Consider the following 72089-nt stretch of genomic DNA (forward strand, 5'->3'; position numbering starts at 1 on the left):
TTTTCAGAGCAATCTTTCTGTAAATGCAAACCTCATCATGTCATTGCTGGGGAAGAAACTCTCCAGTGGTTTCCCATCACAAACCATTAATGTCTAGATGCCTTAGCCTGGCACACAAGACGCCTGTGACGTTACCCAGCACACTCCTCTCCAGGCCCTTTAAATGAAACACCACAAGCCCTCCAAGCCTTTCCTGCACTGTGGCTGCTCCGGATTTGTTCCATGCCATTCTGCCCATCTACTGCCTTCTCTGTTTTGCCAACCATATTCCAGCTCTGCACCCTGGAGCCTCATGTCAGTCCTGCCCTTTGGATCTGCAGCTTGGGCTGGAAATTGCTCTCTGGCTTTCCCTTTGACCAAGGTTCACCCAGCAAATGACTCCTGGCCTCTGTTTTTCTGTGTCAGTACCTGGAACTGTGGGTGAGAGGCGTCCTCCAACAGACCGGTCTCTGCCTTTCTTTTCCGCCCACCTCCTGTTGGCTGCCCCCAAACTGCCTTGTACGTAGAAATATCTTCAGTTTCTTAAGAACAGATGCTTTTCTTTAACCTCTTCTTTAACATCTCCTCATTGCCTCCTCTGCTTGGAATTTCCCCCTCCCCACTACCTGTCACTCTCCTTCCTTCTCACCTCACCCTTCTTGCAGGTGAGTTCTAACTCCATTGGCAATCAGCCCTCAACTAAAGCCTCATCCCCATGGAAAGTCCACCCTGGCCCCTACTTTCTTCCATTTTACTCTCATTCTCAACTGCTCAGGCAGAGATGGCTTTCCCTCTTCTGCCCTCATTTGGACCTTTAAGTATCTTTCTTTTGTTACTAATTACACTGTAAGATATTATGAGTTTATATCTGAGCCTCTCCCTGGAGATTCTAAGACTCTGGTTAAGGACAGGTATTATTTGCCTTTTGTACCTCCAGGACTAAGCCTAGTGCCAGCATATAGAATAAATACAAGAGTTCTAGACTGAGTAAATAGAAAGAAGACTCACAACCGAACAAATGAATGAGTTAAATATGCCACTGGGTTCATTATATATGTCTTCTGTTTACTCAAATACAAATATAAAGGGTACATTGACACAGTCTTTCACAATTTCACTTACTGTTTTGAAAAAATGCATGGTAGCATTAAAGGAAATTGTGTAAGAATTATAGGTGTAAGGCCCTAACACCCTCACACTACTGTTTTCTCTACCCCAGGTTTCCCTTTTTTTTTTTCCCCCTATATACTTCTCTTTAGCAGATATAGAATCAAATGTTGTGTAATTTTATTTGCCTTTTGGTTAAGATTGTCCTTTTAATATTTTACACATTGCTAAATCATTTATAGCTCTTTAGAAGGATTCTACCAATTTGTAATGTAAAGACATGTTTTTTGTCACTAAGATTCAGTCGATCTTTATCTAAGATTTTACTCCAAGTTCAATTTTATTGCAGCAGTAAGTTTTGAACTCCCAGAGTGTTAAAACAGTGTCTCATATCTCTGTATTCCTGGTGCCTAACAAATAATTGATATTTAATAAATATTTATTGAAAATATGAAGATATTTTATTGTATATATAAAAATTATATCAATAAGTATTTATAAATTATATATGTTTGTGTGTGTATATATATATGAATAAAATTTGGCAGAGCAATCTAATCTAAGTTCTGTGCACATACCCCAAGCCTGAGCAGACAGGCAGAACCCCACTGAACCCAATCTTTTCTAAAAGCATGATGCTCTACCCTGTACTCAAAGACTGCTGAAGGCAACCTCACCACCTTTAATAGCTCATTTTAATGCTAATGATTGCCAAATCAGAAGGCTGTTTGCTTCTTCCTCTCTAACCAAAATTACCTACAGTACAAAGTAAATGTATTTTTTTTTCTTTTCTTCCCTTCTCTTCCCTTTTCTCTTTCTTTTTCTGTTCTTGGTGAAAATAAACCAGTTGGCTTCTGGATATAAGCTTGCCAAGGTCCTCTCTGAGCTTCTCATTCTCACAAATAAGGTAAGATCATTCACTCATTTTTTATATGAGATTCTAGGGGTAGTCTTTGGTTTTAAATACACTTGTTTCTTTCCTCTATTTTTATTCCATCTGATTCTAGAATATGTGTGCTCTAGAAATTCAGAATATGGTTCATGTTATTCTGTATTCTAATAATAAATTTCTAAACTTAAAAAAATTACAAAATAGAATATGATGTGATATACAAGTTATATAGATAAACATTTTTTAGAGTCAGCCATTCAAAGTGGCATATATTTACTGGAGTCATTTGAAAGGAGGGCCATGGTAAGGCTGGATATAGAATAAAACGTAACTGGTGACTGATCACTCAGAATCCTGCCTCAATGAGAAGCATCTCTTATTCTGAAAAATTTACCAGGTTGTAACTGAATTCTTTGGAAATCCAGAAATTTAATCATTTATGAAAGTTAAATTCACTAAAGATGGAAAAACAGAAACCAGAGTAACAAAGGAGTCATTTGCAATAAGAAACATCATCACCAGCCAGGGAGTTTGCACAGTCTAGCTGGCCCAACTTCTGCTCAGACCAGACACACGGAAGTGCCAGAGAGCTGCTGGGCAACTAAAATAAGCCTAGGGATCTCCCTGACAGCCAACTTGAAATACCACGTTCCCAAGGCACTGCTCCACAAAGGCACCAACGTATACTTCCTGTAAAGAACACAGGCTTCGATGTCTAACAGAACTGGGTGAAAATCTTGGAGCCACCACCTTAATATCTATGTGAAATTAACGAATCATTTATCCTCCATGAGCCCATTTCTTCACTTGAAAAACAGCGCATCATAAAGTTGTGTGAAAAATGTACATAAGGTACTTGGCTACATGTCTGGCATAGAATGTGAGTTTAATAAAGGTTCTAGTTTCTTAGAGTGATGCTATACACCTTTATTTGATTCATTATATGGGTTGATTTAAAATTTATCCCTCTAAGGACATTCTTGTTTTTCTTCTTTCTATCTTTAATCATTCAATTAATCACTCATTCATACATTTGTCTGTTCAACAACTGTTTATTTTATACTAGGTACTGTTCTCTGTACTAGAGATGCTGCTGTGAACAGAATATATAGAGTTCTTACCTTATGGGACTTACATTCTACTGGTGAGAGACAATAAGCACATAACAACATATAGTATGTCAACACATACATTTAACGGTGTAATGATTTATTTTTCCCCTAACTGTTATTTAATCAGTGGTATTTTCCCTTTCATATTTCTCTGATAGGATCTCTCATTTCATTTTCTTTTAGTCATTGACTTGCTTTGATATGATTTTTTAGACTTCAGTGATTTGGATTTTAATTTAGATACAAGAATGATAGAAAAAAAGCAGACCTTTGCTCCTCTGTGAAGAAAGAAAACTCAGGAAAGGAAAATCATAGTGAGGAACTACCAGACATTTACTTTATTATCCTCTCTCTGGAAAAGTCAAAGATATTGCCTAGGGCTGACTCTGAGGTGAAATTTAGTCACATTAATATATAAACGACTTATAAGAACATAAATTTCTATTCCTCTTTAAAAGTTTTGCACTTGATAATTAAAATGTTGCACTTAGGAATATTGGGATTGATTGCATTTATGTGTTAGAAAAGTGGATACTGGAACCTTCTAGAAGTATCTAGATCACACCCTATAGGCAGTTATTAAACTTCCATGTGCTTCCAAAAATGGAACTTAGATTACTCTATAGAGTCCTAGAGGTGAGAATATTTTCTATTGGCCCCAGAATTTCTTACTATCATTCCTTTCACTCCAATGTTCACTTCCATGTCTGTTTTTGCATTGGGGCCCTCATAATGAATTGGAACAGTGTTTAAAGGAGAAAAAAAGGGAAGAGGATGACCAGTTGAAGGGAATTTTCAAGGATTCTCTTTGTTCTTCAATTTTGGCAGCTGCTGAAGATAGGGCTCTAGAAGACAGGAGACCATATAAACGCAAATTTTGAAAACTTATTGCAATATCCTATTCCTTTCCTGAAACCAAAAAGCGACAATTAGTATATGTTTGTACATTGATTCATTCTTTTTTTAACAAACTTGATTAAGTGACATTTTTTAGAATACAATCTTCAAAGAGCTTACAATTTAGTTAGTTGGATTAATCTAATCTGTGGTTTTCTTTTTTCTTCTTCTGAAACACATGTTTTGTGTATCTCACAGTACATGTCAGAAATTCTGTTTGCATGTGTGTATTAGTCCATTCTCACACTGCTATAAAGAAATACCTGAGACTGGGTAATTTATCAAGGAAAGAGGCTTAGTTGACTCACAGTTCCACATGGCTGGGGAGGTCTCAGGAAGCTTACAATTGTGGCGGAAGGCAAAGGGGAAGTAGGCACCTTCTTGACAAGGCAGCAGGAGACAGAAGAGCAAAGAAGGAACTTTCACCTATAAAACCATCATATGTTGTGAGAACTCACTTATCATGAGAACAGCATGGGGGAACCACCCTCATTATCCAATCACCTCCCTCCTCACATGGGGACTACATTTCGAGATGAGATTTGGTTAGGGACACAGAGCCAAACCATATCAATGTGTGACAAACTCCTGTTGAGTACCTGAGGTTGTACACTAGATACCATACATTGGCTATAACTCCATCACTTTCTCTTCCATGCAAGAAAGTATATCAAAATGCAACAGAGTGAGAAAGACTGTAGGAATTCACTATATTCACTATAGGAATAACTTTGAATCTAGTATAAAATCAAAATTAGGATTTGAATTCACATCTAAGGGATGCCAAGTGGTGCTAGCAGATGTCATGCTATATGTGTTACTCCATAACATTGAAAAGTTTATACATAGTAGTAGTATTGTCAGTCTTTTGTAGATTTTTAAAAAGCTGATATTCGCAGAGATTAAATGACATGCCTAACATCACACAGCTAGGAAATATCTTTTTAAAAATTTAATTTTACTTTGTCTGACTCTAAGTGCTTTTCCCACCATATGACACCATTTCACCATATCATCTCTGGATCAAAATCCATCTTAATCAGACCAGAAAAAAACAATATGACTCCAATTAACCAGAGTGTGCATAGATTGGGGAGTTCTAGTTAATGTTTTGGTTAACTAAGACACAACTCTTGTCTTAATTTATTCAAAGGCTTTCTAACAGTTATCGGTTTGCTTTCCACCCTACATCAGCACAGTATAATGTTATCTTGCCTTGATGATTCAGGATCTTATGTGTCTCAGAGCCATCATTATGAACAGCAGTTGCTACTGAAAAATTTTGAAGTGAATGCAGAAGATAGAGGCGATTGGGTTGAATGCATGGGGAGTTTGGGATTACTTGGAGGACAAATTCAATTATACTGTAATCATCTATCTTTTCTGTAATCAGAATGGAAAAATGCCCCCAAATTAAGACTAATCAAATGTTTCAGCTGAGTTGGGTTCAAATCAATCAAGTTTACTTCAATTTGTGTAACTAGCTGACAAACTTCATTAAAAGTGACTGTTCTTCTTTTGCCACTTGGCAAATAACAACAACAACAAAAAAAATGAAGCTTTCCCTGATTCCTGTGTACAGTTGTGTTACCCCATCATCAGGGAGAGAAATGAGCTGTATAATTACTGTTTGAGACATGAATCATCCTTGCTCAGAGAGTCCAGACCTGTTTGACTCTATAAAAGGAGCTCAAGGTCGAAGTGCAAACGTGCACTGTCTGCCATCCCCCAGACTGATATAATTACCAAGCTACTGTGAGGGGATGAAGGTGCTCCCTGCATCTGGCCTTGCTGTCCTCCTCATCATGGCTTTGAAGTTTTCCACTGCAGCCCCTCCCTAGTTGCAGCCTCCCCAGGACCTGGAGGAACAACTACCGCCTCGCACAGGTTTGTGAATTTTTGCCCAATTCCTTCTCGTTCCTTTGCCCTAGAAAACCTAAAAGGGCATAGTGAGAAAATAAGAAAAAAATTCTATTGTTCTTTTAAAATCATGTTATGTGAGTCCATTGAAGTATGATCGATGCTATCTTCTGTCCATCTAGATTGGTGTCTGGTGCATATTAGGTGTACCATGTTGCATGACTGAATAAATACATGAATATATATCTACCTAGCTATCTTGCCTCATAAAAAATTCCAGGTGGCTTGTGAAAACCATACAATATAAAAGGACCAAACAAGTACTTCCCAGGAATGATGTAGGATGGAAAACAGAAGCAGAAAAATAAAAACCGAGGCATAATCCGCACGCTAGAGGCAGGTTGTGAATTTAGTGCTAAGCTTTAGCAGTCACAGCGAAGAGATTTCCTGTGTTTACACTTTTTAAAAGGCTCTTATATTCAAGGTAACCCTGATCAAAATTTAAAGTGGACTAAGTTCTTCCTGGGTGCCAACCCACTTCTCATTTGAGGGCCTTTTCTCCCTAAAGCATATTCCCCAACGAAGTAAAAGTTTCTATACAAAGTACATAACAAAGTTTATGTAGTAAGTACAAAGTACAAAGTTTATGTACTTAAACTTTGTGTATTTTCCTCTTTTAACATCTCTCCTATATGACTGCTGGAAAGGGTCTGATAGAAATGATTTCATATTAGAAGTTTTGCAAAGGACTACTTGATTCAAATGATTCAATATATATATATATATATATATATATATATATATACTATATATATTATATATTATATATATGCTTCCAAGCGTTTTTTGTTTTTAAAAGAAGGGTGGCATCCTTAACCTAAAGAAATGGATGTCTAAGGATGGAATTTCCAACATTAGTGAAAGATATGTAGAGGAAATGTTTTTGCACACAGGCCTATTCAAGAGTCTGCCAGCATTATAGCACACCTGTGATCACCAGCTCTGCCTCAGGGCTGCTTTCTTGCCTGCCAGGCCACACCTGTGTACCGTTTGGCTGTCTGCATCATAGAGCTGATTTGCACCCATGTGCAATGGCATGTCCCTACCAATTGTTTCTGCCACTCATCCTTATTAACTGGTCAGTTCCCTAGCCGTACCAGTCATTAAACACTTAAATATCAGCTCCACAGATGAACAGCACAGCTGATGCCCAGCACAGCCATGTTGAATTGAACTTCCTTTGACTTTAGTTCACTTTCAGATGAACTAATTTCAAAGTAACTCAGGATACTGGGATCTTTATTCAACTGTATTTTGTCCGTGCCACCTAGTTTTAGGTGCCTTCTTCCCAAATGTAATTTTCCCTACCCTGCCTCATGCCACTGTGATTCTGAAACTAAAGAGGTTTTGTGACCTCCGGAAGGAGAGCCATGCTGAGGCCAGAATGGATCTGAGGTGTTGGGAGACCCTCCTTCTAATCCACAGTTCAGGGAAACTACAGTTGGCCCTGCCCCTTAGTTTACAGATTGTCTACGATTGCTTTTGTGCCACAATGGCAGAGGTTAGCGTAGAAGCAAAGAATATTAATTATTGTCCTTTGCAGAAAAAAATAGCCACCCCTGACTAGTCTATGAAGGCATAAGGCTAGATCAGCCAGGGACCAGTTTCATGGAAGGCAGTTTTACATGGACATGGGAAGCAGGAGGCTGGGGGGTGATGGTTTGGGGATGAAACTGTTCCACCTCAGATCATCAGGCTTAAGATTCTCAAAAGGAGCGTGCAACCTAGATCCCTCACATGCACATTTCACAATAGGGTTCCTGCTCCTATGCGAATCTAATGCCTGTGCTGATCTGATAGGAGGCAGAGCTCAGGCGGTAATGCTGGCCCGCCACTCACCTCCTGCTGTGGGGCCGGGTTCCTAACAGGCCACAGACTGGTTCCTGTGTGCAGCCCTGGAGCTGGGGATCCCTGGGCTAGACACTCTTGGGTGGAGCCATTCTTGCTGTTCTAGCTGGTCAGGAGTCAGCTGGGCATCTTTAGAAACAATGGCATGGCCTGGGAATGTTGGGGACATTTAGTGATTCCTTACTTCTTCCTCTCCAAAATAAATCAGCCCTTCTCTGTCTCCCTTATGACATACTCTCAGAAAGATCTTAGACCAAGGAGCAGGGAAACTTGTCCATATCTCCTCACCTGGCACACAGCACCTTCGGCCTGCAATGGCCCTGACCCTCAGCTCTGGGCAGGGACACTCATCACTCCATAGGAGTCTGGAATGATCTGGCCGAACCTCTAATGAGGATCACAGTGACAAGAAAGAATTATTTAATAACATCCTACCTTATAATTTATAGAAACGTTATATAACAACCTCATCAGCCTCATAAAATCACAAACAAAAGCAGTAAAATAGGCAGCAAAAGTTCATGTATTGAATGCTTCCAGTGCAGTATGTGCTGGAGAAACATGAGGGAATCAAACAAATGAAGCCCCTGTGCTTATGCTGCTTCCAGGAGGACGAGGGAGCTGGTGGGAAGGTGCTCCAAGAAGATAAACAAGTCAGCCAATGAGTGCACGAGATTATTTCACAAAGTGATCGGTTGAGATTGGAAAGCAGTTAATCAGGATGACAGAGAGTTACTGACTGGGGAAGTGGTCTGGGGAGGGAGTATTTTTAAATGAAGTAGTCCAGGAAGGCTGCTCAGAGGAAATGACCTTTCAGATGAACCTGAGCTGCATGAAAGAACCAGCCACATGAAGACCTGGAGATGGGGCAATCCAGGCAGAGGAAACAGCAGCTGCTTGAAATGCGATCATCAGGCCCATGTGACTAGAGCCGAGAGGTCAGGGAAGAGGGTCCCAAGGACAGGCGAGACCAGCGGGTCCTCTGGTGCCTGGTGGCCTGGGTCACGCTAAGCAGAGAGAATGCTTAGAGATGCTCTCTTCTTGCTAAGTGATCTGTTAGGTCACTCGCTAAGAAAGAACAAATGGTTCCCGGAAACACCAAAGAGGCCATGTTGCCAAACACCATACACCTCTCCCTCCCGCCAAAAAATCTACTACACTTGAGAAGACAAACAGCTTCTTGATTTATTTAATGTCACTTGTGTCCTTTAAATTCTGATTTGCTAATTTGCATAAGTCCTTTGCAAATGATGAGATGACAAAATGCTTACCTATTCTCATAATCCAGGATTTTATTCTAGGTTTGTTTGTTTAAAAAAAATAGTATCAATATGACATTTAAAGCATATTTTTTAAATTATGTTTAAAATAACAAAATTTAAATTACCCCATTATTATGAACTCATAACTAAAGAAAATGAAAATACACACTGTTAATTCAGGTGTTTTTACTACTATTTTATTTTCTATGATAAAGACTTTTTAAAATTGTTATTGTCTTCAAAATGTGGTTTTACTTTTCCATTATGTAATAAGAAAATTTTGATTTTATACTGTTTTCATAACATCACTTTAAACACTCAGAAATAGTCCAGAATATAAGTTATAATTTATTTGACCATTTCCTTTATTTGACAAATAGATTACTTCCATATGAATAAAGCTTCTATAAGCATCTTTGTACATCAAGCTAATTTAAACAATTATTTTTTCAGGATAGGTTTCCAGATATGGACTTAATGAGTAAAAGGTCATTTTAAAGTATTCTGACACACTTAAAAGCATTCACATTGAGGACCTCATCGGATCCTCACACCCGTGTAGCCAGTAGGGCAGAAACCACTCTATAGATGAGAAAGCTGAAACCACAAGAAATTAGAATTGCCCAAGCATGTTAGTGACACAGCCTGGACTAGAACCTAGGATTTTTCAGACAGCTTTAAAAGTTCTCACACGTCTATTTGTGTGACTGTAAGGAACATGGCTGTGCTGCAGCCAAGCAGGCATAGGCCGAGGTAAACATCCTGTGTGACTCGATGAGTTTAGGGTGCAGGTGTATATCTCCACTTGTTATCATAGCCGTGTAGCCATAACATGGGAAGGCCATCACTTAGCTCTAAGCCACTGTTGTCTGTAAAAGGTATAATTGCCCTGTTGACACTGAACAGGAGTCCTCTCACCCAGAGAAATAGAGAGCCAGCCAAAGCTATCCATCTTGCAGGTGGGTGGAGGGGAGCCAGGAACCGGCTTGTGCCCAGAGAGAGAGAGAGTTAAGCTGCTGACCCTGAAGGGCGGGCCAGCCGCGCAGCTGTGTGTGGGAGCAGCCAGCTCTAGCAGCTGAAACAGGGTGGACAGTGTGAGAAAGCTGCTGAAGAGAGAGCTGCTGAATAAAACCATATTCATCTGCCTATGCCTGCACCTCCTCCCTGATGATTCTTTCAGCTATCTGCCACCCACCCATTCCCCTCAGACCTCAGCATGGGCTGGAACCTGACACTGAGCATGTCAGTGTGTTCAGTGCATTTGGTGTAGTGGTGGCCCCAGACCTGACCCTGGAACCTGACAGTGACTTCGCCAAAAAAGAAAAATGTTGACGAAATGCACCTTAAGTTTCACCTTGTCCTGGAGCGTACTTAAATTGAGTTTAAACTCAAGTTTCAGGAAAGACACTAAGAAAATGCACTGAATGAGGGCTTGGGAGGGAGTCCTAAGCTGCTAGCCTGCAGGAATGGAACCCCCGGCCTCCTGTACTTTTATCTGTCAGATACTGGAAGAGAAGTGGAGAGAGGATCACCTGATAATTGATCTCAATATTCTATAATTTTAACAATGACACAGTGGGGAAGCTTGGAGGGACAATTCTGGTAAATTCTGGATTCTTTGTCCCAGTGCCAACATTAAGTGCTGAGCCAACAGTATGCAAGTGTTAGGGTATCACAAGAAAGCAATTCTAAGCACACACCTAAGTGCCTGATAGAATATTGTGACTGTGAAAAGTATGCCAAAACCTTGTCAGTAACTTTAGCAAGAAAGTGCCCAGAGTTCTGAACTCTCAGTACTTCAGGATATCTGATAATTCTTCAAGGAAACATACTTTCATATTTTGCCTAAAGAAAAAGAGCTCAAACATTAACTGAGCATCTACTCTGATCCTAGAACTGAGTCAAACACAGGGTTTGTATCTGTGAAGGCAAAACAGTGCCTGATTGGAAGGAGGTTGCAGCCAAGCAGGTGAGAGTGATAAGAAATTGGTAGAAAGTGATGGTTTACAGTGCAATGAGACAGGTGTTTTACCAGTACAAGAATCACATCTTATGGAAGCACCAACTACGGAGAGATTTTGTTTATATCACTGCAGTGATGAATTTTGTTTTAAGAAGGAATAGTTTCTAATTTTATTTTACTTCATTAAAAGGAACTGTTTCAATCCTGCCTGTGTGACCAGCCATAAACCTTTTGTGCTCTCAGAATAACATCTTGTGCATATTTTAAAGAAACAAACTGTTGGTTATAAAATTACGCAGGTTCGTAGTAAAAAAAAAAAGTAAAACCCTGTTTTAAAATATATCATCTTAACTCCATTATTAAGGTTTAACCACTGTTAGTCCCTTAGACTGTATCTTTCGTAACACTTTTCTATGATTCAGGGCCAGGATTAGTGTTAGGCAACCAAGGCAGGAAATGCATCCTGTTTTTAAAATTTTGAAACTTTGTTTATCATGGATTTTTTGGCATTGATTTTATTTTTTTAAATTCTGCATTAAATTATTATCTTGATTACAGAGTTTTTGGTAACCCACCACTGGCTTCATCTCAGCCCTGATGATATGACTGGGATGGTATGACTAGATATCACTTATGTTTATAAACGTGGCTCATATTGTAATAGCAGTGGTAAACACAGCAAACATGTTTTCCACTTAATTTACCATGCGCATCTTCCCTTATATAACCTATTTTGTGAGACAAAAACTAGAACATAGAGTGTAACACATAACCTAGCAGGAGAACAAAATATTTGAAATCAATGATCTCAGAGACACAGAGGACCTGGTCTTATACATGGAGCTTAACCCTGAGGAGTATAATTCAGACATTACCACAAGCATAGCATTATCACAGCATCAACATGCACAGACAGGAACAATTCATCCAATCCACCTCATCATGCCAAAAAAAAAGATGAGAAACATAAATGCTTACATAAGGTGGTCTAACTAGAGGTGGAATGGAACCAAATAGTCACAGCTTTGTTTCAGAACACCAAGGCTAGATTTCAGAGCCTGGGTACCCCATGTTTCCTCTCCCTTTTCCTCCTCTTGGCTTCTCATCTCACCTAAGGTTTTTATAAGGGACAACAACGGGGAAAGTGATCTTCTCTCACAAGCAGGACAGGGAGTGAAGGATCGGCTGATCCTGCAGTGAAAAAATAGAGTACCCTCTCCAAACATATGAGTGAGACTTACTCCTTTTTATTTTTTCCCCAACAGTAACGGTTCATGCTCATTGTAAAAAAATTTGGAATATAGGAAGGAATAAAGAATAAATTAAGTCATCCATAATTTCATTACCCAGACATAATCAACATTAATATTCAGGCAGACTTCCTTTTATTATTGTATGTGTGTGCATGTGTGTATATGTATGGTTTATTCAGAAAATTATTATTATAACCTTATAAAGATTTCTTCTCTTCTTTTCTCAGTATATTGCCATTACAAAAAAAACATTCTTTCATAACATTTAATATTTATTTTTCAAAACTGATCTTACTAGAGGCCTAGTATTGCCTCATATGAATATAGGATAATATATATACTAAATCCCCTGACATAAGACATTAAGGTTACTTCCAATTATTTATTATCTTTATATATATGTTAAAAATATGTGTGCATGATATATAAGTAAACAATTTGCATAGTTTATATGTGGTAATATATGGCTAATATACAGGTGAATAGTATGTAACTTATATCTAATAAATAAATATATACTATATAAATATAAAATTGTAGATAATTAAATACAATCAGTGCTCTGTATCCATGGAATCTGTACACATGCAATCAACCAATTGTGGATTGAAAATATTCAAGAAAAAAATCGATGGTTGCATCTGTTTCAGGGAAGACATGTTCAAAACATACTTTTTTTGTAGCTTTTCCCTAGACAATACAGTATAACAACTATTTACATAGCATTTATATTATAGTAGGTATTATAAGTAATTTAGAGATGATTTAAAGCATACAGGAGGCTGTACTTAAGTAGTATGTGAATATTATGCCATTTTATATCAGGGACTTGAGCATCTGTGGATTAGGTATCTGAGAGAGGTCCTGGGACCAATTCCCCCATGGATATGAAAGGATGACTGAATCTTTAGCAGTTCTTTGGTTATCTTCCTAAAATCAGCTGAGTAGGTGAAATTCCTAGGCCAAAGGCAGGCCTCAACCCTGTATTTGCATGTCCCTGTGTCACTCGTTTTACCCTAATCCCAGCCCTGAGTCACAGAAAAGTGTTTTGAACAATATATACTGAGGACTTTATGTCTTTTTGTGCAAATGAAAGCCTTATAATTTATGGCTTATTTTATTTGCTTCAAGGGACAAAGAGCCTCACCTAGGAAAGTTGTCTCATGGAAACAAATTCCAGCCCACATACTGAACACATCTGAACTCATTAAAATCCTCAGCTGAAAAACAGGTGGACCCTCTGCCTTTGTAAAGTATGAAGGGCTGGAATACAATGCCTCCAAGAGTTAAAAGCATACTGATCTTGCATTATGTACAATGGAAAGATGATACCAATAACTGTTTACCAAAGAAACCAGATAGCCTTTGATTTGCAAATTGGGTAAAGAACTTCAGTGACAAATAAGTGATCCACGGAAATAATGTTCACATCAGATTCCTTCCCTGAATTTTTTTCTTTTAAAAAAATTAAAGCAAAAATGCATATTTATTATATTCATTGTAGAAAAACTATAAAATGCAGGTGGACAAAAGGAAATAATTAAATAATCTATAATCCCCATTACCCAAAACCGATCATCGTTAATAATTTGGAGTATAGCTAAGCTATATGTATACAAATATGTCTGCCTTTTTCATAAATGGGAAAATACTCTACACACTGCTTTTAATACATCAGGAATGCTGTCCCCTGCCTTACCTGAGCATGAGTATTTCCCAGACTATGCTGTAGACACGTCAGCCTGCCTCTCCATTTCAGGCGTATCTTGACAAATATTACACAAATAAAGAAGGACACCAGATTGGTGAGATGGTTGCAAGAGGAGGCAATTCCATGGTAAGGAAGATTAAGGAGCTACAAGCGTTCTTTGGCCTCCAAGTCACCGGGAAGTTAGACCCGACCACAATGGACGTGATCAAGAAGCCGCGCTGTGGAGTTCCTGATGTGGCCAATTATCGCCTCTTCCCTGGTGAACCCAAATGGAAAAAAAATATTTTGACGTACAGGTAATGAGATCAAGTCTTTCCAAATTCAGAGAAAACACCCCTCTCTCTTTTCCCTTTTCTTGAAAAAAATCTTCCTTCTCATCTGTATAAAAATCCTGACGCCTCACAACCGCAAGAAAGAATAAGAACTGTTTAGGTCCATCTGTCCGGCAATGACAATGGGCAATTCACCAGAAAATATGGTCTTAGGATTATCATAATGACTGGCTATTTTAGGCATTCCAAACAATTTCATCAGTTAGAAACAACACAAATATCTTTAATCTAGTCTAGGATTAATGACCTGGCAGTAAAAACTAGTTTTCTTAAAACAACCTGCTTAATAAGAAAGAAAAAAATAACTTACTAATAAAGTAATTTATTTCATTGACTCCAAAAATCTTTTATTGATGATTCAAAAAATGCATTCCATTTGAGGGACATAAAGGTGAACAGGTCAACTTTCTTGACCTTAGGGAACTCACAGTCCTTTAAGGAGAGACAGACATGCAAACAGACAGCTGTAGCTCCGTGTGAAAAGTGCAAAATCATAGCTCTAGGCAGTGAACTGTGGGACCACAGTTCACATGGAGAGAGCTAGCAAGTGACCCAGGGACCAGGCAGTGACATCTGAGCCTGATTCGAAGGCAAAGTAGAAGCAGTTCCACTCTTAGCCCCAAGCTCCCCTCACTCCCTCCCTGCCCTCTTTCTTCCCCCTCCTAATCCTCTGGCCTCATCCTGTATAAACCAAGGGAACACACCCAACCAGAACCTCTGTCCCTCCCTGCAGTGCTCAGGGTACAGAGGCTGGAATTCCCTCTCCCAGAGCCAGACCTGATTCTGGGGCCAGTGCAGACTTCCTCCCCAGGTTGATACAACCTAGGGCAAATTATGCATGGTACCTGCCCCTCAGCCTGAGGTAGGGGTGGATGGTGCCTGCCTGCGTGGGCCTCACGCATGCCAGATGGGTGCAGGTCGGAAAAGAAGAGTGGCCTCCACTCTTTGTGGTCCTGCCCCAGGCCTTGCACATGTAAGGAGTTTTCTAAGAAGAAAACCAGACCAAGCATATAGCAGCAGAGAGTGGACAGACTGGCATGTTGATGGGCAGCATTCCCACCACCAGTGCCTAGGGCATGCAGCTGCGGCAGAGGGTCCAGGAAGGGCAATGGCAGGAAATGAGCTGGAGGGGCAGCCTTAAGGGCAACTAGAGCGTGATGTTAAGGAGTTTGGACTTTATCTCCAGGGCAGTGGAGAGCTAGGCCAGGACCGGGATCAGATTTCGCTTTTAGGATGAGCACGTCTAGATGATAACTGGAGATGGGGAAATGCTGGACTTGCGCAATAGTCCAAGCAGTGGTGTGCTAGAGCTGCCTCCTAATAGCTCACTGAAGCCAATCCTTAAAATGTCAGGAACGTTGTAGCCACTTGTTAAGCTCCCAAGAATTTTGTGAGCTGGTTGCTAAGACAGCCATTGTTAAATTATGTAAATTTACAATTAAATAAATCACATTAAATTAATAATTAAATTAAATTATACTATATGAAATTAATATAAATAATATATTATTTAATATTTATATTCATTATTAACAATATATTTTTTATAGTAATAAAATAGCACTGTTTAAATATTATTAAAATATATTGTTTTCTATAATAATAGAAATATATTATATTGTATATTATTAATATTTATAATTATTTAGTAATTATATTAAAATAAAGTATATTTAAAACAAAGGTAATAAAAACATATTGCCTCTTATTTCACTACATTTTATTATTTTCTCTGCTCATGAGGCTATGTACATCTGTATAATCTGGGTGGTTCATTCATTCTCATCTCTTCACAACCTGGCATTCAGTGATGGTAAATTGGTAGCTTGAATTAGCCATAGTGAGAATATTTACAACACAGAAATCAGCAAGTCATACAAATCAAGGGGTTTTTTTTCCTCCTTGTAGAGCCACTTGTTAAACTGTTCCGGCACACCAGTGAGTCCATTTGATTAAATGAGGGGCCAGAACCCAGGGAACAGTCATGAATCCCCTAGGCCATTTGTTACCTGCTATCAGCCAATAAATCCATAAGGTGGCAGGCTGAACAAAAACATCAAAGCAATTGGGGAAGAAAAACCTCATAGGGAGTTGAACACAAAAGTGATTCTGAGATAGTAAGAATAAGACAAGAAAAATGTATATGCATCGACAGAGTCTTTTCATAGTTTTCTTAAACTGTGTTCTGGAATTTTAGTCCATAACTATGTACAACAAAGACGAGAAGCATGGGTCAAGATAATGTGATACTTACGGAAGTATAATATTCTTGCGATAAGGTGGGCAATCTTAAAACCCCCTCAACACACACATTGCCCATCCACTCTTGCTCCCCAACAACTGCACCGTCCCCTCCCCATGAAACAGGACACTAGAGGCTATCACAGTACTCTGCCCATGTAGCTACTGACTTTCAGAATAACTTCTTACAATATAAACCAAAGGGTTACAAAAAGGAAAAAAAAAATACAGCATAGTGCTTATATGCATAAGCTTTCGAGTCAGACAGAACTGGGTTTAAACCTCATTAATCATAACATGTAGATGATGAAGATGATCTTCCTCTTACAGGTCATAGTGAGGATTAGATAAATGCCACTTAAAAAGTGTATGCAGCAACAGCACATAGTGTGACTTCAAAGAATATTAGCTAGTATTATTATTGCTTTATCAAGCTCCAGACCCTGAGTTGGGGATTCTTCCATGTTCTCTTCTTCTCTGGTGCTATCCCTCTCTCCTTCCCTGTCTTCTCCAGGCCAACACACACTGTCAGCTCAAAGATACGGCTGACTTATCAAAAATGCGAGGGCATGTCAAAGTAATAAGTCTACCTAGTTGTGATAAATTGCAGACTCATATTACACAGTGGGCTTGGCATATTTTGAAAGCATTAAATAGTCCCTTTGAGGGTCTTTCTGGTCTCCCCCTTCAATTCTATAGCTCTCTTCTTTTGGCCCCAATTCCTGGGGTTGAAGAGCTCCTTGTTCCTTCCCTCTCAAGTCCTGAATTGAGCTAGTTGCTATCCTTTCTGTGGGCACAGTCCTTTCACTTGGGACCCCAGCATTATTGCTGTTGGTTTCTCATTGAAATTGCACCATCTGCATTATAATAACCTAGGATACCTTTCAAAACGCAGATTTCTGGACCATACCTGTATCTTTAACAAGCTTCCTAGGTAATTATCATAGGTCCTAAACTTCGAGAGCCACTGAGTGGGCCCTAAAACAGCTAGCTTTAATTATTTAATTCATTCATTTATTTATCAAGCAATTGCTAGGCATTTGCTATGTGCAAGGCACTAGACTAGGAGCTATAGAGAGAGAGAAAGCAGGGCGGGTCCCTCCTTATGGGGTTGGCTCTCACAGACACAGCTTCTCACTTTCATCATATTCCAGCCCAGCCCAAGGTCTCAGGTAGAAGTCGCCCTTCCTGCCTTTCCTTTGTATGTTGCCAGAAATCCCCAGACCCTGGGCTTCAGAGCAGAAAGTTCTAACAATCACCAACTCTGACTCCATCCACAGTCCAAAAAGCACTACATTTTTCTGCCTTCAGGTGTCATTGTCATACCAGTAATTGCTGAAAGTCTCACCCCTTTTTTCAGTTCCAGTGAGCCTCCATTTTTAAAGCTAGCCCTTCCTCTTTAAGAATACATTATTTTGGGCTGGGGGGCAGTGGCTCACACCTGTAATCTGAGCACTTTGGGAGGCCGAGGAGGGTGGATCACTTGAGGTCAGGAGTTCGAAACCAGCCTGGCCAACATGGTGAAACCCTGTCTCTACCAAAAATACAAAAATTAACCCAGCGTGGTGGTGGGCGCCTATAATCCCAGCTACTCAGGAGGCTGAGGCAGGAGAATCAATTGAACCTGGGAGGCAGTGGTTGCAGTGAGCAGAGATCATGCCATTGCACTCCAGCCTGGATGACAAGAGCAAAACTCCGTCTCAAACAAAAAAAAAAAAAAGAGGGAGGGGGGAGAAAAGAAAAAAAAAAAAAAAGAATGCATTATTCTGAGGAAAAAAATCTTCCCCAACAGCCCTGGGGAAATCCTGATAAGCTCTGAATAAGAATTAGCAAAACTTCAAAACTCCACATTTCTATTTTTTATATTGAAAACATCCAGTCCCTTTGGGGAAAAGAGGTCCTCTCTCAATGAAAACGACTTTAAGAAAATTGACTACTTACTACCTGTGACATTTCACAAGTTTTATTTATTTATTTATTTATTTTTGAGCAAAGTCTCACTCTGTCACCCAGGCTGGAGTGCAATCACCCAATCTCGGCTCACTGCAACCTCCGCTTCCCGGGTTCAAATGATTCTCCTGCCTCAGCCTCCCGAGTAGCTGGAACTATAGGTTTGCACCACCACGCCCAACTAATTTTTGTATTTTTAGTAGAGACGGGGTTTCACCATCTTGGCCAGACTGATCTCGAACTCTTGACCTCAAGTGATCCTCCCGCCTCAGCCTTCCAAAGTGCTGGGATTACAGACGTGAGCCACTGTGCCTGGCCACAAATTTTATTCTTTTAAGTCGGAGGTAGTATAATAACAAGAAAGTTAAACGGTTTCAGTACCGGATTATCCCAACTTCTCTCATCTCTCCCTTTCATTTGTCTTGTTGTTTCACATGAAGCAATTTAACATATAATAAAGCAAAATAAGAATTATCACTTCAGAGAAAAAATCTAAATTGTAGATTTATATTTAACATTTTTTGAATTCAACATGTAATTCTTGCCTTCTTTGGAGCAGTTACTGAAAAGAAAACATGTTTCTTCCGTTTTCACAGAATATCTAAATACACAACCTCCATGAGTTCTGCCGAGGTGGAAAAAGCAGTGCAGATGGCCTTGCAGGCCTGGAGTAGCGCCATCCCTCTGAACTTTGTCAGAATAAACTCAGGAGAAGCGGATATTATGATATCTTTTGAAAATGGAGGTATTGTGGTACTTGGATTCCATCTACTAATTCAAAGGAGAGTTGTCCCAATACTGTTCCTTCTACATCTTTAATTCGAGTGATCACGCAGTTCTCCTTCACACAGTGCTGTGATGGGCCAAGGCCAAGACCATGACAAAGCCATGATCTTCATCTGGCCGGAAAATAGAATCAAGAAAATAGGAGTTCTTAACATGTCTTGTCATCATCAGATACAGCTGTAGAGTAAATTCACTGTAACAAACTTTCATTATGACTTTGCCCCACTAGGGGACAAATTCTTGCAGATTTTGCTTTCCCATTAGCCACATGACCTCATCCATTCCCATGTTGGTGTTTATCACTTATATACCCCCTTCCATATTAGCCAAGAATATCCCACCATGAATCCTCACTGAAGGAAATACCTTCCACAGTGACCTTGATACAGCTTTCCCCCTGCAGCAATGGTTAGGAAAGTGTCATTCCTGCCTTGCCCACACTTGCAGACCATCTTTTGGGAGATGTGTGAGAGGTCTGCCTCCAACTTTCCCACTTCTTCTCCATTCTATTGCTCACCCTGGTAAGAAGTAGAGGCGTAAGTTTGCACAGGGATTGGTGAGAGTGAGGAGCTCTGATCCCCTTTCAAGACAGCAAGCTCGTAGCGAAACGTTAGATTAAGGAGGGGGAGCGGCCCAAATGGCCACTCTGATCCTCTTTTCAGAGGAAGTCAGTCTAGGAATACGATAAAGGAGGGGTCCAAATGGCTTCACTCTGATCCCTTTTCAGAGAAGCAAGTCTAGGAAATAGATAAAGGGAGGGCCAAATGGCTCATGAAATTTCTTTTCCTTCTCAGCTTCGTAATAGTCAGGGTAAGTGAGAGCTACCACCTATTCCCCTCCTCAGATAACATTTCTAAGTGTCCTTGTCATTTCAAGACCACATCTTAATTTGAATCTGATGTCACTCGGGGGAAAACATGCTTAGGAGCTAGGAGAGAGAAGATCAAGCAAGTTCTGAGAATAGAGCCTTTAGAAATGGTCCTGGGTGTGACCTGGCCCAGGGCAGGTCCTATTCCTCCCAAAGGACAAAGGCCACCCCTGGTGAAGTGGCAGGGAGTGCAGCGTGACTTGGGGTAGCTTTGAAGGCCAAGGAATGAATGTCTGGCTCTCTCTTGATCTTTCAAGCTTGCAGTCTGTCCCCTAATACACAAGCTAACACAGGGACTGTGCTAGTCTACTTAGTTGTGATGCCACTGCATGAAGTCCTCCGTGCATGCACCTGAGTAGACTGCATGTCACTGAAACCTGAGAAATGGCATACCAGAACTTTGTTCTGTCAGCTCAAAAACAAACAAACAAACAAACAAACAAACTAAAACTGGGTATCCTTACTAAGGTTTTTTAAAGTGGTAAACTATAACCCTCATTTTGTTCTTCCTCCTCCTCTTCTATTAAATTTGTAATGAATTGTTAATTAAAATAGATAATTAAACAAAAACATAAAAAAGCTTCAAAAGTTAGGATTCTATAGATACCTTTATGACTTTCATAAGTTTTCCACATGAAAGTATGTCAAAATTACAGATAAATTTTTGACACTTTCTTAAACTGTATTGTGCTATAGAAACAAAAAGCACACACTTGTTCAATTCACTATCACTATCTCAGCTGAATCAAATTTGAAAGGTCATTCTGCCAACAGGTTCACATTCCAATCAGTGGAGTAGGTTTTTCCATCCAATGCCCCCCGGTTAGTTTTCCTTTTGTAATCCATGGCATGTGCAAAGTCCACAGTATCCTATGTGTCAGTTAACAGATGTTGTGATAGCAACAATAACACAAAAAAGGTGTTTTTTTAAATTATTTTTAATGCTTACTATCTTTGCAGTATGAATTAGCCTCTTTTATTTTTCAATGGGCAGTTACTCATTGACAAGTGAACTTCCTATTATAACAAATAAATACTGAAAAGTAAATTTAAGTGTCAATGCTATTCAAAATGTTTTCTGTAATATGATATGCCCTCAAAATTGCTAGAAGGACTCAATCCTTTTGGCCTTTCTCCCCACTTGTTTAGATCATGGGGATTCCTATCCATTCGATGGGCCTCGGGGGACTCTAGCCCATGCATTTGCTCCTGGAGAAGGCCTGGGAGGAGATACACATTTCGACAATGCTGAGAAGTGGACTATGGGAAAGAATGGTATATATGCACAATTCACCATAACCTGGAAAATATTGTACCTTCTTCTGGGCTCCATCATGAAACCTTGAGGTTCAACGTCCCAAGCCACCCTTTAACTAGGGAGGCTGGCTAGGAAAAACAAGTAAGCCAAAAATCCAAAAGGGATCACATAAGGGAAAAAACTCCACCCCAAATTGTGTTGTAGACTTGTCCGATCTGTTTCATAGCATATCATCTGAAGAACTGGTCATCCCCTTCTCAACGCACTGCTCTCGTTTCCTTCAACAACCTAGTATTTATGACTTCTTACTTGTTCTTGGAAATAGGCTACATTCAGAAATGACCCGAGAGAATCAGTACTGTCCTGAGAAGTGTGATGGGGATGGGAATAAAGGTTCCAGAATAGCATACAGGTCATCTGGAAATCTTCAGTGTGAAACATGTGGATCAAAAGGTGTAGGCTGTAATAGCAGGGAACTATTAAGGCATTCGTGGTCTAAATTTATGAATTATTCCCAAATATCATTGCCACTATTTGCTCCAAGGCTCTCCTTTATCAGTCTACCAAACATCACTGATGATGAGCAAAATGGATTGATGTGCATTTCCATCCTCCCCACCTCCAACCCCTTCTAGCCAAGAGGGGGAAAATTAAAGTCACCAAAGCTAAGTGCCAGAATAACCTACCAACCTTTGAATAATCCAGTTAGGAAAAGGAGATAAGTTAACTGTGATGTGGACATAAATTATCCTATAAAGATGGAAGATGGAGAAAACAAAAACCTGTGGTGATACTGGTTTTTTTCTCTCATATTGTCTAGGTTTTAATTTGTTTACCGTTGCTGCTCATGAATTTGGTCATGCCCTGGGCCTGGCCCATTCCACAGACCCATCAGCACTGATGTACCCAACTTATAAGTACCAGAATCCCTATGGATTCCACCTCCCCAAAGATGATGTGAAAGGGATCCAGGCATTATACGGTAAGATTATTACCTTCTTTGACCACTAACCCTGAAATTGGCAGGCATTCAGTTTCCAACTTAAAGAAAGTGCATTTTATCTGCATTGGTAAAGATCAATCTAGAAACCATAGCCCCAACTATGACTTCTTGTGAAGAGCTCATTTGCCAGTTATAAATATGTGTGTGATGTGTGATTAAATTTTATGCCTTTCCTTTAGAGCATATTAGTCCTGGATAGCCTTAAAAAATATAGTCATTTGTCTGTTTGTGTTTTTCCTTTGAGTGCAGGTTAGAATTTACACATTGGGAGAGGATGGATATAGTTTATAGTTCATATATGTGGTGCTTACCCATTTGCAGATAAGTGACCTTATCTCCCTAAAAATAGCAATCATGATTAAAATAACTCCACGCCCAGCCATGTAGCCGATCTGCAGTTTACAAAACAGGTTCATGTGTGTAGTCTTACACCAGCCTCATAACTAACCTGTGGGGTGTGAAGTGTTTTCCTCGTTTGATAGCTGAGAAAGCTGAGGTTCAAAGGCAGTAAGTATCCTAAGATAAGCTACCTCAAGTATTAGCATTCTTCTAAAAGGTAATGAGGGATTATTAGAAACTCTGTATCCAATTTTCCTTAAGGGAAAAACAAACCAATTAATCCGTCAGAAGGAATCTTGAAACATCCTTAGACATTGACAATTTTTCTTTAATGGATAAAAGGCAAAAGATCTAGGAAATTGCTTTTCCCTTGAGCCCTGGAGACCTGGTTATTAGGCTTCTGCTTATCAGAGCCTCTCCCCATCTTCTCAGTGCCTAGAGACCCAGATCCCCCAGCACCTTCCTGGGGCGCTAGGAATCTGGCCCAGGGGATCTGGAGGGTGGGAAGCCCAGAAATGGGCACACCATTCAAAATCGGTCAGATTTCACCTGAGGCACAAAAGGCAAATTTCATCCCAAGAAGCCTTCAGCCAGCTCTATCCATTTCCAGGAGTGGGAAAGCACCAGATCTGCCTGACCCTTGAGGGACAGGAAAAGCACCATGAATGTCACAAACTCAGCTCCAGAGCCTTGGTGGCAGCGCTCCAATGGGAAGCAATTTCTGTGGGCCACCGAGCAGGGCCGAGCTCAAACACTTGCCTTTAGAGGTCCTTGTGCTCTGGAAAGTCACTGCCTTCGGATGGCCACTGTCACTCGGCCAGGAGACAAAGCACATATTTTGGCACAGCTATTATGACACAGGTGAATGAAATGTGAAAACATGGGTTTATGTTACAAGGGAGCATTCATATCACCCAGCCGATCGCTTGCCGCTGCTGACCCTCTCCAATTTCCAGCTTCGATCTTCTCCAAAGCCTTACCCCGCCTCTGATCTTCATCTTGCTGCTAACCCCTACTCCATCCCTGATCTCAAACTTCATCTGACCCTTATCAGAGGCCTGAACCTTTCCCTTCCCTGTGCCTCATTCCTTCCCTGACTCTCACCTGTGGTTATGACGAGGCCTCATCAAAGAGCAGGGACCCGCCAGAGGCGACAGTCCAAGCTGTGCAGACTCATTCTTCTGGAGCTGGGGCAAGGTCCTCAGAGATGCAGAGCAGGAGAGGAGACTCACTGACAGCTCTCGCAAGATTTGGGTCCATGTTTTCCAAGACAATCCACCAGAAGATCCCTTTAAGTAACAAACACTGCCAGTGTACTTCAATTCCACAAGAATTCACTCAGTTCTTCCTGGATGCCTAATAAAAGACAAAAGCACAGGGCAGGATGCCAAGGAGTCTATGAAAATAATAGGAAAACACACAAGAAAATTTTCTTATTGAGAAAAAGAGAACTTAATTACAAAGAAATGATCCATGCCAATTTTTAAATTACATTTCTAATCTGGAACACTTGTAGATATCAAAGAAGTTCTATAATAAAATAATGATCTTTAGAAGACTTATTATGTGCCAAGTACTCTGCTACCCACTTTACAGGAATTATTTAATTCTCACAACAGCCTTCTGAGGTGAGTACTATTTTCATCCCTCCCTTTTAACAAGTGAGGAAGCTGAGGCTTAAAAAGTTAAATAATGTGCGGCAAATCACACAGCTCAGCAACCAGGAGAGCCAGGACTCAAACCCCGGTCTACCTGCCCTCAACAGCCATGGTCATGATCACATGTCCAGGGTGAAAGTGTACAACCTCCCTTGGGGCTCTATCTAGAACAGAAGTGTGTGAACTCCAAATTCCCGTTACCATTTTGACCAAGTCATTTTGAATCCTAGGACCTCGGAAACCTTTCCTGGGGAAGCCCATGGTGCCCCATGCCCCCCCTCACAAGCCGTCCACCCCCGACCTCTGTGACTCCAGCTCATCCTTTGATGCAGTGACAATGCTGGGGAAGGAGCTCCTGCTCTTCAAGGGCCGGTAAGCCTCAGATACGCCACCGACTCTCTTGGGCCTCATCTCCACTCCCAGACAAACGTCGTCCCACAGGTCCTTGTTGCTGCTGTGTATGAAGATCATGCAGAAACGCTGTCCTATGCAGCAGGAGGGTGGTAGGCAGGGGTCTTTGGGGGAGATAGATAACTGCCAAAACTACTGTTTGTGGTGCACCTACTGTGGTCTTGATACTGTGCTAAGTGATTTCCATAAATGGACAATATTTATTCTAACCCTTTTCACTGTAGAGATTAGAACCCCTAATGTGCACATAAAGAAAGCAGATCAAAGAGAGCAAGTAAGTTTCCCAAGGTGACTGAGAATGGCTGAGCTAGGATGAGTTAAATGGCTGAGCTAGGATACCAGCCTGAATTGATCTGATGTCCATTTTGTTTAACACTTTATCCCTAGTGAGGGTGCATAGCAAATGCTCAATAAATACTTGGTGAATGAGGGTTGGCTAGCTGGATGGATGGACAGATAGGAGATTGGATAAAAGGATGGATGGATGGGATGGATGATCAGATGGATAGATAGGTGGGTGGATAATTCCAAGGCCAGCGTTCTTCTGAAACTCCTCCTTTTCAATGCCTCTGGGCCTTTCACCCGTCAGGTAGCACAGAGAAGGCAGATCCCTATTCTCCCCCAACTCTGGCTTCTTGGGGAGTATGGCTGTTTTCTCCATGATGCTGGTTACTCTAATTACTTCTTCCCATGGAGGCAAAGAGAAACATAGCAACATTCACCCTATTCCTCCCTTTGCTGGAGACAGAATTTAATCACACCAGAATAGGCAGAGGCATCTCAGGAGCATTCATGTGTGGCGTTATTCCTTCTACTTCTTCACTATTGCAAAAGTGTTTATGGAGCCCATTGTGGTTTTCAAGCAGTGTAGTCTTTAGGGGTATAAAGATGGATTGATACTTGCCCCCCACCTTTACATACCCCTCAGATATATGACTCCAAAAGCCCTGCAAGATAGTGAGACATGAGCTCTAAAAGTTAGGCCCATGAAACAAAACAAGAAGCAAGTACCTGGGAAGATCTAGAGAGAGTTTCCCAAGGAAGTGACGTTTGAGAAATGTGATATTCCTTATCTTGTATGCTTTTGGGGATATATTGCTGAGCTACTATTATAAGAATACTTTTTGCTCCTTCCGCACAGAGAGAAAGTAACAAAGTAGTTTTAAAAAAGCAAAATTTACCCAGAATCCCACCACCTGGAGTGTATCAGTCTGCGGGACTGATACCCATCCATCCTTTTATCCAATCTCCTATCTGTCCATCCGTCCAGCTAGCCAACCCTCATTCACCAAATATTTATTGAGCATTTGCTATAAATATTCACTCAGTAGGGATAAAGTGGACATCAGATCAATTCAGGCTGGTGTCCTAGCTTAGCCATTTAACTGTCACCTTGGGAAACTTACTTGCTCTCTTTGAACTGCTTTCTAATACCATAGAACAGGTAGCTTAGACAAGAGAAATTTATTCCTCACAGTTTTGGAGGGTAAGAAGTTCAAGATCAAGGTTATCTGCAAGGTAAGTTTCACTCTGAGGCCTCTTTTCCTGGCTTGTAGGCAGCCGCCATCTTGCTGTGAGCTTGCATGACCTCTTCGTGTACAGCGAAAGAGGGAGCAACCTTTCCAGTTTCTCTTCTTATAAGTGCACCAGTCCCATCATGGGGCCCCTACCCTCATGACCTCATGAGTCAGGAATGTCCTCTTCCAGCACTAACCCTAACTACCTCCTGAAGGCCCCATCTCCAAATACCATCCCACTGGGGGGTTAAGGCTTCAACATAGGAATTTGGAGGGCACATAATGCAAAGCATTTCCATTGTTAACCATATTGTTGTGTGTCCCTCCAGACGTTTTCTCTGGATAGAGGGCTAGATATTGTACATATGGGAGTGGGGTGCAATGATTTCCACAAAAATAGAATTTTACTAGTGGTGTTGATTTATAAAGTTTTTTCACTCACAAAATTTTATTTTTTCCTGTCAATGAATTTTAATTCTCATCCTTAGCTATATCATTACTTATTTAATCAGTCCCATACTGGATTATTTCTAACTTTTAAAAATTAGAAACAGCTTGAAGTAAATCTTTGACAATGGACAGACATTCGCTTTTCAAACGCAAATTAGAGCCAGGCCCAGGAACCCAGGCTTTCACAGCAGAGTCAGTGGGATTAAGTTCTGGCCCTACCGCTTACTGATGAGGTGATCCCCAGCAAGTAATATGCCAGACACACAGTGCCAATAAATGACAGTTACTATTCTTAAGAGTGGGAATCAAAAAATATTTACAATGGCAGGGAGGCTTATAAACAGCTTCATGTATTTAGAGAACCCAATTGATTCTTTTGTGTTATTAATTTTCTGATGATTATTTATTTTAAGACACTGACCATTGATGTTATTTTCTTGAGTATTACCAAAAAGTTCATCAAATGGAATTGGTAGGCAACAACCCAGAAGTGGTAGACCAGGCAGGGAAGGAGGAGCTTGGAGCACAGATCTTAGTAACCTTGGCTTCATCTAAAGGATATCATTCAGGCTCCACTCTCCCAGACACTGAAATAGCACGTAGCACTCATTCAGTGATAAAGCAGTGAGTTGCTAGCCATCATGCAAAGTGTAGCTTATTCTTCTGGTAAATATCAGAGGTTGTAGTAGGGGCAAAGGAAACAGTGAAGTCAAAGATATGATACCATTTCATTCAATGATCATTGTTTTCTTAAAAAAGTAAAAAAAAAAAAAAAGCATTCTGTTTATCAAACTGTGAGCATTTAGCAATTACTAATGATGACTTGAAGTCGATACATCTTTTGACATAGTCTTGATCATAAATACTGAGGGTAGTAACAGACTAGTAAGTGAGGCAGTGGTACAAGAGACGTCTAGAAATGAAAAATCAGCAGAGGGGCTACAGAAGGAGAGATGGTCTGCTACCACGTATGTATCTGCTTAGTCACCACCTTCTCATCTTCTTCCATTTCAGATTCAATGAGCTATTGCGGTAGGGCAGATGATTCCAAAGAACTAGCACAAGCTATAAGCAGGATGGGGAGTCAGGAGTGGTCCCTTCCAGCGCTGGACCACTAACTCACTGTGGCACCTGGAGCTTCTCTTCCTTTTCTATAAATTGAGGGAGTTTTCTGTTACTAATAGTGACTTAAAAGTGTTCAGTACTTACTATGCAAAGTGTTCAGTACTTACTATGCAAAGTGTTCAGTACTTACTATGCAAAATGTTCAGTGCTTACTATGCAAAGCACTACGTTATCACATTCTTACAATTCCCCTGTGAAGCCTGAAATATCATTCCTTTTACAAGTGATAGAAAGGATAAGCAACTTGTTCAAGAGTACACAGCTAGTAAAGGGTGGAGCTGGAATTCAAACCCAAACTAGCAAACTTCAGAGCCCATGCTCCTGACTACCTTGCTGTACTACCTCCTAAGATGCTGTCCAGAGCTGGAATCCCATGACTTTTTAGCTCTGATCCCCTACCAGCTGCCACTAAAAGTCCCAGAGTGCTTGCTAAGCCTGGACAAAGAACAAAGAATTCTTTCAAGCCACAGTTATAATGGCAACCAGGGAGCCACTGATTATGAAAGAGCTCCCAGTCTGTTCTCTCCCACTCAACAGCCTGGAATTCCCCGTCACCAACAATAGTCTGTTGATGGGACATTTCAAGCTATGAGCATAATAACCACATGGTTTGTTTCCAAAGCAAGATGGAATGCAGTACCTTTTAAAGTAACCGTGAGATTGTCAGATATTCTCCATAGCGTGTAAACGTACATTCATACGTTCTGTGTGAAGGGAAATAAGCGTTAGCTATAATAAGTTGAAGGGTAGATAGATAGATAGATAGATAGATAGATAGATAGATAGATAGATAGATAGACTTAATGAACATACACTTACTTTTTATAATAGGTGACAAAATTATTAAGGCTATATCAGATTTCCTCAGTCACTTAGGGAAAATAAGAGAGAAATGACTGGAATTGTAACCATACCAAAATTATATTTGCACCTATCATATTATGTTGGGTTTTGCCCAATATAATTTTAAGGGTAAAATCAAGAATATCACACACAATCATCTATAAATCTTAGAGGTACAATAGATTTTACAAATAGAGTAAGCATAAAGGTCGATCATGTCCAAGTCCTTCAGTGTAGAGATAAGGAAAATAGGCACAGGTCTTTTAGCCCTAGCAGACCCTCCCATGAGACCCAGGTCTTCTGACTCCAGTCCAGAGTCTATCCTAGCACTAATATAGAAAGCTTTCTGCCTATGAAATGGAACTAGCAAGAAAAACACTGAAATTTAACCTGAATGAACGTATGCCCATTGACTGTTACGCATTTGAGTTAGTAGGAAGAGCACTTTCAAGCTGTTCCTTTGCTTTCACACCCCCTGCTTGCAGGTGGGGTAACCAGCCACAAAGAGGAGGATGTTCATAGACTATCTAGGTTTCCCAAGAATGTCTAATATGTTTCTTCATGTTTGTTTGTTTTTTTTTTCAAAATAGGATTCTATATATATTTTTTAATCTGTAACTAATTGTCAAATTTCAAAAGATGTTATGTATCTTAAATTAGAAGGCAAAGAAAAACATTTTTAAGGGTTATGCAAGTAGGAATTGGAGAAAACAATGGATATATTAATAAAAGGCATTCTAAGAACTCACCAGCAGGATTAGGACACTAATTTGGTGAGAAGAACAACAGAAAAAAGGAAGAGTTAAAGCAGGTAGAAGCCTCATGACTGAGAGTATAATATACAGCATTGTTCTCTCAGAAAAATTCAGAGGATTTGTTGGGAACACGATGTAAAACTCAGGGTGAGATGTATCGGATTTAAAGCAATGACAATTTTCACGGAGTTTCATAGAAATAAGCTAGTGCTCAGGGAAGAGGTCATAGTTGGAGGCTTCGTGGGTTTTGAATCTCCCACATAAAGGAGACAGTTAAAGATGTGGAGATGAAAAACAGCTCTGAAGAGAGAATGAGGAGAAAGAAAAAAGGTCTACAGAATGAGCCTAGGAAATGGGAGAAAAAGATTCAATAACAACCAGAGAGATTCAGCACTCCAAAAATAATAACAATAATAATAGCCAACACTTCGTGGTAATTTGCAATGTGCTATGTGTTGTGCTAAGCATTTTACAGACATTCACTCATTTAATCCACACTGTCATTGTCCTCAGCTGGAATTATAACTTAGTTCTGTTTGATATCAGAGACAAAATCCCTGTAGTGGAATCCCAGATAAATCTCAGGAAAAAAAGGTGTATTTTTTTTTTAAGTGATCAACAGTGGAAAATGTTGCCAAGGTCACCAGACTGAGGACTGAAGAAAAGGGACTGAGTGGCCAGGATAATTTAGAATGTAGTCACAGCAGAACAGTGAGGAAGAAAGCAGATCATGGAAAAGGATTAAAGAGCAAATGGGGTCAGGTGTGGTGGCTCACACCTGTAATCCCAGCACTTTGGGAAAGAGTCAAGTGGATCACTTGAGGTCAGGAGTTCAAGACCAGCCTGGGCAACATGGTGAAATCCCATCTCTACTAAAAATACAAAAAAAAAAAAAAAAAAAAAAAAAAAAAAAAAAAAATTAGCCAGGTGTGGTGGCTGGTGCCTTGTAATCCCAACTTCTCAGGAGGCTGAGGTGGGAGAATCACTTGAACCCTGGAGGCGGAGGTTGCAGTGAGCCGAGATTGCATCATTGCACTCCAGCCTGGGTGACAGAGCGAGACCCTGTCTCAAAATAAATAAATAAATAAATAAGAGCAAATGAGGGGAAACAAAAGAGTTGAGATAGAGCATTCACTTGAGAAGCTTGTTAACAACAAAAGAAGTTAACATAATAGTTAGCCGTAATAGCAGGGCCAAGAGAGGATTTCAAAGAGGGAACTGTTCATGTTTGAAGACAGTGGAGAAAAAGAAATACAAGATGCTACAGGAAGGGAAACAATAACAGTAACCACTATTTCTGGAGAGTAGATTTGAAATTGCGAATTCCCAGGACGCCATGGGCTTGAGGTAAGCCCACCATGGAACAGGAGGAAGTCTTCCTCCTTCTCATTCTCCCTGGGGATGTGTCTTTTCTGGCTGGAAGGTTGCTTCCCTGAAAGCCAACAAATGGCATTTACTTAGAGCAGTTCTCTGTGGTCTATGAAGAATTCAGATAAAGAAGCAGAGGTGAACTAAGATCCCTGACTCATTGTCATTTCTTCTGAACCACCTGATTCAGAAAGAGGAGGGGCCCTTTACATGTTCACAGGTTATGGTTTATGAATATGGATTTTCACAGGCTCTTCAGATGGGTACAAACACTCTTAATTTAAGGACACTATGCACAGCTTTGACTATCATTAATCTACACCACTGGCTACACATGCGTTTTTAGTTGTATGAGCTATATTTTTCTCGGGTTCAATGAGGTGGATGATGCATGATTGATTTCTTGGATTCTGACGCATCCTGAACTAAGCAACCCTGGTTAATGTGTCCCACAGAATGAATGGCTTCTCAGCCAATGACACGACAATTTGTACTTCAAAGTTTCCAGTGAAAAAAACTAAGAAGGAAACTTGGCTATATTGATAAACTCTAAGTTTATATTCTGCATACCATCTATTAATAAATTTGTAGAGTAAAACATGTCTTTTAAAGTATCTACAAATAAGGGTAGTCCTGAGTTTCTAAAACACTTTCATATGCTTTATCTCAGATGATCCTTTGAAGTGTTTGTGCAGATATTATTCTCACTCTTATCTGACAGTAGGAAATTGAGTCTCAAAAAAATTGAATGACTCACACGAGATCATACAGCCAGTTATAAAACAAGGCTTCAAGCATTCCTTGTTTTGTTCACCGCATCACGTTGCCTGATCTCAGGGGAGTGAGCAGTAATTAAACAGAGCATCAAAAAGATAGAGGCCGGCGTGGTGGCTCATGCCTGTAATCCCAGCACTTTGGGAAGCTGAGGCAGGCAGATCACTTGAGGTCAGGAATTCGAGACCAGCCTGGCCAACATGGTAAAACCCCGTCTGTACTGAAAAAAATATAAAAATTAGCTAGGCAGGTGTGGTGACACGTGCCTGTAGTCCCTACTACTCCAGAGGCTGAGGCAGGAGAATCGTTTGAACCCAGGAGGCAGAGGTTGCAGTGAGCTGAGACTGCATCACTGCGTTCCAGCCTAGGGGCCAAAGCAAGACTCCATCTCAAAAAAAAAAAGATAGAGGAAAGACACCCCTTCCCACAAGCAGGAAAGAGGATGACAGAGATCAGAATCTAGGAGAGTGTGAGACTAAAGAGGATGAAAAGTGGGCCACTCATTCAGCTTGTGCTAAGTTGCCTTGATTGTCCAGCAAATAAAGGGTAAAGGCATCTCCTGAAAATGAAAGACTAACGGGATTAGCTTAGGTAGGTGGAGAATGATGGCTGGGTATAACAAAAGAAGACCTTTAAGGCTTGGCAACATGCATCAAGTCCCTGGATGCACCAGGCACCATGCTAAGCCCAAGGATAAAAAGATGAATAACACAAGATGCTGGAGGAGGAGTTCAAGGAACTAGCAAAGAGCTCTAAGAAGCCAAGTGAAAGTCACCAGAGACAGAATCTCAAATTTGATGAGTTAGTTACTGTTCTTTGGTAAAAGCAAATGAAAATGTCAAAGAATATGAAACTCGTTGACCAAGTAAGTTCCAGTCATCTCTCTGGCACTCATTCATTTAGCCAACAAATATGTATTGAATCTTGACTATGTGCCAGCACAGCATTAGATCTGGGTACATGAAGATAAATAATGCAGCTAAATGTCTAATCAGCAGATCTAAAATATCAATAAACTACATTGTTTTGCCTTCCTTATCAAAGATCAAATTATGGACTAGTGATATAATCTATTTATTTTCATTCCAATACATCCTGCAGCTGTTCTTTTCCAAGAGGTTTATAGATTTTTTGGTTTATATTTTAAATCCATTCACAGATGTATAAGGAAGTTACTTGCTATAATTGTTTTTGTGAGTTTTACTTCACTTATTACTACAATCTATAGCTCTAAGGATGCAAATTCTCTGAGTATGTTACTGTTTTATTGCCACATCATTTTTTTCATTAGTTTACTGAAGTTTTTCATGACTACAGATTATTTTTGAAATTTGTGATAATTTGTCCAGGCACAGTGGCTCACACCTGTAATCCCAGCACTTTGGGAGGCCAAGGCAGAGGGATCACCTGAAGTAGGCAGTTCGAGACCAGCCTGACCAACATGGAGAAACCCCATCTCTACTAAAAATACAAAATTAGCCAGGCGTGGTGGCACATTTCTGTAATCCCAGCTACTCGGGAGGCTGAGGCAGGAGAATTGCTTGAACCCACGAGGCAGAGGTTGCCATGGCCTTATATCACGTCATTGTACTCCAGCCCGGGCAACAAGAGTGAGACTCCATCTCAAAAAAAGAAAAGAAACGAATTTGTGATAATTTATATAAGTGATGGATAGCATTTATTTCTATCCTATGTGCACACTATATACATTATACTACATCATAGTGGTGTTTAAAGCAGGGTTTCTTAACATTGACACTATATACTGGTACTGGTACTGACACTAATACTAAATACTGGTATTTCGAACCAGATAAGTCTTTGTTGTGTTGAGCTGTCCTTTGCATTAGGATGTTTAGTGGCATCCCTGGTTGCACCGATTAGACTCCAACAGCACTGCCCATCCCCAGCTGTGACACCCAAAATTGTCACCAGATATTGCCTAATGTACCCCGGGGTGCAAAATCACACTTGATTTAGAGTGATTACTTCAATTTAGTCCTCACAATATCCTACATCAAAGTTTCTTTAGTAAGGAATTTAAGAGTCTACCACTTGTGAAAAGGTTCAAGAGTACGGTTTCCCTTTGCCTGAGCTCTTAACTACTACGCTTTACTACCTCTCATGTTGAGTCATTCAGGACATCACTGTCCCATAACTTCAAATAAAAAGTGGGACTTAGCTTTGCCTAGAGTTGCTTGTTGATTTTTAAGTGAGAAATGAAAGAAAATGCATCTGGCTTTAGAGTGATCAAAGAGAAAGCAGCTGGAAGTCCACTACATCTCATCAGAGACATCATTCAGACAGAGCCTAGTTTTGGGAAGACATATCTGCTCCTCTACCTCCCCACTTTGCCACATGGCCTCATCATTATAATATTCTGAAATGCACACTTTGTGTCTTAGCACAGCAACTTATAAGAGACAACATTTCAGAGCTGTGTATTGAATTGCATTAATTGGAACACACTTGCTATTCAGGTTTCATCCCAGGTTCTCAATGAATCCAAGAAGTAGTTGCTGAATTCCAGATACCCAAAACTGTGTTCATTACGAGGTGGTGAGAGAAAAGAGAAAAGGGAAGCAGTCCCTCTGGACTTCAGAAAAGCCCACGTCTGGTTGGACAAAGGGTCAAAGTACAAACAAAGAAAAACCAGAGATCACAAGACTGAGCTTGAGCAAGGGGGTGAGATTGGGCATGTGACCAACATCAAGGCAGCTGAAGCCTGAGCCAGGCCCTGTCTGCCCCTCACCACCCAGTGACCTTTGGGCCCAGCAGCCTTTCTGGATCTCAGTTTTTCATCAGTTAATACATGCGTTTTAGATAAGGCTGTGATGTTTGGGGCTTGTGTATTGACTATAGTGGGTCCCCAATTAGTGGGTAATTAAGGCCTGAACAAATAATACCTTTTCAAACAAATGGTATCTATCCATATGGCACCTTACAGTTTATAATACACTTTCATATTCATTATTTCATTTGATCCTTACAATGATCTCATGATATTGGCCAGGAAATTATTTTTCCCATTTAAGATGATTAAACTGAGGCTTGGAGAGGCTGGTCAGCAGTGGAGTTAAAACTCTAGTCCACATCTTCTGAAACACAATGTGCTTTTCCTTCTGCACCATGATGCCTCTTATGAAACATGAGGAAATACTTATCTTTTCTCAATATATCCCTTTTTTGATTTTATCATCAGCTTAAGTTGCCTCATCGGGGATACCTTTATTAAGCCCCTAAATGCAATGGGATATATCCTTCTTGTGTGTTCTCAGGGTATCCTGAACTTAACTCTTTGTAGCACCAATCACTCTGATCATTACTAATCAGTCTCTACTACTAGAGTGTAAACATATTGAGGGCAGGGCCAACATCTTCTTCAGTGTTTCATTCTTGATGTCCACCACAGTGCCTGATGATAGGTGCTCCATAAATATCTGTTAGATTAACTGAATAGGAAAACTCAGCATAAAATTTGGAGAATTCCTAAACTAGCCACTAAGAAAGTTCAATGTCAAAATTTTATTACAGTTTCCCAGTCCCCAAATAATCCTATGCATTAATTCTGGGTTCCTAAGAAGCCAAGTAAGTTATTCATGTTTTATCAAAATGATTTTCATCTTCAAACTATAAAATAGAGCACATTTACATTGTCAGTTTCAATCTAGTACCCTCACAGGTATACTGCCACAATTTTATGACTATAATATTGGGTAAATGGATAGATGAATTGCTAAACCTTAAATTAATATGTGTGTACTAGATTTTCTGTTAACTAGATAACAGGTTCATGGATGCAAACACTTCCAGAAGACAATTATGTAGGCAACACCGTAATTTATGATTATTAATGTTTTTGCTATTTTTACAGGGTCTAATCAGCATGACTCGACCACAGACTTCTGGTTCATGTACATACTATCCATAATGTCCACCTTCTGGATCATAGTTACCTTTGTAAGATTTTAACTTTTAAAAGATCAGAAAAGGAAAGAGAAATTTGTATCAGGTGATATTTGGAATGGGGGGGATGCATAGCTTAAATGTGTAAATAATTGATACTATTACTTCGCTATATTCTTTCATTATTTTGAACATCCTTAAATAAATGAAGGAGAGGGGATCACAGAAATGCTAAGGCAATGAAAAGTGAGTAGAAACTGTTTACCAAGGTCCAAAAGTTGTGTTTTCCTTATAAACAAGGCAAGAGTGGGCTGAACACGGTCATTCATGTCTGTAATCCCAGCACTTTGGGAGGCCGAGGCAGGTGGGTCACTTGAGGTCAGGAGTTTGAGACCAGCCTGGCCAACATGGTGAAGTGAAACCCTGTCTCTACTAAAAGTACAAAAATTAGCGAGGCATGGTGGCACACAGCTGTAGCCCCAGCTATTCGGGAAGCTAAGGCAGGAGAATCGCTTGAACTGGAGAGGTGGATGTTGCAGTGAGCCAAGGTTGCAGTGAGCCAAGATCATACCACTGCACTCCAGCCTGGGCCACACAGAGAGACTCCATCCCAAAAAACAAGAAAAGAAAAAGAAAAAAAACAAGGCAAGGTGAGGGCAAAGGGCATTTAGCAAGTGGCCTCTGAGTACATTTCAGTCCAAGTGTAATTTTATGTGTAAATCAATCACTGATCTTGATTTTTTTTTTTTTTTTTTTTTTTGATACGTCCCATAGGATTTTCTGGAGACGGCAGGTTCACTTGCGGACAGGAATTCGGCCCAGCACTATTACCAGCTCCTTCCCCCAGCTCATGTCCAATGTGGATGCAGCTTACGAAGTGGCTGAGAGGGGCACTGCTTACTTCTTCAAAGGTACCCTCCAGATCTCTCAATGAAAGAAATGGCAGGGCTACAGTGCCCCCTCCATTTGGCATATCTAGCCCTGCCAGCATTTTCCAGTCATCATGGAGCACATTTCAGTTGCTCTTTGTCCTCAGGTTGGGTATGAAATGCCACCTACTTTTGTTATACCCGACATTTTGTAACAATGAAAGTGATGGCAGTGGCCATTAAGCTTCTCGGAACCACGCCTGTTAGGCTAGTAAGGCACTGTGTTAGGTGATAGCGCCCAGGGAGCTAAAAACCTGGTCCCTGCCACACAGGACCTCTGCTCAGAATGACAGTGTATACTCTACTGGGACACTTTAATAAACAAAAGCCAACGTGGAACTCAGTGGGAGGTAAACAATACCCTTCCTTCTACGCTGTGGTCAGAAGCAGCCAGGAGACGAGGACACCTTTGACTTCAGGAGGTGGACACACATACCAATCTCTGGCTCTAGCCCTTTACTATTTGAGTGACTTTGCAATGTTATCTAATGGCTCTGAGCTCCAATTCTTCCTCTGCAAAGTGATTATGGCAATACAAACCTTGAAGATGTGGTGTGACAATGGCTAGTCAATGGAAGCTATCCAGTAGGTGATAACTAGCAGTTTCAGCTTATATGTTCTTGATACGGAGAGATAAGGTTAGCAAGCAAGTGCCAATTTAAGTAAAAATCATGGCATTTGCATGTCACTTGCCCATTCTCTCTCGTAGATCTCTGAAGGTGAAATGAGATTATAAATGAAGGATATCTTGAAAGACATAACATGTTAAATGTAAAACACAATTGTATCAATGTTATTGCTTTCTTAAGGCATAACTAGGGAATTTTGCCTCCAGGGAAGTTTGAAGTCTTTTACTGAACTGAATAGTTAGAAGCTTATATCTCCTGTTGGGTTATAGCCATGGCAAGTATCCCATAAACTAACGCCATTTATGAGCCTTCATAGAAATCTTTATGAGAGAAGTGCATCAATGTGTGATGCAGAGTTTTCATAAACTTTAATTTCTGTTTTCAGGTCCCCACTACTGGATAACAAGAGGATTCCAAATGCAAGGTCCTCCTCGAACTATTTATGACTTTGGATTTCCAAGGCACGTGCAGCAAATAGATGCTGCTGTCTACCTCAGGGAGCCACAGAAGACCCTTTTCTTTGTGGGAGATGAATACTACAGGTATGCCTTTTTTCCTTTTGACTGTCTATATGTATTCAATGAGAAGGATTAAAACAACAACAACAAAAAAACACAAAACCCTTCCATGAGAGAGTGCAAGGCAAGTTTGCAATAGGCCCGTTGACTCTTTTCAGCCACTGGGGTGCCAATTACAGATGGTTGACTGTCTTCAAGATATGGAATCATCCAAATAATGAGTGACACCTTCATTCAACAATCCCATTGTTTGATCCCTAGGACATGACACATCCTGATCTTTCAATGCACTCATTAACTGGACACCTAGTGGCCTAAAAGAGTAGATGCAGCATCACCGAATCCCTAACTACCCTCTGAGAATGCCTGACTTTGCTATTATGTGAGCATAAAATGCATTCCACAATACTCCATGATTTGGGGCAAAATGAAGATGGTCCTGACCGTGGGTCTCTTTGAAGTATAGTTCTGCTGGAAGGAAAAGGCCTTATTTCTTAGTCCTTTTATCCAGCCTAGAATATGAGGATCCTTCTTATCCAAAGGAAACCATATAATTTCAACTCCTGTCCTCAGGGGCTTTGTATGAGCAAATCTGAATCAGGTGTCATCTGTCATGCAATCACTGCACATGGGGTTACACCTTATCTTAGCTACTGAGCTTCTATCCTTAGTTGACTCATCTTGAGGAACGAGTGGAGCTCCTTCAAAGATCACCCCTGCCTCTGCACACCTTCCCTCTGTTCCCAGTTTTCTCTTTTTGTCTGTTTACCTGAACATCCGAAGAGAAAAGCAAAAGCAGATTCTAAGCAGGTGACAATGCTAGACACCTTAGGCTTATGAAAGGGTCTTGAAGAAAACAGGAGAGCACCCAACTTTGCTCCCAGAACTTTCATTTTATTTCCTATCACATATTTGAAATAACCATTTTTGTGACATAAAAGAAATTTTAAAACAGATATTTGTCATCTTATTCTGATTCATATTTTCTTCCCCAATTTGGAGTTGAGAAAATAATATAAGTGAGGCATACATATATTTCATAAGAAAGCAAATTTCTTGTATAAAGAAAGAATTGCAAACAAATATGGACTCTGCTGACTCTTCTGGGCCACTGAGAGCCATGGAAGCATTGTTCAGTGTCATGTGGTGTCATGAGCTGTCACTTCCAGACCAGTGTTTAAACCACTAGGCCAGCTATTTTTCTCTCAGACCTTCCTTTTTAAAACATGATGACAAGAATTCACTTATTGAGGCCCTAATATCTGCAGGACAGAATATTATTCTCTAAAGTCTTTCTTTAAGATAAGGTGGCTGTAGTCACAGAGGAGATATACAGGAAGATAGGTATTGAGAAATCCAATTCCCCTGGTGAATTTTCAGAGAATAAAATCAAGAGAAGCATGTGTAAGCATGTGTGTTGGAGTATGAGGGCGTTTATGTTAGGATTATTCAGTTAACGTTTTAAAGGGTATTCACAGTGTGATTCTCAATGGGCGAATTAACCACTCTCCCATTGTCTCTCTTGCCCATTTATCACCTGATCTTTGGTCTAATTTACCACCCACCAGCACCTACAGTAAAGCATATACCTTCAGTCAGGCTGGATTGAAGCTTAACAGCTAAGTTAAGAGATGTGGGCAGAGGTTCAAAATTCTCTGTAAGTTTTAGGATGGGGAGGTCAAGGCTCTCTGATTTTAGTGATGCTCATTGCCCCCAGAGAAAATCATACTGTACCTTTCCAACTGGCCCTCTGAGTATCTACTAAGGAAAAGTCTTTCATAATCTAGATAAATAGATTCACCAAAAAGTTGGTCTACAGCATTAACCAAAATGTTAACAAGCTCATTTTTCTGGTTAAGAAAGGAAACCATGGTAGGCACTTCTAACCTTCCCAGGTTAGGGAGAGTGTTAAGTGATACAATGCATGCAGACACAGACACCTAGCAGTGTCTGCACAAAGTAGGTGCTCAAAAAGAGTTATTCTTCAGCAGCAGTAGGAACTTATATGGTAATGAACAAATAATTTCTTAACAACTTGTGATGCTTAGCAAATTGCTTAAACCTCAATATTTCTCTGAGCAGCGATTCAGTCAAAAATCTCATCAAAGGGAATATCCTTTTTAAATACTGAAGGCCCCAAACATTGGACTGAAATTGGTGCTTTTGGCAAAACATAGACACTCCCATCAGCAATGGGAGTCTTCTACTTTACACACTCCAACACACACACTGGTGTATGCACCAAGCAGTAAGACAACCCTGATCTATAGCTCAAAAGTGTAGAGAAAGCTATCATACTGGCCCTATTCATAAATACCCCTGAATTATGCACAGTGTGCTTTACAGGGCCTCATATGTGTGACATCTTATTGTCATGTGAAGTCCTCTATTGGTTTGAAATTTAATTTAGCCATTAGTATCAGAAACCCCAAAATAATTGTGGCTTAAACACAGGAGGGTTTGTTTTTCTCATATATGTAAAAAGTCTGACAGTTTGGTATGGCTGACTCGTGATCACCAGGGACCCGAGTTCCCTTAAACATTTTGCTCTGCTATTCTTAACACATACTTCCATTCTCATGGTTGCCTCATGACTCGTGGTTGCCAGGGGAGCTTTAGTCATTACGTCCCTACTGTAGAAGGATGCAACTGCAAAGAAAGGACAAAGGAGACAAATGAAGTTTTGTAGGTAAGCACATGGCCACACCCAAAAATATGGAAGGTCCCAAGCCTCAAGTTATGGAATAAGAATTTCACTACATTGACATCCACTGAAAGTGTGTTAGGTCTTATTCATCTTAGACATTTATCAGGTTCTTCCTTGCCCCTCATGCTAGTTCACTCTGTGACAGAGGAATGTGCCAAGGGAAGAAAAGTCTCTGGAAATTCTCCAAGAACTCTCCGAGTTTGGACCCAGTTTTAGTGAATGAAATGCCACGAGGAAATGACCGAGGAACTTCCTCCACAGAGGATTGAAGGTTGGCTTGGGGCCAGGTTGGATTAGACTCTAAAAGGGAGAACCCATGTCTCTGTGTGGTAGTTACTTACAGGGGAGCAGCACACAGAGGACCACAATGCCAAATCCAAATAGGAGGCTCTACTATGTTGATGCCATTACATGCTACATCAGCAAATGACATATTGATTAAACTTTGCCAGCTAGAGCCACTTCCCCTTACTTTTATTCCTTCCTTTTCTCTTTCTAGCAGGCCCTAATGGTTCCATCAGTTTTTCATTTTTTACATTATTTCCACTTCCTATGGCTAATTTCTTCTTTTAGATGTTCCCCCTTGCCTACCAGTAGCAGAGCAGTGGCTACATCAAGGGATTTCTGGGGGAAGGGGGTGTCACCACCTCCATAATTCAAGATAGTCAATGATTTCTGAATGTTATGCAAAGTGACTTGCAAATCTGCGGGTCCTACCCCTTTTCAATCATATTGCCCCTCTACCCTGAATCACTCTTTCTATACAGTCAGACTCAGGACATCATTGCTGCAAAGTAGAATATGTCTTCCACATTCTCTCCTTCCTGAATGCCTCAGAAATACTAGAAATAGATGTTTTATTTGAGGATTTTATAGACACCATAAATAAATAAATAATAAGTAACAAAAAGAAGATGAAATAGGGTTCAAAAATCTTGTTTCTTCATGTTTTAAATTTTAAAAAATTTATGACTAAATTACCACATTCAACCTACATTTATTAGATGTATAATGTGTCAGCCTGTGTGCTAGTGACATTCAAGAGAAGGTGTAGAGTTTGCCGGTTAAGAATGGGCAGAAGTAAAAGAGTCCTAGTGTTCACCTTAACTCTACCAACAATCATCTGGCAATTTGGACCACCTTTCTGTCTTAGTTTCATCATCTGCAAAATAGGGATAGAAATACTATACATTTCCTAGAATTACGGCATTGAAAGATAAAAATATGAAATGCCTGTCACATAATAAGCATTCAGTTCATGTTGGGTGAACAGGTCTTACAGTTGAGGGTAAATATATAGATAAATAACTAACAGAAATCCCAGTGCCAAAAGTGCCCTGATTCAAGACTTCAAGGAGATCAGCGGGTCAAAACAAAGAGGATATGGCCAACTTAGCAAAATTATCAGGAAATAATTCTTAGAGGAAGTGATGGCTGAGCTCCATTTTGAGAGTTGTGTAGGAGTTTCCCAGACAGAGGCTGAGGTGCAGGTGGGTGGCTTCCAGGCAGAGAAAGCGGTTAAAGCAAAGGCACTGATGCACAAAATAGCATGTGAGCATGGGGAAAACCTCGAGCAGTTCAGTATGACTAGAATATAGACTAAAATCAAAACGGTGGCCCAAGGAAACCAGGGGACAGATCAGGTAGGGTCAATGCCTTTCTAGGGAGATCAGTGTTTATTCTGCAGAGAAGAGGGACATGTTAAATATCTTTGACAAGGGAGAAACTCAGTAAGATTCATGTTATAAAAATAACACTCTGCCAGCAATGTGACTGATTTAGAGGGAAATGAGACTTGAAACCAGAAAAACTAGTTAGGCCAAAAGGCAGTGGAAAGCATACTCAAAGTTCTCAAAGAAAAAACTCAACCAAGAATCTTACATCCACCAGAGTTATCTTTCAAAAATGAAGGAGAAATGAAGGCATTCCCAGAGAAACAAAAACTGAGAGAATTTGTTACTTGCAGATTGCCTAACCAGAGATACTAAAGAAAGTTCTTTAGGCTGAAAGCAAGTGAGCCTAGATAGCAATTCAAGCCCCCACAAATATCCAGAGAGCATCAGTAAGTGTAATTATGTAAAAGACAGCATAAATGCACATTTCTTCTTCTTTATTCTCTTAATTTAAAAATGGAAAATCAATTATATTAAACAATATGCATATTATTGCATAATTGTATTATTAAGGCTATAACATGTAGAAAGAAATATATTTATCAATAACATGAAGGAAGTAGGTGGGAGCAAAACTGTATTTGACTTAAAAAAAAATGACACTAGATGGTAACTAAATTTCACAGGAACGAAAGAACAGAACCAAAAATGGCAAATAAGACAATTAATGTAACAAAAGTTGCAAATATATACATCCTCTCTTTTCTCAGCTTCTTTAGAAGACATTAAATTATATAAAATAATAATTATAACAATTAATTTGGGGCTTCAGATGTATATCGATATAATACATATAACAATAATAACACAGAAGGAAGGGGAGAGAAATAGAGTTATATAGGAGTAATGATTCTATATCTCACTGGAATTAATTTAGTATAAGTCTTAAGATTTTTGTAAGTTAAGATGTATATGGCAAGCCCTACATCAATCACTAAGGAAATCACTTACGAAAATATAGTTAAACAATTATAAAAGAAATTAAAATGTTACATTAGAAAATTTTTACTAATGCAAAAGAAAACAGTGAGGATGCATAGAGGAACCAAAAAGACATGAGTTATATAGAAAACAAAAAGTAAAATGGCAAGCATAAATCCAACTTTATCAATGACTTTAAATGTGAATAGATTAAACAATCTAATCAAATGGCAAAGACTGCCAGATTGGATTGTAAAAAACAAGAGCGAACTATATGCTGTCTACAGGAGATACATTTTAGGTTCAAAGATACAAATAGATTGAAAGTAAAAGAATGGAAAAAATATGTCATGCAAATAGCAACTATAAGAAAGCTTGAATGACTATACTATTATCAGGCAAAACAGACTTTGAAATAAAAAATGCTACTAGCAATAAAGAAGGACATTTTATAATGACAAAAAATCAATATACCATGAAGACATAATTATAAACATATGTGCATCTAACACAGGGCCCTAAAAATGTATGAAGCAGTAATTGACAGAAATGAAGGGATAACTCAATAATGAAACAATAATAAAGATTTCAATACCCCACTTTCAATAATGGATAGGACAACTAGAGAGATCAACAAAGAATAAAAGACTTGAACAATGCTATAAACCAACTAAACCTAACATGTATCTATAGAATGCTATACCCAAAAAGAGCAGAATACACATTCTTTTCAAGTGAACATGGAACATTCCCCAGAATAGACTATATGTTAGGCCACCACACAAGTCTCAACAAATTTAAAACAACTTAAGTCATACAAGTATCTCGTCTGATCACAATAGAATAAAGCCAGAAATCAGTACTAGAAAGAAAACTAGAAAACTGACAAATATGTGGAAATTAAACAACACACTATTAAACAACCAATAAGTCAAAGAAGAAATCACAAGGGAAATTAGAAAGTACTTAGAAATAAATGAAAATTAAAATACAACATACCAGAACTTATGGGATGCAGTGAAAGCAGAACTCAGAGAAAAATTTATAGCTATAAATGCCTATATTTAAAAAGGAGAAAAATCTCAAATCAATAACTTCACCTTCCACTTTGAGGCAATGGAAAATCAAGAACATATTAAACCTAAAGCAAGAAGAAAGAAGGAAATATAAACATTATAATGCAAATAAATAAAATAGATGATAAATAAACAATTTGAGAAAACCAACAAAATTAAAGGTTGGTTCTTTGAGAAAATAAACAAAAGTGACAAACTTTCTACTAGATTGACCAAATAAAAAAGAAAAAAAAATTATTTTTTTGAGGCAGAGTCTTGCTCTTCCCCCTGGGGCTGGAGTGCAGTGGGGCGATCTCGGCTCACTCACTGCAAGCTGCACCTCCTGGGTTCACACCATTCTCCTGTCTAAGCCTCCCGAGTAGCTGAGACTACAGGCACCCACCCCCTTGCCTGGCTAATTTTTTTTGTATTTTTTAGTAGAGACGGGGTTTCACTGTGTTAGCCAGAATCGTCTCAATCTCCTGACCTTGTGATCCGCACGCCTCAGCCTCCCACAGTGCTGGGATTACAGGCGTGAGCCACCGCGCCCGGCCAAAAGAAAAAATTTAAATTACTAAAATCAGAAATAAAAGAGGAGACATTACTACCCACCTTACAGAAATAAAAAGGGTCATAAAGGAATACTGTGAACGATTGTATACCAATAAATTAGGTAACTTAAATGAAATGGACAAATTCCTAAGAAGATACAATCTAGTGAAACCGAGTCAAAAAGAAATATACAGTCTGAATATACCTACAATAAGAAAAGAGATTAAAGTAGTAATCAAAACTATCCACAGAGAAAAGCCCAGGCCCAGAAGCATTCACTGGTAAATTCTACCAATACATTTAAAGAAGAATTAATATCATTTTTTTACAAACTCCTCCAAACCTTAGAAGAGAACAGAATTAGTACCAGTTTTTCACAGACTTTTCCAAAACATAGAAAAGAAGAAAACACTACCTAACTCACTGAAGTCAGCATTATCCTTATACCAAAACCAGACAGAAACATCACAAGAAAATAAAGCTTCAGACCAATATCTATTATAAATATGGCTACAAAATCCTCCAAAACACTAACAAACTAAATCCAGCAATATATAAAAAGAATTATACACCAAGACCAAGTGGGATTTGTCACAGGAATTCCAGATTGGTTTAATATCCAAAAATCAATTAATGTAATGTACCATATCAATAGAATAAAAACAAAAATCATATAATCATCTCAATAGATGCAGTAAAAGCATTTGGCAAAATTCAACATTATTTCATAATAAAAAATATTCAAAAACCTAGGAATAAAAAAATCCCTTCTCAAATCAGTAAAGAGCATCTATGAAAACCCATAGCTGATGGCATAGTCAGTGGTGAAAGACTGGATGCATTTCTCCTAAAATCAAAACAAGACAAAACTTCTGCTCTCATCTCTCCATTCACATTGTACTGGAGGACCTAAACAAGAGAATTAAACAAGAATAAATGAAATAAAAATTATCCGGATAGGAAAGAAAGTAAAACTATTTCTTTTGCATATGGTATTATCTTTTAAATAGAAAACCCTAGAGAATACTCTAAAAAAACTTTTAGAAATAATAAATGAGTTCAGAAAGGCTGAAAGGAATGAGTTCAATGTTTTAATCAATTGCGTTTTTATACACCTCAACAAACAATTTGAAAATGAAATTAAGAAAGCAATTCTGCCTGGAATAGCATCAAAAAGAGTCAAATACTTAGAAATAAATTTAACAAAAGAAATGGAAAATTTTGTTTTGTAGTCTGAAAACTACAAAACATTGTTGAAAGAAATTAAGCAAGATCTAAAGGGAGTGATACCTCATGTTCATGAATCAGGATATTTTTAAGATGATAGTAGTCCCCAAATTGATCTGTATCAATCAACACAATCTCTATCAGAATACCACTAGTTTCTTTGTAGAAATTGATAAGTTTTTCTTGAAACTCAAAACTCACGGGCCTAGAATAGACAAAATATCTTTAAAAAGAACAAAGTTGGAGGATTCGTACTTCCCAATTTCAAAAATTACTGCAAAGAAACAGTAACTAAGGCTGTGATATTAGCATAAGGATAGCCGTATATGTTAGTGGAATAAAATTTAGAGTTCAGAAATAAATCCATGTATCTATGGGCAGCTGATTTTTGACAAATATATAAAGTCATTCAATGGAGAAAAATGGTATCTTCAACAAATGGTCCTGGAAGGAGTAGATAGCCACATGCAAAAGAATGGACTTAGACCCCTACCTCACAACATATACAAAAATTAACTCAAAATTGATCAAATTCCTTAAATATAAGAGCTAATATGACATAACTCTTAAAGGAAAATATAAAGATAAATCTCCATGAGCTTGGATTTAGCAATGAATGCTCAGATACAACACCAAAAGCATAAGCAAAAAGAAAAAATGGACAAGTTGGGCTTACTCAAAATTAAAAACTTCTCTACTTCACAGCACACTATCAACAAAGTAAAAAGACAAACCAGGGAATGGAAAGAAACGTTTGTAAGTCATGTATCTGATAAAGAACTTGTGTCTAGAATATATAAAGGACTATTCAATTAATAACAAAAATAACTCAGTTAAAATATGGGCAAAAGATCTAAATAGACATTTCTCCAACAAAGATATACAAATGGCCAGTAAGCACATGAAAAGATGCTCAACATCAATAGTCATGAGAAAAATGCAAATGAAACCCACAGTGAAATACTTCTTCACACCTACTAGAATGCATTGTCAAAAAGTCAGATAATAATAAGTGTTGGTGAGAATATGGAGAAATCAGAACCCTCATATATTGGTAGCAGAAATGCAAATTAGTATAGTCACTTTGGAAAGCAGTCTCCTTCTCCTCAAAAAGTAGAAATTAGAATTATCATTTGACCCAGAATTCCACTTTCTCTTGAGGATATACCCAAGAGAAGCAAAAACGTAAGTCCACATAATAGTTGTATACAAATGTTCATAGCAGCATTATTCATAATAGAGAAATGCTGGAAACAACCCAAATCTCCATCAAGTGTTGAACAGATCTATGAAATGTGATAAATTCATACAATGGAGTATTATTTGCCCACAAAAATGAATGAAGTGCTGGTAAACGGTACAACATGGATGAATCTTGAGAGCATTATACTAAATGAAAGACGTCAGTCATGAAAATCTGCATATTATATAAAATGTCCATAATAGGCAAGTTTAAACAGACAGAAAGTAGATAGTGATTGTCTAGGTGTGGTTGAGATAGAGGGATGGGGGTGTGGGATATGGGGACTTATAGTGAAAAGGTATAAGGTTTTTGTAGGGGCGGGTGATGGCAACATTCTAAAATTGATTGTGTTGATGGTAGCACAATTCTGTGACTATAGTCATACATCACTTGCTTAACAGTGGGGCTGTGATCTGAGGAATGTGTCATTAGGTGATTTGGTCAATCAGCGAACATCATAGACTGTACTTACACAAACCTAGATGGTATTGCTTACTACCCACTTAGGCCATATGGTATACTCTATTGCTCCTATAGCTCCTACAGACCTATTCAGCATGATACTGTACTGAATACTGTAGGCAATTGTAATACAATGGTAAGTATTTGTGTATCTAAACATAGAAATGGTATAGTAAAAATACAGTGTTATAATCTTATGGGACCCCTATCATGTACATGGTCTGTCATTTCCTGAAATGTCAATATATGGCAAATGACTGTGCACTAAAAAAACTACTGAATTGTTTAAATAAAAGTGAGAACTATTGCAAGAATTCTGCCAAAGATGATGAGTTTGGGAGTTGGGGTAGATTTGATTGTTCTTCAAATGGTAGAAAACATAGGTCTGGGTGACTGACTAGTTGGGGGTAATTTCCTTAACAAATGGGTTTTCAATTTTGGCATTTATCAAGACAGTAAACTTAAGAAATGAAGCAGATTTAGGGGAACAAGAAGCAGTTTCATTTTGTACATATGGAGTTTGACATGCTGGTGAGAAATGAGAAGAAAATATCAAAAGAGATTTGGACATACAGATCTTGAACTCTAGAACACTCAGGCTGGAAAGATAAGCTTGAAATTCATCATGTAATCAGGTGGTGATTGAGGCCATGTGAGGATATAAGCCTGCCCAGGAAGATGGAGTACAAGGGCAGCACGTGATGTTTGTTACAGAAAACACAGAATATATGAAAGGGAAAGAAATTCTTCAATGGCCAACACCTGCAACATCTTTTGATCCTCATTTAATGATTTTCTTCTATTTTTTTCCTGGCAGTTTTCCCCATTTCTAAGTAACTACGTATGCAATCTTGTGTCCTGACATTCTTCTACTTAATATTGTAGGATACATATTTTTCTATGTTGTTACAAATTATTTGTCCCAGAATCTCCTCACAATCATTTTCCTCATGGGGTCCTGTTTCCTGACTCTCATCTGGGATTGTACATGGCAGCTTCCTCCTCTCCTGCCTTCTCTTCGTTCCAGATCACTCTCCTACCTGCCCTTCTCTAGTATAGATCACAAAGGCCACTTCATTCATGAAAGTCATGTATGTCTGGCTGAAATCATTAACTTCAAAATGGAATTTCAGATTTCTATTTCACTGTCCCTCCTGACCCCTTGACATATGACTGAAATCAGCACAATCAAAACACCAAAAATACCTAACAAATCTAAGTTCTAAGCATACAGATGAGGTTAAACAAAAATGCAGGCACTTTATCAAAACAGACTCTGAGTCCTTAGAATACAAATGTGGAGAGTAAGACAACATATTTAAAAAACTACATCACATATCTGTTGTAGGCAATGATTTATTTAATATATATTAAATGTAAATACTTTGAATCAATATTAAATGATGTAACAAATGCCCACAAAGGAAATAAACATAATTCAGATCACTATTTCTAGTTTGGTATTTAGGTTTCACAAATAAGACCTCAGTGATGAGAGGATATATGCAATGATTTTAGCAGATACTCAAGATATAGTTGATTCTCAATAAAAATTGTATTTATTTCCTTAATATTGAAATTCAGTTACTATTTCTTGATGACTGGCTCACTATGTGCCAGGAATCATGCTGAGCATTTTCTCATATTCTCTCATTGTCCCATCTACCTTTGCAACAATCTTGAGAAGTAGGTATTTCTTTTATTTCCATTGAACATTGTGTCTCTGAGAGGTTACATGATTCACTCAAGATCATGCAGCTACAGTGGTCCATCTGAAGCTGCATTTCGTGTCCTCTGAATCCAAATTCAGTGGGCCTTCCCAACCATCACATATGTTCATTCTTCAATTCTCTTCATCATTTATTTGTTGTTAGTCAAAATGCCCATGATCTTCATCCTATCATGTAATCTCCTTTCTGTTACTCTCTCAGCAAAATCCTCACCACACCAGCAGACCTACTTCATCTTAATCCCCTCTCTGACTTGCTTCTCCAGACTGCCTCCCACATTTTTTAGCCCTCCTTTTTCACCCCTTCTCAACCTTGCCTACCACCGCAAATATTACCTTGTAAAGTAAGTTTAAAGATTAAACTCCTTAATGACTTAGGATCCCAGATCAAACCACAAAGTTCACTCAACCTTATATTGACAAGTCAGAGTTCATTGTTCTTGGGGCCAAAATAAACAATAAAGTCGGCTGGCTTGGGCCTGCTCTTGGTGCTACACGTGCCACGTGTGTGTGTGTGTGGTGTGTGTGCGTGTGTGTGTGTGTAAATTGTCTCTTACCCTCATGACCACTGTTTTCCAGATGAGAAAAACCAGGGTTCAGAGCTCAAAGTACGTTCTCCTGATCACGGAGTCAGCAGGTAACAGAGTCAGAAATTCAAACCCAGTACCATCAGACTGTACATGTTGAGCTCTTTGGACTATAACAGGAAGCCTTAAATATCTGTCCAGAAACAAAGGGCTAGATCATCACAAAGTTCTCACCAGTTCACAGCTAAATAAGAACTGCACAATATTATAAATCAAGGAGCTGCAGTCTATGTCACCATAAAAACAGATTATTGGTGAAAACCATCTTTTATTCTGAGTTTATGTCCTTTCTGCCTTTTGGTGTTAACGTTTCTTTTCTTTGTGAAAGGATTATGAAAACAGGTGGTAATCAAGGTAATCAAGGTTAAATGGTAATGTTCTCACTTAGTGAAATGAAAAGTAGGTAACCTTGTGTTTGTTATGCAGGCCACTGCATAATGTCTACACATAAGGTCCACATGAAATATTAATTGTTATAGTTAATATGGATAATATGCTGGGACAGTTAGCTTCCACCCCTAGCTCCAGACATTCTGTAGAGCAGCTCAGACTTGCACTTAGTTTCAGCCTGAGTATGTCTTTTTCAATGTTTGCCTCGGGCTCAACATCACTAGAGAGTTGTCCCTGGCCTGTGTAGTCATAGCCACACAAAAGGCACATTTCAAGAGACGGTGGGTGGGATCTGCTGCCACAGGAAATTTCTCAGTAGCCCAGGCACTGGGAGAAATTGTCTGACCTTTTGGTGGGAAAGGAGTGGGGTGTCCACCTGGGAGTGTCCCCATTTGGAACTCTGTGCTAATGAGGAAGGGACTTTCTCAAACTTTAAATGAAGTCTGATTCTCATACAAGTCATGCTGACTTACACGGTCACAGTCTTTTTTTAACAATGAGTAATTTAGATCACAAAGAGATGTATTAATCAATCTTCAGAGTTATCATTGAACGCTGGTTGCTGATCCAGAAAAAGAAATCAGGTCTACTATTCAGTCAGTCATATAAGCTTTCCACGAAACAAAAGCAATGAAATTCAAGTAAATTGGTTTAAAAGGCAGAAGTTCAATTATTACATATTTACTTGGTTCTTATTTACTTATTGTTCACACATTTGTTTATTTGTTCAATGTGCATTATTTGTTCAACCCTTTCTGCATGGATACATAGCATAAGTTCATGAATAAAAGCCCCTATGAAAGGCTTTCAATTGTTTGATGAACCAAGGAATTGATAGAGAACTAATTACAACAATAAATAAGGCAATAAAAAATATAGAGAGTTCCTTTCAAATGGCAAGGTTTTTTTGAGTTAACAGAACATGTTGCTATAATATGTAGAATGAAGAATTCTAAACAATGTATGTGGAAATTTTTTGGAGACTGCTTTAAGCAAGTGACTTCCAAACTTGTGGTACCAGAATCTCAGGGACATGTGAGCATAGTGATAAAGGTCTATAATCTCTTTTAGGTATTTTAAGAGCCCAATTTAAACAACAACAAGGGCCAGGACCAGTGGTTTATTCCTGTAATCCCAGCACTTTGGGAGGCTGACGTGGGAGGATTGCTTGAGACCAGGAGTTTGAGACCCGCCTGGGCAGCATGGCAAGACCTTGTCTCTATAAAAAATAAAAATTATCCAGGGTGTGGTGGTACATGCCTGTATTCCCAGTTACTCAGGAGGCTGAGACAGGAGGATCACTTGAGCTTGGAAAGTCAAGGCAGTGGTGAGCCATGATGGCACCACTGCGCTTCAGTCTGGGCAACAGAGTGAGACCGCATCTCAAAAGAAACAAAAACACAACAAAGAAAAAATAAATAAACAACAACATAAGTGCATGTGTATGCGTATTTGACAGAGAGAGAAACCTAAATAAGTTATAAGTGTGCATATGCCTGATCAGTATAGTGTCATTTACAACCAGTAAAAACCTCTTAGTAATATTATTTATGAAACAATACTTTTTCTAGCTACGATGAACGGAAAAGGAAAATGGAAAAAGACTATCCAAAGAATATTGAAGAAGAATTTTCAGGAGTAAATGGCCAAATCGATGCTGCTGTAGAATTAAATGGTGAGTGTTTCCACTGAAAGCTTTCTTCATGAAAACTATCATAAGAAGTCTGGGCTCTGCTTTAACACAACAGAAAGTGGATTTCCAAGTGGGAGTCATTGATTCTTATATTTGGTCTTAGGTCCTTTCATAAATTTATCTAAACAGATTATCCACTAGAAAGAGTAACTATAAAAGTTCTGGTATTGTAGTTCTCTTTTTCCTAATGGAAAGTGTGTGTGTGTGTGTGTGTGTATGTGTGTGTGTTTTGAGACGGAGTCTCGCTCTGTGGCCAGGCTGGAGTGCATTGGCGCAGTCTCTGCTCACTGCAACCTCTGCCTCCCAGGTTAAAGCGATTCTTCTGCCTCAACCTCCCAAGTAGCTGGGACTACAGGTGCACATCATCACTTCCAGCTAATTTTTGTATTTTTAGTAGATGGGGTTTCACCATGTTGACCACCTAACGGAAAGTTTTTAAAGTATAGCTTCAATCGATTCGTCAGCTAGATCATAAAGTCTACCTGGGTCAAGATTACCTTTTCTATCTTTAAAGTACACATAGTCTTGGCCGGGGGCAGTGGCTCACACCTGTAATCCCAGCACTTTGGGAGGGTGAGGTGGCAGGATCGATTCAGCCCAGGAATTCAAGACCAGCCTGAGCAATATGGCAAAACTCTGTCTCTACGAAAAAGTTAGCTGGGAATAATGGCACACACCTGTAGTCCCAGCTACTCAGGATGCTGAGATGGGAGGATTACTTGAGCTCAGGAGGTCGAGGCTGCAGTGAACTGTGATTGTACTGCTGAACTCTAGCCTGGGCAACAGAGTGATACCCTGTTTCAAAAAAATATATATATATTCTCAAGCTTCTCAGTGCTTTTTCCCACTCCATCATCCAATTCCTGCAATTTAACACATAGCTAGGAAAGTTGAATAGAACTTTGTCAAATAAATTTAATTGAATCTTCTGAATCAGTCAGCACACTCTTCCTGAAAAAACAGCACAGGGCTGGACACTGTTCAGAAGTGCAAAGACGATTCCAGACGTGGCCTCTGCTCTCACAGAATGGTTCACCCAACACAGATGAAATGACTGGAAAACAGACCATCTATAATTTAGTATTGAGTCATGTAGTAGACCTCACAATAATTGCAAGAGCTGATCTGAGAATTAAAAGATCAGAATCGGCAGCAGTCATTGGAAATTTTATAGTGAGACTTCAGATGGGTTTTGAAGATTGGCCAGAGGCTTAACTAGGCAAAGAGAAGGGGAGGGGCTTCCTGGAGGAGAACAGCCAGAGCAGAAGCACAGCACATAACTGAGCATAACACATTGGATGACCCCAACGAGAAGGCCTTACCCTAGCTGGAAGAAGGAGAAAGCTCAGAAATGACTGAGAAGTTGAGGAGTCAGGTTCTAGGGCATGAAGACAGAAGACAAGCTAACTGCCATCTGACAAATTCACAATTCCTCTTTGGTGACACCTTAAGAAAGTGACAATGACAAATCCTTCCATTTATATATGTGCTGGTCATCTTCAGTAATCACAATTTCAACTTTGTCTCTTTTAGGCTACATTTACTTCTTTTCAGGACCAAAAACATACAAGTATGACACAGAGAAGGAAGATGTGGTTAGTGTGGTGAAATCTAGTTCCTGGATTGGTTGCTAAATAGAAAAGCCTAGTCTTCCCAAGCAATGAGGACGACTGCAAGCAGCTTCTAACTGGATCTTAAGGACTAAAGCAGAATGTAGGATAGGGATTCTTCCCATGGCCTTCAAATCAAATTAGAATTCATTGAGAATAATAATACCTCCAAATTTTTTCATAGTTGTATAATCAGAATCCACATTAAAAAGTTTCTATATGGACACCTCTATACAAAATCCAAATCAACACAACGCCCTCTGCAGTTAGATACCATTATTTTTTTCTTACCTAATATACTGAAGCAAATTAATCAGTTTGATTTTTATTTCCAGAAGGAAGACTAGTGGTGGATCCCATGACATATATTGTAATTCTTTTCACAGGAAATGTCATTACCATATGAATTATAATTATTTGCAAGCAATGGCTTTTGTGGCTATCATTTGGCCATCATTTGTTATAATAAATTTCCCAATTTTTACTTAAAAGACATCACAACAAAATATTGCATAAGAGATGTTTCTTGTGTGTTTAACTTTGTGTCTACTCACTGGTCTCTGATGTAGGCTTAGGTGGATAAACCTATTCAAACAAATTTTCGTAGTAGGCAAGAGATGGGCACTTTGCAACTGGAAAAATTTTTAACAAAAGCTAATAAAATGTTTTAATAGAACAGTTCCTCTTTTCTTTTTTCTGTTAATATTTACTAGCTTCTGTAATACTTTATTTGGCCACCCACACATCCTGTGTACCTATAGAAAAATTAAACCATAAGATAGCATCATAAGTACACAGACCCAGAAAAAGATAACAGTAACTCATTCTACTTCCTGCTTGCTGAAAACAGCCTCAGTGACCCAGCTAAGTGAGTGTCTTTTGAATAGTCTTCCATTCAGGGAAGTTCATCTTTTGTTTTAGTTTTCTTACTTCAAGTTAAACCTTTTTCCGCTACCTAGTGATCAGTATAGTTAAAACTATGGCTCTGTCATTCTTATAATTTTGCTTTAATCTTACTCTCTAGAATGTAAAGATTCTAAAATATTTTAGTGGTTCTAAAATTGAATGATAAAATACTTCTAATACTTCATAGACCTCCTGATACATCTACAGTGTTTAACAGATGCTACTATTGTTACCATCATTTATTAAATTTGTTTCATACAGTCACTTAAAAGACCTAATATTAAGAAGGGTTGGGGTAGTTACTCAAGATTATTCTACATTTTCCATTTGGTTTCTGTTACTGAAAGTGGCCACTTACAGTCCACCAGATGTTGAATATTTGTTGAAGACAAGGTCTGGCATCCTTGCCTTCTAATGTCAAGGTGCTTCTATAGAGGAGAAAAGTCACTTTTGCAAAAACTGCTAAGAAGGACTTCTTACTGTCAATGAGCAAGGAGGAAAACAGGCTGGCAATTTCTTAAAATGTTTAACATAGACTTACCCTATGACACAACAGCAATTTCACTCCTAAGTGTATACCTATGAGAAATTAAAACATGTCTACACAAAAAACTTGCACATAAATGTTCATAGCATCATCATTTATAATAGCCAAAGAGTAGAAAAATGTCCATTGAGTAATGAATGAATACATAAAATGTGGCAAATTCAGACAATAGAATGTTATTTGACAATAAACAGAAATGAAGTCCTAACACGTACTATAACATGGATGAAGCTTGAAAACATCATGCTAAATGAAAGAAGCCAGACAGAAAAGTTCACATATTGTATGATTCTATTTGTATGAAATGTTCATAATAAAAAAATCTATGGAGACAAAAAGCAGACCAGTGCTTGTCAGTAATTGGGAGAGGGGCTTATAAGGAGTGACTACGAATGGGTATGAGGTTCTTTTTTTCGGAATAATGAAAATCTTCTAAAACTGACGATGATGATGGTTGTACAACTCTGTGAATATATTCAAAGCCATTAAACTGTACACTTTACATGAGTGAATTATATGTTATGTTAACTATATCTCAATAAAGCTGCTACATTAAAAAAAAAACAAAACAAAACAAGATCAAAGTAGTGTGGTGATCCATGGAGGTCATGCATCTAGCAACTGTGTCAGGGACCACATGACAATGAAGCACCAGCCTGAGGACATTCAGTGCTGCACGAACCAGCCAGATGTCCTCCTCATGTCCAGCACTAGCCCAGGACTGTGCATATAGAAGACACTTCGCTAGTCAACGAATTCACTGAAAGCAATAAAGCATATGCTCTCAGGTCTGGCTCATGGATTCAGACTCCAGATCTTCCATTTTCAACTATGTGATGTTGACCAAATTCCCTCATCCTCATTCTCTGTCTCAATGTCTTCCCTTCTAAAAATGGAATAATGGCAGTTTTTATCTTCTAAGGATATTTAGAGGCTTAAATATATGAGTCAAAATATGCAAAGTAGTCCCTGGCACTCTACAGGGGCTCTATAATTGTTGTTTTTGAAGTCATTAGAGTTCATTTTGTTTTATGATATTTTGGAGAATGTGTATATATCCCGTGAGATAGCTAAAAATCTGATGAGCTATAATATCACAAGAATTAATAATCAATGACCTGAAATTTTTATCTTCCAAATGTCAAATTAAATCAAATAATTAAAAAATACTATGTTTATCCCCCGTCTCCAAAAAATAATTCTTATAAATCATTATTTTTTGTTGAGTTAAAGAACTCTTGGCTCTTAGGCCAGGCATAGTGGCTCACACCTGTAGTCCTAATACTTTGGGAGGCTAAGGTGGATGGATCACTTGAGCTCAGGAGTTTGAGACCAGCCTGAGCAAGATGGTGAGACCCCGTCTCTACTAAAAACACAGAAAATTATCTTGGCACAGTGGCACATGCCAGTAGTCCCAGCTACTTGGGAGCCTGAAGTGGGAAGACCACTTGAGCCCAGGGGTCAGAGGTTGCAGTGAGCTGAGATTGTGCCACCGCACCTGCCTGGGTGACAGAGCAAGACCCTGTCTCAAAAAGAAAACTCTTAGCTCTCAGATATAAAATTATTATGTATTTTGGAAAGATACAGTCTCTCTAAAGCACAAGAAGGGGTGATTGTGTCATAACATAGAGCACTTATCGTCATATGATACAAGAGCTTTGAGCAGAAATAATTTATAATGTATACTACTCATTTGGCTTCCGAGTAACTGAGTGCAAACATGACTCATTGAATAACAGTTTTGGACAAAGTGTGGTTGAAGTACTGCCTTGAGGATCACGAGGTAGCAAAACAGAGTTCACTTCCTGATGAATTCTGTGCATTATCCTATTAACCTCAGTGATGACTCTTTGTGGGCAGAGACCTTTGAAAGCACTAGACAGGCTACTAAGGATGAATGGATTCACCTCGGTGGGGAGCTTTCCTAACAGCTCCATATTAAATTTTCTCTGGTATAAACCAAGTCCTCTTCCACTTAGCCTAGTCCGAAATGAAAGACCTAAGTTTGTCTTTTGGGTCTTCTGTTTCTTTTCAAATGTTTATTGGGAAACATCTTAGATGTCCATTTCACAAAGCAAATGGCAAACAAACTACAGTTTTTCTTTCAGAATTCTGCGTGTAATATTTTTAAATGGTCACAGGGTCTTCAGGGAGCTTTGATTTATATGTTATCCAGATGTTTTTCTTTATTCCTGTTAGTTTTCTTCTACAGACAATGATATTGAAGGCTTTTTGTGAATATTCATAGCTAAAATTACCCAATGAAGTGCCATTTGAGAGGAAATGCATACTGCTGGCCAATAGGTTGGTGTTTTAGACTACCATAATGGAGCTGAGAAGAGTCCAGGCCAAAAGATCGTCAGCATTTCTCCCCAGTAGGTCTGGGTAAAATGTAGAAACAGCATCTTCTGATCATCTGTCATCTGCCAAGCCTCCTGTCTTTGGTCTCATTCCAATCCCTAAGTGACTTGTCAACACAACCAGTTTAAAAGGCATCCTGTTATACTCAAAATGTCATAATTTCGGCTTTGCTCCCAACACCCAGACCCTTGGAATTGAACCAGAAGCAGAATTGTGAAGCTTGCTGGTAAATAAATTACAATGGGAAATTAGTGAATGCCTTCGGGATCCAAAAGAGGACTCTTTTTGTTTTTAATGCAACATCTCTCCATTTTAATGACTTCTCCATTAGTCTTAACATTCTTTCCTTTAATCTAATGTATCCTTCCACATGTTTGGAGATGAAAGTAAACTTTTGTTGCACGATGCAGCATGTTGTTCTGACAAGAGTTTGAGGAGAGATGAGAAGAGAAAAGCGTGAGAGGGAGTTAATGAGAAAAACATTGCAAAACATCAGTTAAGAAATGTAACACTTAAGTCCATCTCAGATCATTTGCAGTGGAAAAAAAGAATATCTGTATAAATAGTTAGCAATTTGTTTATTCTTGGAAAGTCCCAGGCCTGTAATGCAGTGATAAACAATGTGAGTTTTTTAGTTTGGTTTTAAATGTATTTACAGCTGCCTCTATAGAGGATGGATGTCAAAAGTCCCATTACAGCACATTCCACTTGAATTGCAGACTGTTCGATGATTGTAGCATGTCACTTTGCCAGATTTTAAAAGTATTTCCATATATGAATCAGCAATTTCTGTGAGTAATTTCATCAGTGGTTTCTTTTGAAACGCTTAATCTCTAAAATTAGCTCATCTTTACAAACAATCAATTCAGCATTTTTGAAGGATCTAGCTACCCCACCATCTCTACCCTTAATATTCACTCTCAATTCACTGGAAAATACTTACTAAGCACCTACTTTGTGCTGGCACCAACCTATGCTCAACTGCTTTCTTGCATAAATTCTGCCCTCAAGGAGCTTACATTCTATTAAAGACACACAATATTCAAATGAATAGAGATCTATAATGAAAGATAGTTGAAAGTGTTTTGAAAAAATAAGTAAAGCAGGGCAAGTAATAAAGAATGTTGGAGTGCCATGTTATAAAAATTTATTTGGGAAAAGGACATACTGGGTCCAGGGTATTCATGCAGAATGACTGAAGGGAGGGAGGAAACTGTTGAAGTCTCTAGAGGTTTCAGGTAGACGAAGCAATAAGCGCAAGACCTTGAGGTAGGTAGGAAGGATTTGCACCTGTTTGAGGCACACCAGGAAGGCCAGTGTGGCTGGAGACAGTGAGGGAGAAGGAAAGTAGAAACAGATGGGAACAGAGAAGCAGCTAACCAAGCTATAGAAAACTTTTGGGTCCCTGTGATAAGAAGAGTTTTCAGCAGGTTCATAACATGATCTGACTGCTGAGTAGCAAACAGATTATAAAAGCACATGAGTGGATTCAGGGACACTAGACAGTGCCATTTTCCAGGGTAGAAATGATGGTGGCACTGACCAAAGAAGTAGCAGTGAAAATGCTAAGATTGTCAGATTGAGGAATATTTTCCAGGTAAAGCCAACACTATTTGTATCCAAAGTGTATGCAGAATGTAATAAAAAGAGAAGGATCCACAATGACTCCAGCGTTTTTGGCCTAAACAAGTGAAAGAGTAGTGGTAAAATGAGAAAGACCAAAGGAAGAGCAGGTTTATGGGGGCTGGAGATCAAGAGTGCAATTTTGAATTCACGGAGTTTGAGATGCCTATTAGACATCCAAGGGGAAATGTCCATATATAAAAAGCTTAAGTAGGTAGATAGATATAAAAAGCTTGGGTTCAAGGAAGAGTTTAAGACCTAAGATAGAAATTTAGGAGTTAAGCCTTAAATTGCTATCTACATTCCTTTTGATTTCCTCCACATACTACGTGGAATTTAGGGCAACATAAATTATTAAAATATAAGAAGGCAGATGAAAAATGATCTCAAGTTTTTTTGAATTATCGTCCAGTGTTAGTAAGTGCATTCTTTCCCACCTCAAGAACATAGTTTAGTTTTCAACAAAAGTTCACACTTTTTTTGAAGTTTTTGTTTTTTGGTCTTCATTTTTCTATTTCTTGTTTCTAAAATCAAAGAAGAAATCAGAAAAGAAAATATAAAATCTTAAAGATTGTTCTGAATGAAAGTTATTGAAAATCTTAAGGATTGTTCTTCAGGAACTAACAAGATCCTATGCTAATAAGTATTACTTATTAATACAGTAATAAGTAGACTAAGAACTTATTTATACTTTAATAAGTAGCCTAGGAACTTACTAAGAAGGATAAAAGTGTTTTTGAGATTCAAAAACATCTGTTTTATTCTTACAGTAAAAGCAACTCTGTTTATCATCTCACCACATCTCACAGAGAAAGTGAGTAGCAAGGTCCCTTAATAAAGTTTTCAAATAAGGCAGTTTTTTAAATTAATTTTTAATTAACTTCTAATTTAATTGCATTGTAGTNAAAGAAAATATAAAATCTTAAAGATTGTTCTGAATGAAAGTTATTGAAAATCTTAAGGATTGTTCTTCAGGAACTAACAAGATCCTATGCTAATAAGTATTACTTATTAATACAGTAATAAGTAGACTAAGAACTTATTTATACTTTAATAAGTAGCCTAGGAACTTACTAAGAAGGATAAAAGTGTTTTGAGATTCAAAACATCTGTTTTATTCTTACAGTAAAAGCAACTCTGTTTATCATCTCACCACATCTCACAGAGAAAGTGAGTAGCAAGGTCCCTTAATAAAGTTTTCAAATAAGGCAGTTTTTTAAATTAATTTTAATTAACTTCTAATTTAATTGCATTGTAGTTTGAGAATGTGGTCTGAATGATACAAGTTTTTTACATTTGTTGAGACTTACCTAAATTTGTCTTTTGACTTACTACATGATCAAATTTTTGTAAATGCTGTGTGTTCAGATATAGGTTTTCAGTAAGTGAATTTTCTTTTGCACAGCTTGTTCTCCTCAAATGTCTCACTAATTTCCCCTGTGAGCTCACATTTTCATGGGATCATCAGTTTCCCCAGCTAGGAGAGGTGTGAAGTCCTGTGTCCTTTTTGTTCCCTACTTGATGAGTGTAGAGGTTGGGATGGGATTGAAGCACCTCTGGGCAGCATTCTTGGTAATGAGGTCTGGACTCAACCCCTGTCATTCTCATTCACTCTTATCAGTAAATCCTCCTCTCAGGGACCCCTCAGAAATTCAGTCTTAGGCTTTGAGTATTTATGGGGGTTGCTACTACGTCTATACTGGCCTCCCCAGCCATGAGGAACTGTGGGTCAATTAAACTTCTTTCCTTTATAAGTTACCCAGTCTTTAGCCTGGGGAGGAGTAAAGGAAGGGATCTCTCAGGAGCTGGTGAGGCTGACTACACACCTTGTTAAAGGCATCCCATCTCTGCTGACATCCAACATCAATTCTGCATTAATTTATTCAAAAATATTTATTGAATCCCTATTTGACCCCCTGGGTTATATTAGGAAACAAAACAAAATCCCTTGCCTTTGTACAACTTCCAATGTACAAGGAGAAGACAGACAATAAGCAGTAGACATAATAAGTGATCAAATTATACAGCATGTTAGAAAATAAGGTTTATAGAAAAAATAATAACTGTAGGGAAGTGCCCAGACATTTGGGAATCATGAGCTGGGGAGGTAGCTTGTAATTTTAAGTAGATCAGCCAGGAAAGGCCTCACTAAGAAGGTATAAAAATGGCATCTTAATGAGAAAGAAAATCCATTTTCTTTTCTGGGTGGCTTTGTGTTCCCATCCAAATCTCATCTCAAAGTGTAATCCCCATGTGGTGAGGGAGGGACCTGGTGGGAGGTGATTGAATCATGGGGGTGGTTACCTCCATGCTGTTCTCATGATAGTGAGTGAGTTCTCATGAGATCTGATGGTTTTATAAGTGTTTGGCAGTTCCTCCTTCTTTTGCTCTTTCTCTCTTTTTCCTGCCACCTTGCAAAGAGGTGCCTGCTTCCCCTTCACCTCCCACCATAATTTTAAGTTTCCTGAAGCCTCCCCAGCCATGAGGATCTGTCAGTCAATTAAACTTCTTTCCTTTGTAAGTTACCCAGTCTCTGGTATTTCTTTATAGCAGAGTAAAAATGGACTAATACAGCAAATTGTTACTGGTAGAGTGTGGTACTGCTATAAAGATATCCGAAAATTTGCAAGTGACTTTGGAACTGGGTAACAAGCAGAGAATGGAACAGTTTGGAGGGCTCAGAAGAAGAAAGGGAGAAGTGTGAAAGTTTAGAACTTCCTAGAGACTTGCTGAATGGTTTTGACCAAAATGCTGATAGTGATATGGACAATGAAGTCCAGGCTGAGATGGTCTCAGATGGAGATGAGGAACTTATCAGGAGTTGGAGTAAAGGTTACTCTTGGGATGCTTTAGCAAAAAGACTGGTAGCATTTTGTCCCCACCCTAGAGATCAGTGAACTTTGAACTTGAGAGAGATTATCTGAAACTAGAACTTATATTTAAAGGGGGAGCAGAGCACAAAAGTTTGGAAAATTTGCAGCCTCATCATGCAGTAGAAAAGAAAAACCCATTTTCTGGGAAGAAATACAAGCTGGCTGCAGAAATTTGCATAAGTAACAAGGAGCTGAAAGTTAACAGTCAAGATAATGGGAAAAATGTCTCCAGGGCATGTCAGAGATCATCACAGCAGCCCCTCCCATCACAGGCCTGGAGACCTAGGAGGCGAAAATGGTTTCATAAGCCAGGCCCAGGGCCCTCACTGCTGCTTTGTGCAGCCTCCAGACTTGGTGCCCTGCATCCCAGCCATTTCAGCTCCAGCCATGGCTGGAGGAGCCAAGGTACAGCTCAGGTTGTTGCTTCAGAGGGTGCAAGCCCCAAGCCTTGGTGGCTTCCATGTGGTGTTGGGCCTGCAGGTGCACAGAAGTCAAGAATTGAGGTTTGAGAACCTTCACCTAGATTTCAGAGGATGTATGGAAATGTCTGGATGTCCAGACAGAAGTTTTCTGCAGGGGTGGAGCCCTCATGGAGAACCTCTGTTATGGCAATGTGGGAGGAAAATGTGAGGTTGGAGCCCCAACACAGAGTCCTCAATGGGGCACTGCCTAGTGGAGCTGTGAGAACAGGGCCACTGTCCTCCAGACCCCAGAAAGGTAGATCCAACAGCTTGCACCATGCACCTGGAAAAGCTCCAGGCACTCAATGCCAGCCCATGAAAGCAGCTTCAGAGGCTGTTCCCTGCAAAGCCACAGGGGCAGAACTGTCCAAGGTCTTGGGAGCCCAGCCTTTGCATCAGCATGCCCTAGATATGAGACATGGAGTCAAAGGAGATCATTTTGGAGTTTTAAGATTTAATGGCTACCCTGCTGGATTTTGGACTTGCATGCGGCCTGTAGCCCCTTTGTTTTGGCTAATTTCTCCCATTTGGATTGGGAGCAGGCTATCCGATACCTGTATCTTGGAAGTAAATCATTTGCTTTTGACTTTACAGGCTCATAGATAGAAGGGACTTGCCTTGTCTCAGATGAGACTTTAGACTTGGACTTTTGGGTGCTGGAATGAATTAAGATTTTAGGGGACTGTCAGGAAGGCATGATTAGTTTTGAAATGTGAAAAGACATGAAATTTGGGAGGGTCCAGGGGCAGAATGATATGGTTAGGCTTTGAGTCCCCACTCCAATCTATCTTGAATTATGTTCCCCAGGTGTTGAGGGAGGAATCTGGTGGGAGGTGATTGAATCATGGGGGTGATTTCCTCCATGCTGTTCTCATGACAGTGAGTGAGTTATCAGGAGATCTGATGGTTTTGTAAGTGTTTGGCACTTCCTTCTTCTTTTGCTCTTTCTCATTTTTTCCTGCTGTCTTGTGAAGAGGTACCTGAATCTCCTTGACCTTCCACCATGATTGTAAGTTTCCCGAGGCCTCCCCAACCATGAGGAAGCGTGAGTCAATTAAACCTCATTCCTTATAAATTACCCAGTCTCAGGTATTTCTTTATAGCAGTGTGAAAATGGACTAATGCATATATTGTACCTAATATTGATAAATCAAATAAAACTTCAGCTATTTTAAAAAATTACTAAATCAGTCATATCTGCCAAAGATTTCACATTATTATGTAAACTTAAAGTCTTACCATTTTTTTGAGCTAACAGTCTTTGTAAAAGAATTTTTTTAAAATCAAGTACATTTAACATATTAAAATTCAATTTTCTTATTTTCTGTGAATTGGGGAAATATTAGAATTATGTAAGGGCGTAATTATCTCTATAAAAATAAGATGAGAGCTTCTTTAAGAGACATTATAATCTAAGTTATAAATACTTTCTAGTATTAATACTTTCCAAAAGCTGAAAAACTTTTCCAACTCTTACAATTAAAGGGCAGTATCTTTCCCAATGACAAATACTAATACATATAGACACATTGATATGTAGAGAGCTTATGGCTTCAGTCTTTCAATTCTGCCATGAGTCAAGAATAAACACAGAAATACAAACACTAACTAGTCTTGATATCAAAAATCTAGTCTTCTTTCCAGCGGGCACAACATTCTGAATTGATTTGAGTTCACAAATAGATAAACATACAGAAAAACAAACAAAAACTTACCAAATTCTCTGTTGTTTTTTACCCAACAAAAAAGATCTTCTCCATCATGTAGAGAGATCACCAAATGGTTACATTATAAAACCAAATTCCCAATCATTACAACAACCAATTGAGAATAAGTTGTTGACTATGGGCAAACCAGAAACGAGAACTAAACACAAAATTACTAGAGAGGGAGGGATAAAAATAGATAAACAGAGAGTGAGTAAGCAAAGCCAAAGTTCTACTATTACTTGGAATTTACTCTGGAAACCAAGAAAAGATGTGCCCAGGTTAAGCAACCATTGGTAAACTTCTCCAGCAACACAGTATAAGGTAGGAAAACCATCTTTTCTGTACTCATCCTAGGTTCACAGCTGAGACCCCTTAACAAAAGACAGATTTTCAAGTGAAAAATATACAATTTATTTTACACAAGTTTCACATGACACAGAAGTTTTCATTAAAAAAATGAAGACCAGAAAAAAAAAATGGTAAAATCTGCATATTTTTATGTTAGGTTTGATGACAAGTGAACTGTCATAGAGAAATATGATTGGACAAAATGTATGATCTAATAGTAATAAAATGGGGAAAACAGCAAATCTTTGTAATCTCCTGATGAGTTCTTCCTGCCTGCTGCACAGACAAAACTGATACATGGAGACCATGGCAATGCAGTAAAGAAAGAGTTTAATTGACACTAGGCTGGCCCTGCCATGTAGGAAACAGAATTATAATTTTACTCAAATCAGTAGCCCCAAAGGTTCAGAGTTTAGAGTTGCTATGGAGTTTGGTGGGCAGAGGGCTAGGGAATGGGTGCTGTTGATTGGCGGGGGATGAAATCATAGGGGTGTGGAAAACAGTCCTCAAGCACTGAGTCCACATCTGAGTGGGGCCACAGGTTCAGTTGAGTCATGAGTCCATGTTGGGTCTGTCTGGAAGATGTCTCAAAAAAAAATTCTTAGGTTTTACAACCGTGATGTTATCTATAGGAGCAACTGAGGAAGTCACAGATCTTGTGACCTCTGGCCACGTGACTCCTGGGCAGTAAAGGATTATAGAAAGATGCCTACGTCGTATCAGAGTTCAGCCCCCCACCCCATAATCCTATTCTTGTGGCCTTTCATTAGTCTTACAAAGATGGTCTTTGGTCCCTAAACAAGGAGGGGATTTGTTTTAGTGAGGGATTATTCTCATCCTTGCTTGCAAGTTATATTATAAACAGGTTGGGTGCGGTGGCTCGTGCCTGTAATCCTAGCACTTTGGGAGGCCAAGGCAGGCAGATTACCTGAGGTCAGGAGTTCAAGACCAGCTTGGCCAACAAGGTGAAACCCTGTCTTTACTAAAAATGCAAAAATTAGCTGGGCATGGTGGTGGGTGCCTGCAGTCCTAGCTACTTGGGAGGCTGAGGCAGGAGAATAGCATGAACCGGGAGGCAGAGCTTGCAGTGAGCCAAGATTGCACCACTGCACTCCAGCCTGGGTGACAGAGCAAGACTCCGTCTCAAAAAAAAAAAAAAAAATTAGCCTGGCGTGGATGCGGGCACCTGTAATCCCATCTACCCAGGAGGCTGAGGCAGGAGAATTGCCTGAACACGGGAGACAGAGGTTGCTGTGAGCCAAGACCGTGCCATTGCATTCCAGCCTGGGTGACAAGAGTGAAACTCCATTACAAAAAAAAAAAAAAAAATCTTCTCCCAAAGCTAAGTTGGCCTATGCCCAGGAATGACCAAGGGTATCCTGGAGGTCAGAAACAAGATGGAGTCAACTATGTTAGATTTCTCTTATTGTCATAATTTTGCAAAAGCAGTTTCATCTTGTTTGTACAGATTCTTCTCTGTGTCATTTTATCTTCAAAGATAAGGACATTCCTTTCCTCCACGTATTGGGAGGGCACCCAGTCTCTTTCTTCAAGGAAAGATCAGAAAATTCTTCCTAGGTTTTATGGTCTGCTTCAGGGGAGAAAGACAGGGTAAAGTGGAGTGAACTTTCTGCTTCTCAAATTTCTTCAGCTTAAAATATCTAATATGCCAAGGTGCTATATTTTGGAGTAATGTGTTCTAAACTCCATCAGAAGTTTACTTTGTCAGGAAAGCCCACTTGGGCTTCTCAGTGGAACCTTGAAAATTGCTAAACTATAATTTTTTACAAAGTAAAATCAAGACTCTCAAACAAATGTAAAATGAACCTGTGTCAAATAATTTGTTGATTAATTAATGAGGAGACTAGTAGAAGAATTTAGAGAATGTATACATGCAGTTAGGAATGCTAAAATGATTTTGCTAATAAATACAAAACTGGTTGATATCCCACAGGTCAGTAAACATTTTCAAGTTTTATCTCTATAACGTTTTATAAAACATAATAAAATTTTATCTCTAAATGCAATATGCCTTTGCATTTCTGGGAATAAGAATCATTTGCGGCTGGGCGCAGTATAATCTAGCACTTTGGGAGGCCAAGGTGGGTGGATCACGAGATCAGGAGATCGAGACCATCCTGGCTAACACGGTGAAACCTCGTCTCTACTAAATGTACAAAAAAAAAAATATCCTGGCATGGTGGCGGGTGTCTGTAGTCCCAGCTACTCAGGAGGCTGAGGCGGGAGAATGGCGTGAACCCAGGAGGTGGAGCTTGCAGTGAGCCAAGATCGTGCTACTGCACTCCAGATAGACTGAGACTCCGTCTCAAAAAAAAAAATAAAACAAAATAAAAAAAAGAATCATTTGCACTACTGTGGACAAGAAAAATCTGCATTGTTATCAGTTTTCTACAACTTAGTTTCTATTTAGAGAGCTATAAAATAGCCCAGTCATCAGAGAAAGTCATAGGTGCACACCCTGTAGAATCAGATACTCTCTGGAAGATACATACTTTCATGTATGTGTCAGGGCAATGAAAAACCAACACAGGTACCTTATAAGCATTCCACTAGAGTTAGCCATTATTTGAAAGTAAGCTCTAATATTAGTTCCTAATATTATTCTGGGACTTGAGGTTTCAATTCTTTAATTTCCTTTTGAAGTAATTTCTACAATTAAGAACAACATATTGAAAGTTAAAATTAAACAGAAGAGAGTCCTCTAAGTCAAAGCACTGCTTTCTCTTCCCATTTTGAAAAACACTGTTCTTCATAAAACTGGTTACTGGGTGAATCTACTGAGAGAAGGGACATCTGAGAGAAGGGACCCTTCCTGGGTCACGGCTTTTAAGGACAGGCAATATGGCTCAGAAGTTCATCTGAGCACCTAAAGGCAGTGCTTGGCATCTGGTAGCTGCTGCCCTTTCAGGTCTGGGAAAGTGCAGGTGGATCCAGAGCCTCCAGACAAGAACTAGAAGATATTCCCCTGTCTGTATTCACTGCGGAACCACCCTTCAAACCCACATCTGATAGTAATTGGAGATGAGTACTGAGGCACTACAATTCCAAAATAATGGGCTAAATAAAAAGTTTTCATCAAGTACTTCTGGGTATAAGCATAGTTTTATCAAAAACATAAGAAACTCTTGGCATTCAGGGTTTTGACAGTTGAGGTTTCAGCTTTTTACAAGCACAAGATGTACAAGGATATGAATTTGCCATTTTGCTAAATCACAAATTTGGTGCACTTGCATCATGAGGATGGTATGGATGGGAGAAGTACGTGAGCAGTAAATCCCCGTGGCCAGTGGGCATCCACTTTATAGCATGGCTTACCCATATCCCTCACCAGTGTCAAGGTCCTGCTGTATTTTTAACTATCTTTCCTATGCTCTACACTCTAGGGAACAGAAAAATACAAATACCATATAATTGGATAGGAGGTTGTTATTTAAAAAAAAAAAGAAAAGAAAAGAAAAGAAAGCAAAAAAGAAAGGGAAAAAAGACAAATTCCTTACCATCAGAGAATACTTATTTTCATTGGGAAGACAAGATGAAATTAATAAAATGGTCAACACCAGAGATAACATAGCCAAGAGCTAAAGTAGTTCTATAAGAAAATTCCAAATAAGTCAAGGGGCCCATGAGTGATTTTGGAGGAGTGGGGTTTTGAATCTCATCCTGAAGGAAGTACACAGTTTGGGCAGATGGAAAAGGAAGAGTGGGCATTGCAGAAATAAAAAGGGGAGTTGGAACAGGAAGATAGAACCAGGAAATGGAACTAGTTTAGAATGTGCATGGTGTAGAACAGAAAAAGGATAGATAGCCTTTGGTGTCAGAATTAAAGTAAATGGAAGGTAACATTTTTTTCATAGGTGACAAGAAGAAAATAGCATTGAATAAATTCTACATTATGCCAGGTTCTTTCACCTTGTTATTTAATATAATCTTTTTTAAAAAATCCTTTATTAAGGAAAGATCAGCATCATCCCCACTTTACAGATGAGTGCACAAAGGAGACCCAAGGAATTAGGGGTCGTGACTAGCTGGGATTTATATCCCAGTCCCCAATCCCTGTGACTCTCTTTGTTTTTTTTTTTGTTGTTGTTGTTTCTGTTTTTGTTTTTGTTTTTTGAGACGGAGTCTCATTCTGTCTCCCAGGCTGGAGTGTAATGGCGCAATCTCAGCTCACTGCAACCTCTGTCTCCTGGGTTCAAGCAATTCTCCTGCCTCAGCCTCCTGAGTAGCTGGGACTACAGGCATGTGCCACCACGCCCGGCTAATTTTTTTGTATTTTTAGTAGAGACGGGGTTTCACCATATTGGTCAGACTTGTCTCAAACTCCTGACTTCAAATGATCTGCCTGCCTCAGCTTCCCAAAGTGCTGGGACTACAGGCATGAGTCACCGCACCTGGCCGTGCTTTTTCTAAACACACCTCATGGAGACGCCTCCAGAGAAGAGGTAAGTATTTGACTATGCTCTAGGTGCTAAACTCCTGAGTGACAGGAACTCATTGCCCAGCATTTAATTGATGCTAAATACTCATTAGGTGGGTGAATCAAACAAGAAGTCAGTGGAGAATCCATTCTTGGAAGATAAATGGAATAAATGCACAATAAAGGGGAAATCATCATAATTTTAAGGGAATTATGAGGAGTTAGGACTGTTATATTGAGGACTGTTATATTGGGCTTACATTGGAAAGATCCTGAAAATCAAGCTGAAGAACTGGAATTTATTCCATTAAAAAAAATGTAGGTTACAAAATGCATTTTTTCAATGGACCTGTAAGATAAAGGTGGTATTTAAAATAATATTTTAAATTAATAAGTTCTCATCAAGGTAACTGAAAGGAACAATTACTTAAGTACCTTAGGTGAATATAGTGCACTTTCATATCTAGAGGAGGAGGAGGACAAGGGAGAAGAATCAGAAGGAACAGGACGAGGGGGAAAAGGAAGACAAAAAGAAGAATAAGAAGACAAAGAATAAAATCAGGAAAGAGAAGGTGAGCAGCAGGGGCAGTAACAATAACAGGAGAAAGAGAAAGAGGAGTGGAAGACAGCAAGAAGGAGGAAAAGAAACAGCAAGTGACAAACCACACCCTTCTCTTAGGAAAACATCATAGGTTTATTCAACAGACATAAACTTACTCTGAGAAATTGGTTACAAAAGTTTACAAATGCTTTCAAGTTCTGTAGAAATCTCATTACAGACAGGTAGTAAACAGTTTGCAGGCAGGCCTTGGCCCATGGACCACATTTTCGGTAACCCTGGGCCATAGGGCACAGCCATTCAAAATAATGTGCCTTCATTTCAAACTTATCATCATATGAACAACATTATTCAGCAAGTCTCCAAACTGAGGATGCTGTGACTAAAAGTTGTCGTCTGTAAAGTGTGTTGATATTCTATACACTAGTTTTGTGAAATATTTCAAATACCACAGAGAAGGAAAAGAAGGAAGGAGGAAAAAATAAAATTGGCTGTCAATTTCTTAACTGCACCAAAAATTATTTCAATAAGGGCTTTTTCATAAAATATCACAACCAAGTGTCAAAATTCCACTGAGGAGAGAATGAAAGAACACTAGGTTAAATTTACCATATGAGAAATTAATGAGGTACAGCAGTCCCCTTTATTCAAAAGGGATACATTTCAAGACCCCAGTAGGTTCTTGCAGTGGGGAGATAGTATCAAATCCTATATATACTATTTTTTTCCAATATATACATACCTAGGATAAAGTTTAATTTATAAATTAGACACAGTAAGTGATTAACAATAATTAATATTAAAATAGAACAATTATAGCAATTTACTGTAATAAAAGTTATTTGAATGTAGTCTCTCTCTCTCTCTGTCACTGTCTTTCAAAATATCTTATGTTCATAAAAATAACCTACTGCGGTTGATCGTGAGTAACTGAAACTGCAGAAAGTGAAACCACAAATATGAGGGAACTACTTTACAAATAAGAATGTTCTTTACAATGAAAACTGTCAAGTACTTCAATGTAATAACTGTCATGCCAAGAAACCCTGCCTAGTAGCCTAGCGTCATGAGACTTAACATTGCCTATCTAGGAAGTCAGCCAATTTCTGCCTAAGATTTAATTATTCTTCTAACAGAACCCAAACTTACAACACAACCCAAACTCCAAAACATGACCATGTGGCTAATCTGCCTATGGTGTGCCAAGAACTTCAAGGCAGTAAACCTTAGGAATTCAAGTACCAGAGAACACCAAACCACAGACTATTAATAAAATATAGTACAGACAGTCCCCAAGTTAAAATCGGGTGTGTTTCAAAACTTTCTTCATGGGCTCTTCAGAACTCAGAATACTTTTCCCATAATGATGATCTTATAAACTAACAAAAGGCTAATACATGCATATGTAAGAGAAGTGCTGTGTACTAGGAATAAAAAAGTAGAGAAAATTGCCAAAGTATAAATCTTTTAATGTTAAAAAATATATTTATGAGAACACATAGTGAGCAGATTTCAAATATTTAAACTTATTAATGAGGGAACCATTGGGATGGTAAAGGGAGTTTAAAGAAGTATATGCAAGACTGGTATATAGCATTAGTAAAAGAAAAGATGCTAAAATAAGGTTGCTAAATTAGATACTGGGTAGATTAACAGCTCACCAAAGTGGTATAAAAATTATTTTAAACTGAGAACATCTTAATCTACAATCACCAAAAAATAAAAATAAAACACTATCTACACTTATGCAGGTACTCCCAAAAATACACCTGCCACTGACACTACCCACACCCCCTCACCCAGGGAGTTTCCTCTTTTGGAAAATACTGGCCCTCAGCACCAGGAAGTATGAATTTAGCTGCCTATTAGCATCAAAAAGCCAAATAGAGCCTTTCATACCTTCCTATTGATGCCATAAACCTCCCCTCCATTTTTGCTAAATTGGAATACAAACCTTTACCTCTGGCTACCAAACAAGTTACTCATTACTGGGTGCTTCTGTAGGCACAAAAATGTTTCTTCTATTAATCTATTCTTAGTTAATCCAAAGGCCTAGACCATCTGAACCTAAGAGGGTTAGAGGAAAGTTTTCCTCCCGACAGAGCAAAACTGGCTAATGTCGTAAAGAGCTATAAAATCATAACCTCTGGATTGTCTTTTCTACTGAAGGGGTTCAAAACATGCTACCTGCAAAATATGACACTTGGCATATTGCTTATTTCAAGCTAAAGTAAATTAAGAACCAGCCAATGCCGAAAAAGCTCTTCACTTCCCCCTCACCTGCTTAAAATAATGTATAAACTTCGCCTTCTGTAAAGAAAATTTATATTTACAAAGAAAATTTCTATTAGTAAAGGTACCTATACCAGAAAGAGAACAACTCCAAGACAATTTTTATTGCCTGAGAGACTCTTATCCACATAAGAAGGTAAACTATGTTCACCCTACATTTCCTCCCCTCACCTTCCCATCATTTGCCTCCACCACTCCCCAGAAGTTCCAAAGCCCTATTTTTTCCTATAGCTTAGGCTGACATATGTCTCAGTTATCTGGCCACTTCCTTGAGTCTCATTTTTAGTGGGATTCCCATGCATATGTCCATAAATTAAAATTATTTTTCTCCTGCGAATGTGTTTTGTGTCCATTTAATTCTTAGACCAGCCACAGAACACAGAAGGGTAGAAGGAAGCATTTTTCCTCCCCTACAGTCACACAGAAATCAATTTCATCTCTAACAAACAAAAATTATTTTCAACTCTGTAATGTTAGATGTTAATTCCTAGAATCTAGTCCTAATGAATGGTAAACAGT

The 72089-nt window shown here is 39.0% G+C and overlaps 1 protein-coding gene across 1 annotated transcript; it reads left to right on the top strand.

The window, feature by feature from the left end:
- The first annotated feature begins 5750 nt into the window (after nt 1-5750).
- Nucleotides 5751-53477, top strand: MMP20 (matrix metallopeptidase 20). The gene is given in 11 exon segments (XM_017850096.1): nt 5751-5824; nt 5826-5874; nt 13993-14240; nt 19064-19212; nt 21271-21396; nt 22200-22361; nt 24610-24751; nt 36303-36439; nt 37472-37628; nt 51722-51825; nt 53377-53477. Coding segments are annotated over 11 exon segments (1449 nt in total).
- Nucleotides 53478-72089: the final 18612 nt, after the last annotated feature.

This window comes from Rhinopithecus bieti, unplaced genomic scaffold (genome assembly GCF_001698545.2).
Source record: "Rhinopithecus bieti isolate Rb0 unplaced genomic scaffold, ASM169854v2 scaffold_33302, whole genome shotgun sequence".
Taxonomy (NCBI): Eukaryota; Metazoa; Chordata; class Mammalia; order Primates; family Cercopithecidae; genus Rhinopithecus; species Rhinopithecus bieti.